General features: G+C 58.7%; 1 protein-coding gene across 1 annotated transcript; it reads right to left on the bottom strand.

Moving 5' to 3' along the window:
* Positions 1-4,396: 4,396 nt before the first annotated feature.
* On the bottom strand, positions 4,397-35,723 carry Galnt9 (polypeptide N-acetylgalactosaminyltransferase 9). Its single transcript, XM_090319938.1, has 11 exons — positions 35,393-35,723; positions 22,771-22,948; positions 20,607-20,773; positions 17,151-17,325; positions 14,823-15,020; positions 10,559-10,676; positions 7,792-7,977; positions 7,067-7,204; positions 6,085-6,180; positions 5,425-5,592; positions 4,397-4,609 (listed from the first exon to the last, which is right to left on the bottom strand). Exons 1-11 carry the CDS (start codon positions 35,631-35,633, stop codon positions 4,463-4,465), a joined length of 1,812 nt encoding a protein of 603 aa, XP_090176064.1. The 5' UTR covers positions 35,634-35,723; the 3' UTR covers positions 4,397-4,462.
* Positions 35,724-57,601: the final 21,878 nt, after the last annotated feature.

The following is a 57,601-nucleotide window of genomic DNA, read 5'->3' as shown; positions in this document are numbered from 1 at the left end:
CTGAAGCTCCCATCTCCAGGGGTGCAGGTCCTAGGACTTCAACTCTGGGCTGGGCATGTCCCGGAGCTCTTCAGCTCAAGGCTAGCACTCTACAGGGTGCTTAATGGAAGGTAAGAGTCTCACAGACTTTCCTGCCCAGGCAGACTTTGAAGCTCAATCCTGAGACCTCGCCCTCCTGAATGAGATTACAGGTGTGAGCCATAGCACCTGGCAATTATTATTGTTTGTGGGCTTGCACGCTACCCTTGACCCACAGCTCCACTTTCCATTTTCTAGTGATTAATTAGAGATAAGAGTCTCACGGCTTTGTAATGCCCAGGCTGGCTTTGAACCGTTATCCTCAGATCTCAGCCTCTTGAAAAGCTAGGATTACAGAGGTGAGTGACCAAACCCCACTTATTTTTTGAATTATAGTGTATTTAATTATTCTAGAGTAATCATAGTATCATCACAATTACAACTTTTAAGTGGCTAACATAGTTATTAATACTATTATTAATTATGATGGCAATCAAAATTGTGGAAAACTGCTAGACTACTATTTTCGTCTTGTTTTAGTTTTATGTTTTGTGTTTTGAGCCGGCCCCTCTAGCCTCTCAGTGTTCTCCTGTCTTCACCTCCTGAGAGGGACCCCACCATGGACTGTAGATAAAATGGCAACAGAATTGAGATGTGAACAATCTCTGTAAACTCCTCAGTGACAGGGTGACACATTATCACGGCAGTGTTTGAATCCGTTCCAAACCTTTCTATACACATATACAAACACATAGTTTATTTGCCAAGTGCCATCACACACTAGGTGCTTTTTGAGCAAACTGCCTTCATTGAGACATGATTTACATACAATAAAATGTGCACTCAATCTTTTTCCCTGACTTTCATTTTCTTCACTTGGAAATGACTTCAGATGTCCTTAGGGCTGCAGGAAAACCTCATTTGTCCCACTGGCTCCTGATTTCCGGTCCCACATGAATACTGAGCAGGGGCCAGGCCAAGATGAGGCCTTAGAAACCTGGCAGGAGAGGCCTCAGGCACAGGGATTCAAGTCTCCCTTCTCACTACACTCTCAGTCTCTCCCCCCACATCCCCCACCAGCCTCACCATGTTTCTTTCTTTTTTGGGGGGGGGGGCAGTTCTGGGCTTGAGCTCAGGGCCTGAGCACTGTCCTTGGATTTTTCTCAAGGCTAGAGCTCTACCACTTGAGCCTCAGCACCACTTCTGGCTTTTTCCAAGTGTCTGATACCAAGGAATCAAACCCAGATCTTCGTGCATGCTAGGCAAGCACTCTACCACTAGGCCAAACTCCCGGCCCCCAGGCACCATGTTTCTTTAACTCTGAAATCAGTTTTCATTTCATTCTTTAGTCTTGCCACCAACATACTGAGCTTGGTCGGTGTTCTGCCCACTCAGGCTCTAAGGATTCTCGTGTCTATGGGTTGTGTTTTCTTCCAGGGTGATTCTTTCTCTGTGTTTGCAAACTTACTTTCTCCTCCCACTGACCTCTTCTCCACGCTCCCTGCCTGTTCTCTGGCCTCCCTGCTTCTCTGCTGTTTTCACAGCTATCTGTGGGGATTCAGATCACCCCCTGAACACCCCAACGAAAGGGGGAGAGGAAAGGGCGCGGCCCCACTGAACTTCAGCCTCTGGGAAGGAGATGTCAGCGCTGCATACATCACCTCAGGGCCCCAGGTACACAGGGGCCAATCTGCCTGGAGTGCAGAGGACGGCTGGCCCAAGGCCATATCTGAAGAAATCTCACCCCACTGACTTGTACTCGCACAGATAAGCCATTTAACTTAATTTTCCCCTGGGCAGTTAACCAGGCCATTTATCAAGACTGTCAGCTTAATTAACTTTGGTAGTCTGGGGAGGTGGTTCTTTTCTGCCAGAGAGAGCCACACACTTCTGGAGCCCGAGGCCTGGAGCCCCAGACCTGAGTGGCCGCTCCTGGGGGGGGAGGGCAGGATCTCCTGTGAGGGGAGGGGGCCTCCGAGGGCCCTCGCCTGCTCAGACCCTGATTTAGAATCCTGGCTTCTCTTTTCTTCCTCCCTTTTTCCCTTTTCCTTCCTCCTTTGCCATCTCCAACATTTTAAGCTATCATAAAAAAAAAGGGGGGGCCGGGAGTTTGGCCTAGTGGTTAAAGTGCTTGCCTAGCATGCATGAAGACCCAGGTTCGATTCCTCAGTACCACATACATAGAAAAAAGCCGGAAGTGGTGCTGAGGCTCAAGTGGTAGAGCTCTAGCCTTGAGAAAGTCCAAGGACAGTGCTCAGACCCTGAGCTCAAGCCCAGGACTGGCAAAAAAAAAAAAAAGGTGACCAGGCGACATGGAGGAACGTGGTGGAAGGCACGTGTCGGGGTCTCGCAGCCCAGAGTGAGGCCTGCCCGTCCTGAGGACCCCCTGGGTCTCCTCCCTCCCTGGTCTCTGTGTCTCCAGTGTTGCCATGCTGTTTAAGCTTTGGGTATGAAGACTCACTTACATAAAAACGCAATCCCTCTTTCTCTCTGCCCCAGCCCCTCTATGATTCTCCTCTCCTCTCCTTTTCTTTTCTTTTTTTGCCAGTCCTGGGGCTTGAACTCAGGGCCTGAGCACTGTCTTTGGGCTTTCTCAAAGCTAGAGAGCCACAACACCACTTCTGGCTTTTTGTTTTCCTACTTTCTTTTTTTCTTCCTTCCTTCCTTCCTTCCCCGTGAGCTGGTGTCATGAGCTGGTGTCATGAGCTGGTGTCATGAGCTGGTGTCATGAGCTGGTGTCATGAGCTGGTGTCATGAGGCCGTCCTCTGGCCGCGCCTTGGACTCACAGTGAAGAGTTTCCTACCAGGGCTGAGTGGACAGCATCTCCACCTGGAACCCCTGGACGTATGGACCTGAGGCTGGCCCTTGGCCAGGACTCGGCCTGTGTTTTGGGGAAGCAACAATCTCATGCAAGAGCAAGAGGCTGGGGCAGGAAGCGGGCCCTGTACGGCCCCCAGGAAACGCCGAGGGGCTGACTGTGTGGCTCATGCTCCTGGGTGTGTACCCGCATCTCCACCCCCACCCCACCAGAACAAGAATGAGTCAAGCACGTGCCTGGCGTCAGTCCAGGTCGTGGTTCCATCAGTTGGCGGCCCCCGTTACTTTCCGTCTTTCTGCTCTTGCTGGAGCAGCTCTGGGCATTTTCTCCCAGCGGAGAACACATGTCTGGCTCCAGTGCCAGTGCACCAGTCTCGTCTCTAAGGTGGTGGTTGTGGTGCCCCACCCATAGCTTGAGCACCAGTGACTGTGCAAGGTCCAGGACGGGCCCCGGGCTGTGGGCACTGCGGGCATGGAAGCCAGGGCCAGGAAGCGTGAGGAGTCACGTCCTGCGGGAGCAGAGGCTGCGTCTAGCCATATTCATTTGACAGTCTGCCTTTGTGACGCAGAAACACTGGGTTTTGGCCAGCTGTACCTATAACTGCCCAGGGAAAAGGCCATGGCCCCAGCTTCCTCTGCAGCGGTGAGTGTAGCTGAGACCCTGAGTTGTGGGCAACAGGCACAAGAGCCGAGGCGAGCATGCCCAGGCCGATGCCTCCCCACCCCTCCCTCTTGCCCCCAGCTGGCCAGAGCTGTGGCAAGGTCAGCCCTCCTGTCCCACAAGTGGATGCATCAGCGAAGGCATTGCAAGCATTTTCCTGAAAGACCATGGAGAAGTTTTAGCCTTGCTAGCAACATTTCAACTCCTCATCCACAGCCCCAAAGCTGCAGTCACAGATACCAGGCAAGCGGAGGAAGTGACTGTACGCCAATAAAAGTTTATTTATAAAAACAGGTGAGGGGCTGAGGGCATCGCTTGCTGACCACTGCAACTGACTGACAGCAGAGCAACAAGAGAGTCAGGGCCTAGCACACGGTGGGCTTGCCTGGCACTGGCCAGCCGCGACCCCCACGAAGACAGGTACAAACAACTCTGCTGTTGAACCGCTGCCATCTGGCTTCTGCTGGGACAGTAAGCCCATTCCTAAATGGGGGAGCAGGGGAGCGGGGCTCTCCCCTCTCACCAGACCACAAGCAGACACTCTGATTTTGCCTCAGTGATGGTGATTGTAAGTGGCCCAGGAAAGGGCCGTCCAGCTGCAAGGCCTCGGCTGCTGGGAGGCAGGGAGGGAGAGTCTCTGCACTGGACGGCGGGGATGGCTTCCGTGGGGTGTGGACAGGGTACTGGCACATGCGGGGAGGCGGCTGTCCGGTGGCCTGTCTGTGAACACCATAGAAAAGGCACGTGGTTTGGCGCTGGCGTGCGCTGTCCTCAGGTGTCCTATCCCAGGAGATGCGCTGTGCTCCTGGCCTGGCCTGATGCCACTGGCGTCCTGGGAGACGGGGCCCAGCCCTGTGCTGGGTCTGCGGGGTCTGCGGTGGGGGGGACTAGGGGGGCCCACCATCCGCCCACCCACCCAACACCCCGAGGTCCACCGAGCTCAGCTGTGGGGGCTCTGGGCCGGGTCAGTGTTGTCCGTGCGAGATCCAGTTCCTGATCATCCACTTCTGCCCCGAGCACCTCTGCACCACCAGCCGCAGCCCAAAGTTGGCGTCTTTGGACATCTCCACCTCCAGACACCGGCCAGTATCTCGACTCACGATGGGGCCGCTCTGGAGGAGGAGAGCCTGAGTCTGCACGGAGCCCACCTCCCTGACCGAGGCACTGGTCCGCCAGGCTTGGACGTGGGCCAGGCGGCTGGTGACCAGGGCACGAGGAGCCCCCAGGGCCCACGTCCAAGCCTGGTGACCCCAAAGGCAACTGAGCAGCATGCAGAGCGGCAGCTCGTCCCCAGCTGAAGCCACCCTGGTCCCCGGTCCCCACGCCGGGGCCAGCGGAGCTGCTCCTGAATGCCAGCAGTCGGGAAGCCAGGGGACAGGGGACAGGGGACACTCAGGAGACACCTGACTGCCTTCATTTGGACTGCCAACCTCACTGAGTGGAGAAAGGCCCAGGAGACTGTTGGAAAGTGGGACGGACTGGTCCTGAGTGTGGGTGGCCACACAGACGGCCACGGGGGTAAGGGCAGGAGGCACAGCCCACTGACGCCCGCCCTCCCTCCCTCCTCCTCCCGTCCCCCCACCCTCTGTTCCACGACACCCTCCCTGTCAAGATGGACTGAAACCTCTGAGTGGCCTCAGCACTGACCTCCAGTGTGGGCAAAATGAGTGCTCCCTCCTTTAAACTACTGTCACCACGGCAAGTGACTGCCATGGGATGATGTGGAGCTGCCCTGCTCTCTGCCCCTGCCCTCTGCCCCTTCCCCCTGCCTCTGCCTCTGCCCTTTCCCCCTTCCCCTGCCCTCTGCTCCCTTCCCCTTGCCCTCTTCTGCCCCCTGCCCCCGTCCTCAGTCTCTTCTCTCCTCTGCCATCCCAGCAGCTGGCCTAGATGGCGGAGGTGCCCTGGGCCTCAGCACCCCTGCACTGACCTGGGTGAAGTCCCACAGCCTCTGGCTTGGCCTGGCCACATCCTCACATTTCTTCAGGGCGGGCGTGCGGGCCTGGCCCTCATCCACCAGACACTTAGAGTCGGGCAGAAAGGCGGTGGAGCCCAGGGGTCCCAGCTGGAGCAGGCCGTCGGCGCTGTACCGCACCAGCTGAGGGGACAGCGGGACAGTGAGCGGCTGTGATGCCCAGGCCCCGGGGGCCTGCCCGCCAGGGTTCTCAGACCTGGCCTGGCCCCAGGATGAAGAAAGGCAGACCGCGGGCCCTCCAGTGCGTGCTGGAGGCTTTACCAGGGGCGCTGCAGCGGCCAGGCTAAGGGATGGGAAGGACACTGGCGAGGTTCAGGTGCCAGCTGACCCTCAGCTTTGGGGAGACAGCTACTGGACACCAGAGACGTGCAGCTGGCAAGGCCATCTACCCCTGCCTCAGCCTGGGGAGGGGGAGCCCGCTAGGACTCACGATGCTGCAGGAGCCGCCAGCACCCCCGGGGCCTCACAAAGTTCTGTGCTCTAGACCACAGGCAGAGCTGGCACCCCGAGTGAGTCTCCGCAGCCTGGGGAGGTCAGGCGGGTGCCGCCCGCCCTCCCTCTGTGCCAGCCTCCCGCCTGCCGCCGAGCCCGGGGTGGGGCGGTCCCGTCGCCCACCTGGGAGGACATGCCGTGACAGGGGTAGAGGATGGCCCGGTCATCGTCGTCCGCCCCCTGGTCCAAGCAGTAGCCCGCGGCCTTGCTGTTTCTCACCTACAGACAGGAGAGCCTTGGGGTCACATGATGGGGTCTCCAGGACTGAGCAAGGGTGCGAGAAGCTCCCTGCCCGGGGGGAGGACACACTCTGCAACTGCCCAGGGAGCATGTCAGGTGGACAGGGGGCACTCATTTCCGCTCATTCCATGGCAAATCACCACATGTGCTGGTCCTGGGAAAGCTGTGTCTGAAGGAACTGGAGGTTGCTGGGCAGACGCTCTAGGGACTGGTCTGTGAGAACTGCCCTCCAGGCTGCTTTTCTTCTGGCCATCTCAAGTGCTGGCCAAGGCAGTGTGCAAACCTCTTACCCAGAGAGTGGCGAGCTCCCTGACCAGACAAGCCCGCTTGCACCATGCAGACCTGAGGAGGTGCAGGAAAGCAGCAGCCACTCCTCCCTGGCCTGGAGAGCCCTGTGTAGCTACGCAGGGCTTGTGCAGTCTCTGTGCGGCGGTGTGACTGCTCTCCCGTGCACGTGCGCGTCTGGAGAGCATGTGTCTGCACGCACCATGGTGCATAATCACATGGCTGTGTGACGTGAGTGCATGAGTGTGGCACACGTGTCCACATGCTGTGACCTGCACCTCTTGTGTAGCTGGGGTTTCAGGCATGAGGCCTTGTGCCCAGCCAGGAGATGCCTTTGATGGGAGCTCATGAATGCAGTCCATGCAGGGGGCCTGCATGTCTGGATGCACGTCTACACACAATCCCATGTCCATGCAAAGGAGTGCGCATGCTGGCCTGGTGTTGGGGGGCAGGTGTCAGGGCGTGAGTACTGGGGTGTGGGTGTGCATGTGTTGGGGTGCAGGCATGAAGGGGAGCAGGTGTCTACAAAGGCACAGACGTCTGCCTCCCGTCCAGCCGGGAGCGCCGGTGCAGGCGGTACCTCTCCGTACGTGAGGGTGTTGTTGTAGATCCTCATCTCAGGGTACACGTTCTCTAGGTACCACCTGAAGCTGCGGCACTTCAGCCGCTGGCGCAGGGCCAGCCTCTCAGACACATCCCCGAAGTCCACGCCAGGGTTCTGTGGGGTAGAAGCAGGCAAGAGGCCGAGGGTTGCCGTCTGAGGCCCAGGCCTCTCCCCGGGACGACGGGACCCCCAGCGCAGCCTTGGGTGCTGAGCTGGCATCCCGGTGCCCGGGGCTGATGTGCAGACACGGCTGGTTCATACCCCGGTCTCCTGGGGGACGCCGAGCATCTCCTTCCTGATCTGGGTCCCCGCCCCACCCCACCCCCGCCGGGGCTCCGCCTCCCCCCCACCCCACCCCATCCCTGCCGGGGCTCTGCCTCCCCCCCACCCCACCTCCCCCCACCCCCGCCGGGGCTCCGCCTCCCCCCACCCCGCCCCACCCCATCCCTGCCGGGGCTCTGCCTCCCCCCCCACCTCCCCCCACCCCCGCCGGGGCTCCGCCTCCCCCCACCCCACCCCACCCCCGCCGGGGCTCCGCCTCCCCCCACCCCACCTCCCCCCACCCCCGCCGGGGCTCCGCCTCCCCCTACCCCTCCCCACCCCACCCCCGCCGGGGCTCCGCCTCCCCCCACCCCACCCCGCCCCTGCCGGGGCTCCGCCTCCCCCCACCCCACCCCCGCCGCCGGCAGGGCGGGGCTTACGGTCATGGGGATGTTCCAGGCCATGTACACATGGGACTTGAAGTCGTCCATCCACACCTCCGCGGCCCGCAGGGCGTTGCGCTTGGCGTAGTAGTCGATGTCGTTGTTGTACGGCTTCTTGCTGCGCTCGATGTGCGCCACGCGGGAGCAGGGCAGCACCTCCATGCTGCCTCCGCACTGCCACACCTGGGGGCGGGGCCTGGTGAGGGCGGGGCCGCGGGGACCACGCCCCTCCCGCCCCTCGTATTCCCATACGCACTGGGCGGAGCCTGGCGAGGGCGGGGCCGCGGGGACCACGCCCCTCCCGCCTCTCGTATTCCCCTACACACGGGGCGGAGCCTGGCGAGGGCGGGGCCGCGGGGACCACGCCCCTCCCCATGCACTGGGCGGAGCCTGGCGGGGGCGGGGCCGCGGGGGCTCTGGGCGGGAATCACGGGCCCAGGGCCGCAGACGCGGAGTCCCCAGGCCCGGGCAGAAGCCAGGCTCACCGGGCGTCGACGCCCACAACCACGCCGCGCGCCGCCGGACCGGGCACGGGTCTCCAGCCGGTGCGAGCCAGCCCTTCCCGTCGACAGCCCTGCTCCGCCCGGCGTGGGGCGGCCGGCGAGCACGCGCCTGGGCGCCGCTGGGCGGGATCCGCCCTTCGGCTTGGGAGAGGCTTTTGCGGGCGTTAGCTCTGCAGTGAGGGCCTTGCGCTTGCTCGGGCTCCTCCCTGCGGGCCCGGCGGTGCTGCGACGCCGTTCCCGCCAGGCTGGAGCCCCAGATCGAGAAGCCAGCGAGCGGCCGGCCTGGAGCAGGGCGGAGTCAGGGCCCGCGGAGTGTCGCAGGGATGGACAGGAAGGGCGAATCCCCGGGAGAGGCTTCCACGCGGAACCGGAGAAAGCCACTCAGCCCTCTGCCAATCCCAGGTGAATCCGGGCCACAGATCCCGCGTGTGGCCGCACGGACGGGCCGGGCTCCACCATGTCCGCTCTCGGGCTGGGGCAAGCGCCCAGTTAGATGGGAGCCTCAGCCCATGTGGGTGACGCAGCGAGGCTCTGGGGCAGGAGGGACGCGCTGGGGACAAGCTGCAAGGCAGCCCTGCCAGCTGCCCTAGGGCAGGGCATCCTGGCTTCCGATCCCGGCTGGGCCGGGGTGTGTGCCTGGGGCTCCTGATGCTCGCAGCTGGAGGCCCCTCCACAGGGCCGGAGTCCTGTGTGGGTGACGGAGCCCCCTGCCCTGCGGCACCTGCCCTTCTCACCTAGGGCCTGGTGGGTGGGACCGGCAGCCTGGCTGCGGGGAGGAGGCCCGCCCTGAGCGCTGCCTGGTGTGTGGGGGGCAGGTTCCTGTCGTGGATGCCACCCCTGCTGACTGGAACGCTCCCGAGGGCAGGGCCACAGCACAGGCGGGGCCCACAGCACCCGCCTGCCCTCACCCTGCTCGCTCCGGGGCCTGTCCCGCCAGGGCAGTGGTGGCCTGGCAGGGTGGGTCCAGGCCCTCTGCTGAAGGAAGCCGGTCCCGCGTCTCCCCACGAGCAGATGCCCGGAGCTCTAGGGCTCAGGGCCCGGGCCTTCCCACGTCTGCTCTGCTAACGGCTTTGGTCACCAGACTCGCAGAGCTTGGTTTTTGTCCTGACCTTTATTAAACTGAATGGACACGGTGGAGCCATTTCCCCCTAATTGATGCTAGGACGTTCCTCATTAGGAAACGTGCAGCTGGCACTTCTACGATCACAGGAACGGAAATTGGCCCCAAGACCACAGAATTTCTCTAATTAGGCCAAATCGATCACAACGGCTGTGTGGGCTGCCATATTAACCACAAATCAGAAGCAGCCGTATCTGCCTGGGAGAGGGAGTCAGGCAGCAGAGCACAGACCCAGACTGGAGTCAGCTGGAAGCCACCTCATGCCCCTGGCTGCCCAAGCCCCAGTCACCAGGGCACAGCTGCACTACACTGATGGTAGAGTCCGGCTCCAGGTGTCCCTTCCGGTCTCAGGTCACTGGCCTCGACTGCTGGCTGCTCACCAGGATGGTGGGTCCTGGGCAGAGGGGGTGGCACGGGGTGGTACCCGGGGCAGGGCTGCCAGCTTAGACATGCAGGAATGTGGCCTGTGTATGGACAGAGGCTGCGGCCTTCACTGGTGGAGTGCCAGCTGCAGCAGCTGACAAGGCCCAGGCCGCAGACCCTGGGCCCTGTGCAGCTGCCAGGCGGCCGGTCCTCAGGACCGGCTTCTCCCAGGCAGGCTTTGCGCTGGACGCCTGCTTGGGGCCTGGCAGGGTCGTCACCAGTGGCTGCTTCCAGTGCCCTGCCAAGACCTCCTCCATGTCTTGTCTTCACCTCCCACCACACAAGTCCCACACAGCTGCTGTGCAGGCCCTCGGGCTCCTCCACAGCTCACCAGTCCCCAGCCCCCTCTCCTCACCTCCACAGCTCACCAGTCCCCAGTCCCCTCTCCTCACCTCCACAGCTCACCAGTCCCCAGTCCCCTCTCCTCACCTCCACAGCTCACCAGTCCCCAGCCCCCTCTCCTCACCTCCACACTGCTCACCAGTTGCAGCTCCCTTCCCCCTCCCTCCACCAGGTAGCAGCAGAAGAGAGGGCCTGAGAGGTAAAGCAGCCCGCAGAAGGCCAGGCTTTGCTCCGAGGCCCCTGGGTGTGCTGGTGTGCTGGTGTTCTTGCAGGGGCTAACCCAGCCGGCCCCAAGGGGCGCCACCCCTGGCAGGCCCGCCTCTGAGAAGCCCACCCCTGACCCCATGCCCCACGTCCTGGCTCCTGGCCAACTCACCCTCATCCCTAGCTCGATGTTCTCGGCACCGTACACCTCCATGCCCGGGTCCAGCAGGCCAATGTCCCCGAAGTATTCCCGGTCCACTACGAATGAGCAGCCAATCATGGCAGGCGTCCTGGGGAGGCAGAGACAGTGGCCTGAGCTTGTCGCCAGCTGTGGCCCCGAGCCCCATCTGCCTGGGAGCAGCTGCGCGTGAGCCTGGCTAGCCGCCAGGAGAGCCTGTGTCCTCGTGTCTCTCTCCCCCCGTCAGTCCCTCGCCACTCACTGCCTGGCAGAACACCGGCACAGTCCGAGGCTCTGTGTGTGGCCCACAGACGGCATGCTCAACGTCAAGGGCTGTGGCTCCCACCCCGGCTCCTTCCCTGCCTCCCTCGGCGCCCTCCTGTCCATCACTGTTCCCAGCTGCAGGGTCAGCTGTGTAGCTGTGCACTGCTCAACACCATGGCAGCTCTTTGGTAGCAGATTCTGTGCAGCGCCAGCCTGTGCAGCTATAAGAGGCAAACCGCCAGCTATGCGTCATCCCTGCAGTACTTCTACCAACAGCCACAACATTTGAAGTGGCAGCAAACTTAGCCTTGGGCCTTACCCGTGAAATCTTGAATACATGTGTAACTGATATTTTCCTAGTGAGCACCAAAAAACGAGCCACCCGTGTCCCTGGAAAGCCATGGTGATGGCGGAAGCAAGGCCCCGTGAGGGTCGGAGACAAGCGGACACCATGAGGACGCCACACTCATGGCATCCATCACGTGTTGAGGGATGGTGGCCCCTGCTCATAGCAGAGCCTCTAGAAGAGACAGGATATGGCTCAGGCAGGAAGTGGTGGGGTCTGTGTGCTGTGAGCCCAGGGTCCTCTCCGCCCCAGATGGATTTAGCACCAGGACAGCTTCCCTGGCCTTGGGGCTTGACTTCTTCCAGGCTGGGGACTCCCAAAAGTCTTGCTGGGGAGGCCTGTGTCCTTGGGCTGAGGCTGCACTGCCACCATGTCTCACCTCCTGACTCTACTGCAGGCACCAAGTCTTCTTCCAATAAAAACTGGGCAAGAAACTGGCCTGGGACTTAATTTAAAAGAAGCAATTCTGCCCTTAATGATCGAGAAGTCAGAAGTAAGCCCATCCATTGTCCAAGAATAACAGGGCATTAAAAACCAATTATCCCTTTATTTGCGCAAGGATCCAATTTGTTCTGTCATTACATTTTGGCCACAAAGCTTACCATAATGAAATTTTAATACTGTCTTTGATTTTTCATAGCAAACCCTTGACAGGCTATCTTACGGCTCCAGCATTCAGCAGGTGTGCCTTTCATCGGAGCAACAATCACCATGACTGTGATTTCTGATAGATAGATGCCATTTCCCTCCAAGCCTATTAAAGCTGGTAATGATTTTTATTACTATTACTCAGTTCCAAAATAAACTTAAATTCATAAGGCAATAGTAGCAGATTCAGCTAGCACTGAATTTATATGCATGAGGAAGTCTTGTTGTGATTACAGAAAACAGGCACTGCCTCTCCCAACACCCTGGACCTTCACCTCCTGTCTCTTGCATACTGACGTCTGGCCAGACCCATTGTACGGGTTAAACGTGGAAACAACCCGCCTGGACTCCGTGGACTGGTGAGGATCACAGAACAGTGGTCTCTCCACACAGGGCTATTTCCCAGCCAATGGGACAGAGCCTTGGTCAGGAGAGAACCAGCCTTCAAGGACAGCAGCAGTCTGTGGCCTCCAGGGGGCCCTGGTGGCCCAGGGACAGGAGGTAGGACTGGGCCAGAGGAGGAGCTGAGCTGGGCTGGCCTCAGGCAGTATGGCCTCCCTGCCTTCACTTCGTAGGGGCTGGAGGTCTGTGAGGAGGGAGCAGCCCTCCGTGGAGTCCGTGAGCCTCCTCCACGCTTACGTGGAAGGCCCAGCTGTTGCTGGAGGCGTTGTTTCCATACACCGGGCCACATGGGCTCCTCTGGGGTACTGAGCGCCCTGGCGCCGCTCCAGGACTAGCCCAGCACATTCAGGTCCCACCTCAGCTTCTCCCTGGGGAGCTGCTCCTTCCTCGGCGTCCTCTCTACCTCCCTGTGTCCTGCATCTGGGGGTTTCATCCGCTGAGGAAGAGCAGGCTCCCACACCCTCACAGTCTACTGAACTCAGGAAGCACTGAGGGCCCTGCGGCACCATAGGGGACTGACCAGGGCAGGAGCTCGGGACCGGAGCTCGGGGGCCCTGGCCTGCAGGGTGGTGTCGCTGTGGCACTGGCCCCAGGAGGCAGTGTCTGCTCAGGGTCAGGGCTCTGTATCTCCTCTACCGCCTGGTATGATAAATGACGCGAGGTCCTTCAGGGAGAGCCTGAGGAAGCTGCACAGGACAGGGTTTCCCTGGTTGAAGAGTGGGCCCCACATCGGCCCATCTTCTCTGTGTAGGCTCTGCCTATCGGCTGGCTCGCAATAGTGCCAACTCGCTGGCACGCGGCGTTCGTGGCTCCCCAGGAGATGTTGATAACCAGGCAGGCTGGGCCCCCACAGGGCCCAATCAGGCCAGCAAACCTTTCCCTGCAGCAACTCGTCATGTGTAAGAGCCTGCCAGGCACGATGGGAAGGGCCTCCCCGGGGCTTCCTGAATTTCACTGACTGATAAAGTGTCACACACAAGGCATTTGTTTTGCTACTAATTGGGATCATCGAGACCATTTCAAAAGAAGAAAAACAACCTTCAACCCACTGCTCCTTGCCCCGGCAAACTCTGAGGACCCATCTGCCGCACTGCACTGCCATGGAGCTGGAGCCCGGGGCCTGCTCTGAGCAGCGGGCCCCAGGGGCTGGGGGCCTGTTGCTGCCTTGGCAGCCGTTTGTCTCACTGTTTTCAGCAACGTCCTCTGTGGTGGAAATCAGTGAAGTATGGGTTGGAGCCAAATGATTTCATCTCACAGCGTCCAGGCAGCCCAACTGGGCCTCAGGCTTCCCTGGGACTTCATTTATCATGGAGGCGATTTGCCAGTAGAGAGCAGACACACACCAGGCCTGAAGGTGTCTGGCCCAGTTGTTCTGATGCCTGGCTTTCACAGTCTGGAGGACGGCTGCCCACCACCAAGCTGGGCCCCATGAGACCCTCCTGCAAGAGGTGCCGGCTCCAGGCACCACAACGGGCGCTCTCAGATCCTCCTGGGCCCAGCAGGCTCTTCCAGGGGGCACATCAGCTTGTACAGGGAGCTGGAGAGGCCTCACTGAGTCACTACGCCCCAGGCCCTGCTCTGGAGGTCATCAGGCCTGAGGGGCACATTCACTTCTGGGCAGTGCAGTGCTAGCGTCCCCAGGGGGAAGAGGAACCTCCAGAATTTGAGGCACAGGCTTCCCAGGAGTGCACAGAAGGGGCAGCAAGGGCTGGGGAAGCGTTTCAAACTGCAAAAGCTCAGGGGTTGGAGGGAACAGACACAGCGATTTAGGTGAAAGCCACTGCTGTGCAGGGATCGGGTTAGGCGTTAGTGAGACGGCATCAAGGAGCAGCTGGGTCTGGGGCGAAACTGAGCTGCAGCGCAGAATCCTGGGCCCAGGGCCCTCAGTCCAGCCAGGCAGCGGGCCCTGGTTGCCAGGACCCGTTTCCCAAGAGATGCAGTATGCGCTTGTGCATTTAAACATGTTAAGAGTCCCTCTCTTTCAATCTAAGGAACTAATTCAAAAGAAAACTAAATGCTTTGCAGGAGAAGCTATGGGGATTCGCTTAAATAACCCTAGGTCTCTGTCTTCAGCAAAAATACATCCTCATCACAGGACACTGCAGTGAAAGCGAGCAATGTAATTCCTGGGTGGAGATGGGAGGGAGGGAGGGAGGGAAGACACTGGAGAGAAGAAATGGACTCATTATCTGACTCGTTACAATAACAATAAAGTAAATTAAAGTAAGGGAAAAGAAGCCAGTTGGGCTTCTGTAACCCTAGCTACCCAGAAGGCTGAGATCCAAGAATCATGGTTTGAATCCAGTCTGAGCAGGAAAAGTCATGAGATCCTTCTCTCCAATGAGCCACCAGGAAACAAGAAGTGGTAGAGGGCAGAAAAGCTCGGGGTGAGCACCCAGCCCCTGAGCTCAAGCCCTAGGGCCACACGAACAACCAACAAAAAGCCCAAACCAACCATCCTCAGGCCTGGGCCCTGTGTGCTGCCACTGTCCGTCTCTCCCCCCTCCCCTGCCCCAGCCCCCCAGCCCTCTGGTCTGACAGGCTCCTTGCTGCGGGCACCCTCTCTGCCAGCTGCCCTGGCGAGGCGCCTCTGCTCACCGGATGGGCGCGGCCTCATCCCCTTGGTCCAGCCAATCCCGGGGTGGTATGATGTACATGCACCACAGGCCCCAGTTGTAGCCGTGGGCGGCGTTGGCGTACTGCTGCACCTCAAACGTGTTGTACTTGATGTTGTCGATGGCGGGCAGGACTATCCGCCTGCGGTCCTCCTGGATTCGCGTGAGGGCGGGCTCAGCCCTGCGGGGAGGCAGGGGGCCGGTGAGGAAGTCTGCGGGCAGGAGCTGGAGCCGGCAGGCTGGGCAGCGCCCCCCTCATCCAGCCCCCAACTCCAGGCAGCCAGGCTGCAGGCTGGCCTGGCCTCACCCTGGCCCTGGAGGGTCTCCCAGGAGTCAGCTGGGGACCCCTGGGCTCCCAGCACAGCCTCTCAACCTGACCCTCACCCCTTTCCTTCCTAGGCCCCATGGGAGAGGCGCCCACTGGTAAGTGTTGGCTGGAGGCTTATCACGCCGTCTTCTGTCCCAGAGTGGAATTCATCCAAGAACCAGGCCACAGGGAGTTCACGGGCCAGTGTGCCATGTGCAGCCCACGGATCAGCTCTGGTACACGGGGTGTGGCGGGGTGTGTGGGGGGGGACGCCCGGAGCCGATGCAGTACGAGGTGACAGGCATTGTGGGCAGGGTGAGGTGACTGCCCTCCTGTGTGGAGGTGTCTGCAGTGCCAGAGGAGGTGTGGGAGGGCTGGGGGCAGGGGTGGTGCTCCACACGGAGGGGAGAGGGCTGCAGAAGACCCCGCACACGCCCTGCACACACGGGGAGGAGAGCCAGGCGGCAGGCGAGGGCAGAGTGGAAGGGGATGCTGCCACCATTTGCTTGGCCACTGCTGGCTGGATTCTCTGCATGGAGGGGGTCACAGGGCCAGGGGGAGGGCAGCTTGCTCCTTGGGAGCCCAGCTGAGGTCCACCTGTCCGGGGATCTGAGGCCCCAACGCTCTGGAGGGTGGGCTGGCCCAGAGCAGGCTGTGCAGCTCAGTCAGAGCAACCTGGTGTGTGTAGATTCACCCTGCCCCACAGCCAGAGCCCTGGATTTGTTTATCTGCCTCTCAGCCAGTGGGGAGGATAACTAATTAGTTAGACAAGGGAAGCAGGAATGGAAGATGGCAAATGCCACGTCATTAATCCTGTGGGGTTCAGTGGGCGGCTCGGGGAGGGTGCTATTTACAGATGGATAACTGGGCTTCCATTTGTGGAAATTAAAGTTACACCAATTTAAAATTACATTTGGATGCGGCAGCCCTGGCTTCCTCTGGTGTCCTGCAGTGGGAGGGGGGGAGGCTGACAATGCAGCGAATGACAGAAAGGCTTCTAGGCCTGGCTGTGCAGGACACAGCCCATGTGGCCTAGGGGCAATGCTGCTGGAGGTGGGCGATGGCACACAGCAGAGGACACAGCATGTCCTCTGTGAGAAAAGGAGTCGCCTCACTGGCTGACAGGGACAGATGCGTAGGGTTGTGAAGGGACCTGGAAGGAGGAGGAAGCTGAGTCTCTGGGTCACTTGCCAGGCACAACTAAGCCTCCGACCAGTTCCAGTCCTGGGACAGGTCCAGCCCTGTTGCACCCACCGGAGGCCAAATGAGCCAATCAGGAGCTGAGAGATGTGAGACCCGCTCCCCCGGGGACCCCCGGGGATGTCACACCACACAGACAGGCCCTCAAAGGCAGCACCCATGGTCCAGAGCAGTCTGCAGCTACGTTCTCAGCCAAGCTGAGCCAGGAGATTGACACAGAACGGCTGCAGTCCAGCTTCTCCTGAAAATGGGTCAGAAGGCGGCTGGGGAGGTGGCAACGCTCTTGCAGAGTGTGCATAGGCCATGGATGCAGGGAGGGGAGGGAGGGACGGGTGGAAGAGAGAAGAAAAAAAGAAAAAGAAGGGAAGGAAGGAAGAGGGGAGGAAAGGAAGGGATGAAGGGAGGGGAAAGGAAGGAGGAAAGGAAAGGTGGAAAAGAAAAAGAAAGAGGGGCAGTGCCCTGGTGCTGCCTGGCCACCGGCCCTGCCCTGTGGACTCGGACCCTGCTGGGATCTGTGGACACCTCTCTGTGACTCGGCTTAGGGCTCGAGAAAGGATCATGTAGACCATCCATGGAGGGCCTACACGGATCCTGACGGGGCCAAGAAGGGAGACGGGCTGTGAGAAGACAGGGGTGAAGAAGGAACCGTGTGGCCACGCGCCAGGGGCCATACGAGCCCCCAGGAACAGCGGGGGTGGGGATAAGCTCCTCCAGAGACAACTGCCCTGAGCAATGATGACGGATGGCAGGAGCCCGGGCCTGGGGCCGGGGCCTTCCGGGGCCGTGCGTGCTCCCTGCCCTTACCAGCCCGTGTTGAACTCCACATGGGCATCAAAGAAGCCCACCACCGGCGCCGTGGCCACCTTCCAGCCTTGCAGCCGTGCCCGGATCAGGCCTTCCCGCCGGCTGTTCCGTACCACTTTCACCAGGCCCGGATACCGCCTGTGCACGTACTGCTCCAGGCTGAACTTGAGCTCCGCTGTGGGGAGAGGAGAGGGCCTCAGCAGGCCCCGGGGGGCCCACCCGGGACACTTCTTCAAGGCTGGACACCCACGAAGGCTGGGTGACACCGACACGGCCAAGGAGCCAACAAGCAATGCAGAGGGAGGGCACCACGGGGGCAGGAGGCAGTGGACAAACCACAGCCACAACCACGGGGTGAGCAGAATGGAGGTGAGGGGCTCCGCTCAGGGGGAGTCAGACACAGGAGGTGAGCAGAATGGAGGCGAGGGGCTCCGCTCAGGGGGAGTCAGACACAGGAGGTGAGCAGAATGGAGGCGAGGGGCTCCGCTCAGGGGGAGTCAGACACAGGAGGTGAGCAGAATGGAGGCGAGGGGCTGAGCTCAGGGGGAGTCAGACACAGGAGGTGAGCAGAATGGAGGCGAGGGGCTCCGCTCAGGGGGAGTCAGACACAGGAGGTGAGCAGAATGGAGGCGAGGGGCTGAGCTCAGGGGGAGTCAGACACAGGAGGTGAGCAGAATGGAGGCGAGGGGCTCCGCTCAGGGGGAGTCAGACACAGGAGGTGAGCAGAATGGAGGTGAGGGGCTCCGCTCAGGGGGAGTCAGACACAGGAGGTGAGCAGAACGGGTTGAGGGGCCCAGCTCAGGAGGAGTCAGACACAGGAGGTGAGCAGAATGGAGGCGAGGGGCTGAGCTCAGGGGGAGTCAGACACAGGAGGTGAGCAGAATGGAGGGGAGGGGCTCCGCTCAGGGGGAGTCAGACACAGGAGGTGAGCAGAATGGAGGTGAGGGGCTCAATCAGGGGGAGTCAGACACAGAAGGTGAGCAGAATGGAGGTGAGGGGCTCCACTCAGGGGGAGTCAGACACAGGAGGTGAGCAGAATGGAGGTGAGGGGCTGAGCTCAGGGGGAGTCAGACACAGGAGGTGAGCAGAACGGGTTGAGGGGCCCAGCTCAGGAGGAGTCAGACACAGGAGGTGAGCAGAATGGAGGCGAGGGGCTGAGCTCAGGGGGAGTCAGACACAGGAGGTGAGCAGAATGGAGGGGAGGGGCTCCGCTCAGGGGGAGTCAGACACAGGAGGTGAGCAGAATGGAGGTGAGGGGCTCAATCAGGGGGAGTCAGACACAGAAGGTGAGCAGAATGGAGGTGAGGGGCTCCGCTCAGGGGGAGTCAGACACAGGAGGTGAGCAGAATGGAGGTGAGGGGCTGAGCTCAGGGGGAGTCAGACACAGGAGGTGAGCAGAACGGGTTGAGGGGCCCAGCTCAGGAGGAGTCAGACACAGGAGGTGAGCAGAACGGGTTGAGGGGCCCAGCTCAGGAGGAGTCAGACACAGGAGGTGAGCAGAATGGAGGCGAGGGGCCGAGCTCAGGGGGAGTCAGACACAGGAGGTGAGCAGAATGGAGGTGAGGGGCTCAGCTCAGGGGGAGTCAGACACAGGAGGTGAGCAGAATGGAGGTGAGGGGCTCAGCTCAGGGGGAGTCAGACACAGGAGGTGAGCAGAATGGAGGCGAGGGGCTGAGCTCAGGGGGAGTCAGACACAGGAGGTGAGCAGAATGGAGGTGAGGGGCTCAGCTCAGGGGGAGTCAGACACAGGAGGTGAGCAGAATGGAGGTGAGGGGCTCAGCTCAGGGGGAATCAGACACAGGAGGTGAGCAGAATGGAGGTGAGGGGCTCAGCTCAGGGGGAATCAGACACAGGAGGTGAGCAGAATGGGGGCGAGGGGCTCAGCTCAGGGGGAGTCAGACACAGGAGGTGAGCAGAATGGGGGCGAGGGGCTCAACTCAGGGTGAGTCAGACACAGACCACACGGGGAGAGCCTGGGCATCACGCTGACAGAAACCTGCCAGTCAAGGACAGCGATTGCCCTTAACTGGCCCCAGGACCTGTCAAGCTCAGGGTCAGGCAGAAGGACAGGGGAATGGAGTCCTGGAGAGGAGCTGAAATGGGCCCTAAGTCCAGTGAGAGTTCCTCCCAGGACTGGAGACACACTGGGCAGGCAGGACCAATGCACTTGAGCTGGGGGATGGGGACTCTCCCCTCCTGGGGGTGAGGGGGGTGGGGACTCTCCCCTCCTGGGGGTGAGGGGGGTGGGGACTCTCCCCTCAGGGGGTGAGGGGGATGGGGACTCTCCCTTCCTGGGGGTGAGGGGGATGGGGATTCTCCCCTCAGGGGGTGAGGGGGATGGGGACTCTCCCCTCCTGGGGGTGAGGGGGGATGGGGACTCTCCCCTCTTGGGGGTGAGGGGGATGGGGACTCTCCCCTCAGGGGGTGAGGGGGATGGGGACTCTCCCCTCCTGGGGGTGAGGGGGATGGGGACTCTCCCCTCAGGGGGTGAGGGGGATGGGGACTCTCCCCGCCTGGGGGTGAGGGGGATGGGGACTCTCCCCTCAGGGGGTGAGGGGGATGGGGACTCTCCCCTCAGGGGGTGAGGGGGATGGGGACTCTCTCCTCAGGGGGTGAGGGGGATGGGGACTCTCCCCTCAGGGGGTGAGGGGGATGGGGACTCTCCCCTCCTGGGGGTGAGGGGGATGGGGACTCTCCCCTCAGGGGGTGAGGGGGATGGGGACTCTCCCCTCAGGGGGTGAGGGGGATGGGTACTCTCCCCTCTGGGGGTGAGGGGGATGAGGACTCTCCCCGCCTGGGGGTGAGGGGGATGGGTACTCTCCCCTCAGGGGGTGAGGGGGATGGGGACTCTCCCCTCCTGGGGGTGAGGGGGATGGGGACTCTCCCCTCAGGGGGTGAGGGGGATGGGGACTCTCCCCTCCTGGGGGTGAGGGGGATGGGGACTCTCCCCGCCTGGGGGTGAGGAGGGATGGGTACTCTCCCCTCCTGGGGGTGAGGGGGATGGGGACTCTTCCCTCCTGGGGGTGAGGGGGATGGGGACTCTCCCCGCCTGGGGGTGAGGGGGATGGGGACTCTCCCCTCAGGGGGTGAGGGGGAATGGGGACTCTCCCCTCCTGGGGGTGAGGGGGATGGGGACTCTCCCCTCAGGGGGTGAGGGGGGATGGGTACTCTCCCCTCCTGGGGGTGAGGGGGATGGGGACTCTCCCCTCAGGGGGTGAGGGGGATGGGGACTCTCCCCTCCTGGGGGTGAGGGGGACTGGCCTGTTCTCACCCTGATCCTGGTTTCTGGCCTCCATCCTGCCCAGTCCCTGTCACTTCACGTTTCAGGTTTTGTTCTTTGCTTGGGAGCCGGAGGAGAGAGCACTGAGCCCAGAGCCTATGATGGGCGTGGAGCTGGTGTGCCCGGCGCTGGCCGTCCCTCCCCGGCTGGGCTCCTGCCGCGCTGGCGGCACTCACCATTATCACTGTTGTCATCCACCAGAATCACCTCCTTCAGGAGCTGGGAGGGCGTGTGGTTGACCACGCTGTGCACAGAGCGCAGGATGACCGAGAGGGCCTCGTTGACAAAGATGAAGACCACCGACACCTGGGGCAGGGCGGCGGCGTAGGTCATCTGTCTGCACCTGTGGAGGCGCTGCGGTCACTGGGGCCTCTTGGGAGCCCAGGGCAAGGCAATGCCCTACCACACACAGGGGAACAGCAGGAGAAAGCTGAGCCCACAACCGCCATGCTGTGGCCTCTGGACAGGCTGGAGGCTGGAGCTGCGTGTTCAAGTCCTGCTGGCCCCACACTGAGCCTTTCCCCTCACGGGGCTGCAAGAGGACCTGGGAAGCCCAGCAGAGGTGGAAGGACTATGGAACCCAAGCACATGGGCCCCTTCGCTCAGCCCAGCAGTGCCCGTGGTGCTGGAGCAGGGCCCGTGGACTCAGGGCAGTGCCAGAGGTAGGGAAGGAGGGAGGGAGCCGGCCAGGGCCCTGCCCCATGGAGGCAGGCACAGCAGGGCACAGGCACCCCTGCCTCCAGGGTCCCACATTTTCCAACCTCTTGTCCTGGGTGCCCACCTCACCCCACAGACGGGAACCGGTAACGCGGGATGGAGCGGCAGTACCCATGCCCTGGGCCCTGCGCCTTCACACCCACCACCCGCCAAATCCACTCCTATCAGAGTTGACGGCCAAGCTGTTGGCAGCTCGAGCAATTAATATGCGTGAAGACTGCAAACATGAACAGAGGGGTTGCGCCAGGCTGGCATGGCTGGAGTGAGGGGGCTTCTGAGCGGGAAGGTCGTCTGTTTTTATGGCACTGTTTAGTTTGGATTTGTCAGCTTCCTTTTCTCATCCCACGGGCAAGTCTCAACGATCAAGATCTATGTTGTGTGCTCTGTGGCGTAATTAAAGCCTCTGCTTAATTAGAAAAGCTATCCACCTCCAGACAAAGGGAAGTCAATGACGGGTCTGATGGGAAGCGCTTGAGGACTTTTGTTTGGTGGAGGGAACTGCCTGTGGCTGCTGGAACACGTGTGTGCAGGCGTGCACACTCACTCTTGCCCACTCATGCACTGTAGTCTCTGACAAGCACCCTGTCAGTCTTGGACGCAGGCACCTGCATTTGGTTTGGGCTCTTGGTTTATCTGTTTGACCGCCACAGACCCGCTGAGTCCTAAGTGCAGGCAAGCCCGACCCAGCGGCTGTGGCATGTGCCGACGCTGGCTCCCACAGGCCCTTCATACCACGGATGTTTGCTCTCCGTCTCGAGGGCCTCCAGCCCAGGGGCTCCTCGGGACTCATCTGTGGACTCCCGGGAGTTCCCTGCAGCCAGGCGGCCTGGAGACAGTCACCGTACTCTCAGCTCACCTCTGCTGTCCTCGATGGACAGACAGCCACACAGGCCACTCACATCCAAGAGGAGGAACAGACAGACTGCTGATGGGCAGGGGAAGGGCCAGAAGGGAGATCTTTGCCTCTTCGTTTGGAAAATGTGACCTGCCACCATGCAGCTGGGCACCCAGCCTGGGAGCAAACACAGGTCCCGGGCTCTCGTGGCCACTGCCCTCTATTCCAGGGGCCCTGAGACTGGCTGTCTTCCAGCCCCATCCACACACAGAGCCAACCAGAGGGGCGGCGTACCCTCTGGAGCTCACCTCCGGAGGGGTGGAACGTGGGGACCAGGCTCAGGGATGGGGCTGGTGGGACGGCACAGCTCCCTCTGGCCTCCTTCAGCCGAATGACCCTGCAGCCTCGCCACTGCCCACCCCGGAGAGTCCTAGCCCGAGAGACCACGAGGGGCCAAGGAGCAGAAGCAGACCTCGTGTCCAGTTAGCCTTCCTCCAGGGATGAATACGTGTCTCGCCGCCACTGCCCTCTGCTCACAGCCGCCCTGGCCCCGTCCTCCCAGCCCTAACACACGTGTCTCCCAGCTGCTGCCCAGGTCTCCCCACCAGGACTCCCACACACCGCTGACCTCTGGACAGGAGGCTCTGCGTGTCCCTCCTGGCTGATCCCTTAATGAGGCCCTGGGGCGGGGGGTGGGGAGCAAGGCCCCCGCTGCTGTGGGATGGACGAGTGAAGCACCCCACACGTGCAGCGCCCCTGCCTGCAGCCCGGGGCGGGGCTTCACCCACCTCTTGGGCCTGTAGTCAGGGATGGTCCTGTCCAGGGAGATGCGGTCGCTGAGCTGCGCATTGTACCCGAACTCCTCGAACTTGCCTTCTGTCTCGCTGTCGTCCCGTAGCGTGGCGGGCAGGCCCCCCTGGCCTGGACCGCCCGGCCCCTCCACCAGCCCCATGGGCTTGGCGAGGCCTGGAGGGGCGAGACGGGGCAGGTCAGGAGACCCCTGGGGCTAGCCGAAGGAGACCCCTAGCTTCCTCCAGAGCGCCCTTGCAGAATCCAAGCACTGGCTCTGGAACAGCCGGCTGCAGAGTTGGCAGGGGAGGGGAGCAGGTGACACAAGCAGGGACACCTACAGGTGCAGGTCCCCAGACGTTGCCCACCACGGGAAGCCACCTGGCCCTGCATGTATGCCACTAACAACAGGCTGGTTCTGCTGGTCATTGCGCTGGCCTAAGACACCATCAGGGGCCTGAGGGAGGGAGCCAGGGGCCTGTCTGCGCTCTGTGTTCATCATTCAAGCCCTCCTTGAATCTATGCAGGAAAGTTTCTGCTCTGACACTGCAGCCACAGCGGGAGCAGCGGCAACGTAGTGCTAGGGGAAAAAAAAAAGCCAGACACAGAGAAAACTCAGCACAGAAATCCTCTACCCCACCCCTGGCCATCTGAGGGCAGATGAGTGGGGGCTCACAGGTGGCTGAGACTGGGCTCCTAGGCAGGGGTGGGGTAATGGAAGGTTCCAGGCTGGACTCCTCGCTCTTGATGTTCTCAGAGAGGCTTACAGCCAGCATCGCCCCGCTCACTGCCCAACGGCTGTGGCTGGGCCTTGAGTCCTGCTGACAGGCAAAGACATGGTGAGCCCCCTCCCACCCGGTTCAGATCGAAGAGGGCCTGGGTGAGAGGGGGGGACCCTCAGACACCTCCATCTGACCAGTGGTGCTGCTGTTTTGATGGAACTTGCACATGCCTGCTTTCATGGCTCAAGTACTGAGGAATCCCGCAGGACAGGAACGGGGCACTGAGAGGTCACCTGGGGACACAGCTCGAGGACACGTGGGCCTCAGCGCCAATGGCCAGCCAGAGAGGAGCTGGTGGGAGCCGGTGGCGACCGGCCCTCACCCCGTGTGTCAGGTCTGACCAATCCATGCCCCTGACTTGCTCTTCCTGCAGACCGAGGCTGACGTGGGTGACATTTCGGATGGGCATGACATGCGGTGCCCACAGCTGCATCTTCTTGTAGCCACCCCTGAGCACTGTTGTCATTACAGGCGAAGCTCAGTACGGTTTAAGTAATTACCTGTTAAGCCAACACGGGACATCCCCTCTGTGTACATGAGCCGTCTGCTCGGCCATCCCTAGATGCTTACACAGCTGACCAGTCGATCATTTGAGAAGCTACAGAGGACTGTTTACTCCAGGAACAGAGCCACAGGGCAAACGCACAGGTATTTCTATGGATTTTGGTGTCAAATTGCTTTTCAGGGAGGTTGGATCTGTTTGATTTTTGCTGCCAGCAATATATGCTTTTACTTCTTTCATTAGAAAGACCATCCTTCCCAATGGAAAAGTCATACAGGCTCATTGTCGGAATCTCTGGAAGGCCCGGGGTCCCCAAGGTCAACTCCAGTGTCACCTGTGGGCTGTGACACTTGCACGCCGCTGTCCCCTGCTGCTGCCCACCATGTCTGAGGATACCCATGAGCATCTCTTTGGAGGCTGGAAGCATCAAGAACCGATCCACAGCTACATCACTTAATCCGTGTTTCCTTCTTAAAACACGCAGTGCATCTCCACATGCCAGGTGCTGTCCAGGTGTGCAGGCACTGTCCACCCAGTGGCTCAGCATCCAGAAAGGACTGACCACTCTCGGGATATGGCTGGAGCTGCCTGGCTAGGACCAGCTGTGGGCAGCAGCCCCATGCCTGGCATCAAACCTGGGTCAAGATGAAGGTCTGGCAGGCAGAGGATGCCCTGAGAGTCAGCATGGGAGTGGTAGTGAAGGGGCAGCTTTGCGCCTGCAGGAAACGGTCGTGGAAGGGTCTGGGCGTCCGTGGAGCAGAGAAGACAACATCTGTTGGTCCCACATCAGATGAGCTTTTGCAGTGAACAGGTTGAGGGCTCTGGATGGTGTGGAAGGGCAGCAGGAGAGACCTCTTCTGGTGGTGATCAGACAGTGGTGTCCACTGCAGGGAACCAGGGCAGGGCGGGGGTTCCAGGCCCAGACAGGGCCTAGGATATCCAAGCACTCAGGCACATCAGAGCGTTGGAGTATCAGGCGGTGTGTGCATGCACATGTGCTGGTACTGGGGCTTCAATTCCGGGCTTAGGTGCTGTCTCTGAGTTGTTGTGCTTAAGGCTAGCGGCCTTAAGCTGCAGCTGCAGCTCCATTTCTGGATTTTTGGTGGTTAACTGGAGATGAGTCTGACTTTCCTGCCCAGGCTGGCTTCAAAGCACAATCCTCAGAGATCTCAGCCTCCTGAGTAGGTAGGAGTACAGGCAAGAGCCACGCCTGGTTCCATTTCTGCTCTTGTAAGCTTTTAGCAGACACATGTGACTCACATAGCCTAAGACCAGTGACGTCTCTCTCCCACCACAAAACCTCTGAACAGGAAGGCTTGGATTTGGAGCAGTGATGTGACTTGCAAGAGCAAAAGCAGCTTCTGTGTGGAAATCAGCCGAACACATGCTCCCTGCTGGAAGTCCACCAGCCGTGCCGTAATTGGAAGAGATGGCTCACTTAAGCACAAGGCCGGCTAATGGCCACAGTAATTCTGCTTTTATGGAATAATCATTTGAAGTTCCATTCCCATGACCCGCGGGAGAGAGCTTTTCTAATTACAAGAGATAATCTGGGGGTGGAGATGGCTGTCGAGGCTGGGGTGAGATCCTGTTTATGCTCAGACCTGACGCAGATTGAAAGCAGAATGCCTGCCAGCCAAGGGTGACTCAGGAGCGGGGAGGACTCTGTTGCCCACACACTTCCTCTCGCTGCGCTGTGCAAGAATGACAGCGGCAGTGCCAGGAGCAATGTGTCGTCCGCATGGTGTGGTGGGGTGGGGCTAACCGATACCCAGGAGTGCGAGCATCAAATCGAGCACGGCCACCTAGGAGTCAGGCCAAAGCCTCCTAAGATTTCAGAAGACAATGTGTAGATTTTCTTCTATGCATGTGGCACTGAGGAGCCGAACCCAGGTCTTCGTGCATGCTAGGCAAGCCCTCTACCACAGGGCCACACTCCTAGCCCAAAACAATGGATAGATTTTTATCCCTGAATATCAGCCACTAACTTATGTTTTGGAAAAACTGACCTTAACAAGCCCAGGCCCAGATGGGCGGTAAGGTGAGTAATGATCCCAAGGACATGAGGTCCTGACTCCTGCAAGTGTGGATTTGCATGGCAGAAGGGGAAGCCAGGCTGCCTCGGCCACCCAAGAAGGGCCTGATGGCTGTCTCCAGGCCGGGAGTGCCCTGGGGAGCAGCTATGGCAGCCAGGTCCTGACAAGACCCTTCAAACTGCCCGCATCCAGGAGGGCAGCCCCCTCTTCCACACGGCTCACCTGGGCTCGTGGGTGGCTGGGACTTCTAGCCTGGAAGGAAGTGTGGCTCCCAAGCTCCCTGAGCCACTGGCTTCCATCTGTCACAGTAACGTGCGCCAATGTTCTGAGAAGGGCAGCAGCCCAAATGCAGAGGCAGCCATGTCCGCATGAGCCGGGAGGCGCAGGCAGAGGAGGGGGGAAGGCGACCCTGTCCCTACAGGGGGGTGACCATCACATGGTGTGCCAGCCCAGACACACTGCAGCTTTTCCCAGCTCCTGACCCAGGGGGACGCGGGGGAAGAACCCCATGGCGAGGTCCCCTAAGGGCAGGCTAGGTCAGACTGCGCTGTCCCCACCCAAACCACCGCCGCGGCAACTTCTAAAAAGCAATGGCGATCTGACAAAGTGCAGGGAATTGCCAGGCCAAAGTGAGCGCCCAGAGAAGCGGACAGCCATCTCCAGAGGAAGGGCTCTGCTCCCACCCCAGGACACACCTTCCGGGAGTGCTCACACCAGCCATCAGCCGAGCAGACACGGCACTGAGCGAAAACCAACTGAAGCAGCAAAGGCACACTCCAGAGGACAGGCCGCTTTGGACAGCAGTCCTTGCTCTGCCCCCGGATACAAAGATGCCCCAGTCTAACTCTGTCCCTGAGCAGGAGTCTGCCACTGCCAGAGGGGACAGGATGGCCCTTACCTGCCAGGGTGCCTGGTGGTCTTCGCGGGGCCTTTGACCTTGGCTGCCGGCCTCACATAGCATGGGGTGAAGTGAGAGGGGCCAGGAACAAGGGACAAGCAGGACAGCCCGCCGCCCCCAGCTCCTCAAAAAGCGCAAGCTGGTTTAATGTGCCCGGCTATTAATTTTGATGATCACAAAGTAGAGATAAAAATGAGAGCCCTGGTCACCTCCTAGATAGCACCTCTCCCTCCCCCAGCTTCAGTTCCATCCACCCTCTCCAAATACAACAGCCAGTTTCATTACAGATAGGTCTTTTAAGGCTCCCCGGGGACCCCAACTAAGGACATATTGTCAATAGTGGAAAGACTGACAGTCCTTTTGGAACTGTGAGGTCATGAATATTCTGCAGGACTTCGAAGTGCCTGTAAATTATCTCCTCCCTGAGCCCAGAACAGTGTTGGATAAATCTTTCAGATGCAGGGCTATGTTCCACTGATAGGAACATTTATGGGGCCAAAGCCCGGTGGGGGAAGGCTGGTGAGTTAGTGGACACGCCTGGTACCCAGGACTTCCTGGCTCTTCCCTTCACTGAGACAGCATGATGTCCCGTGCCCTGCTTCAGACAGTGTGAGAGCCACGCTTCCCCACGCTGGGTCTGGTGATTCAGGGTCTGCCCCACTGTGCCCCAGTAGAGCAGAGACAGCTGAAACAATGGGCACTGCCCCACCTACTAAAGTGGTGTCAAGCCTGAGCCAGGGCCGCTCACCAGCTGTCTGCCTGAATCCTCACCCTAGACTGGCTTTGCTGGGCCCACTCAGCCACTGAGGTCGTCCAAGACGGGTCACCTCGAGACGGGAGTGGAGGCTGCCCCTCCCCCCCCCGTTGGCTGACGGGCAGCTGCTCCTCTCGGCCTCCTGTGGCCTGTAATGACAGGGACAGCGGCCTCACTCGCTCACACCTGGGACCAGGGCAGGGATGACGGTAGAGGCTCGCACAATCCTGTAGATGGATGGATGGATGGAGGATAGCCGGGGAGAGAGATGGATGGATGAAAGATGGACAGATTTGTGGATGGCTGAGCAAATAAGTAAATGGAGCTCCCAGGTGGAAGGAGACAGAAGCAGAGCCAAGGTGCTGCCCTGAGCGCCTGGGCACGGGACCCTGGACTCCCGCATCCCATGGAGAAAGAACCAGGCAGGCCTCAGGTAGGCCAGTCAAAAGGCAGAACCAAGTCTCTCAGCTCTCCCTCCTGCTCCCACACCAGCCCTCTTCTTCCCCCAGATAAAGGGGCAAAGACTCTAAGTCTGGGGCTGGGAATGGGGCCTAGTGGTACAGTGCATTCCTAGCATACATGAAGCCCTGAGTTCCATTCCTCTGTGCCGCATACACGGAAAAAGCTGGAAGTGGTGCTGTGGCTCCAGTGTAGAGCACGAGGCTTGAGCACACAGAGGCTCAGGGATAGAGCCCAAGCTTCGAGCACAGAGAGGAAGGAGCCCAGGCTCTGAGTTCAAGCCCTAGGACCAACACGAAAAGAAAAATGCCTAAGTTTGCCAGTCCAGCCTGATATCTGAATCCAGGCTGCCCAAGTTCAAGTTCCACTTCCACCCACACCTTGGCTTGAGGCAAAACCCCAACCCGCAGGCCTCAGCTTTCCAGATATTGGTAACGGCTTGGTGGGGCCGGCCTCACAGCATTTGGGTGGAGAGGGTCCCCTGCCCTCCTGTGGCCCAGTGGGGACACAGAGCCTCCCCACCCCCACTCAACACTCCAGTCAACCCACAAATGGGATCTTTGCAGCCCCGGCATCAAATGCTTCACTGTGGGGATGGAGGGTAGAAGGCAGGGAGACTGGGGGTAGGCAGATCGGAGCTCAGGTCTGCAGCAGGGCGGCCAGGCCATGTGAGCTGAGGGCAGGAATGCAGCTTCAGAAGGCCTCCGATGGGAGACCACCTCCCCTGACAGTCTCTGGGGCTGGCAGGTGGGGTGTGGTCTGGTCAGATTGGGACAGACCGCAGAGCAGGGAAGAGGAATGACATGGAGGTCTGCAGCCTGATAGGGAGAAGGTAACCACTCCCTAATGTCAGGACTGTTCAGATCCATGTGGGCCACGGGGTGGAATCTGCCTTCTAACTGCTCTAGCCACCCCTGGCACTAGCTTCTAATAGTCAGAACCTAGTTTCTTCTCAAATATTTATCCACCTATCCACCTACTCATCTACCCACCCATTTATCCACCAGCCACCCATTCATCCATTCATCCACCCATCTACCCAGCAACCTACCCATCCGTCCACCCACCCACCCACTCATCCATCCATTCATTCATCCATCCATCCACCCACTCATCCATCCATCCATTTATCCACCAATCCACCCACTTATCTATCCATCCATCCTACTATTTATTGAATACCTATTTTGTTTCAGGCATCATGCACCCTACCCAAATCCAACCTTATTCTAACTGTTCCCAAGGACTGACCAATGCTGTCATGGCCTCTTCATTTGGCTTTCAGAAACCAGGCCCAGTTAATGGCAACAGCATGAATAACATAAATGGCCTCCGGGAAATGCCTTCCAACTGGTCTAGGCAACTGCTGCCCCCACCCCGGCCTCATCCAGAGTTGGAAGTGCTCTAGAGAGCTTGAGTGGGGGGAGCAGATCCTACAGGAAGACTTTCTCTGAAGACAGCAAGGCTCAACAAGGAGGACACTGGGACAGGGTCCAAGAACAACCCAGACAGCTGCCGGCCCTGGGGTCCTCCCCTACACCCCCCTCAGAAAAGCCAGAGGTAGAGTGCAGCTCTGTGGGCAAGCAGTCACTCTGGGGCTTGCAGGTGGTCTGGGGCCTCAGCACAGCCCCAGAACTTTGCCCACGCAGAGGGGTACCACATCCCCAAATAGTGGAGGCAGCCAGCCAGGCCTGAGGAAGCCCCTCACATGATACATTTTTCTGCAAGGAAATAGTGTGTAAACACACACACACACACACACACACACACACACACACACACACACACACACACGCGCTCCCTGATCCTGATCTCAGCCCCTGACCTTGTTTCTTGGTGGCCTAGGAAAATGGAAAATCCCAGAAAGCCCCAGTGTGGGCCCCACAGTCTTCTAGCCATGGCGCTGTCCGTGGTGCTGACTAGCCCTGTCCCGCCCTGGACCTGGTCCTCTCACCCGTGGCAGGGCGTCCTCTGCTCTGTCCACCACCTCACCCAACTCCCCAGTGCCAACCCTTGGGCCTTCTCTTTATCTGTCCTTGGAAGGACCTGAACAGCAAGAGAACAGGCATAGGCTCCTCTAGGTCACCAAGCTGGGCTCCTCTGTTACTGTGGCCCTGGGCAAAGCCAATTGTCCCTTCCAGCCCCGCTGGCCTCCACAGAGATCCCACTCATCCATCCACCCACTCATCCATCCATCCACCCATCCATCCATCCACCCACTCATCTACCCACTCATCCACCCATCCACCCACTCATCCATTCATCAGTCCATCCACCCATCTTTCCACCCACTCATCTACCCACTCATCCATTCATCCACCCATCCACCCACTCATCCATTCATCCATCCATCCACCCATCCTTTCACCCACTCATCCATCCACCCACCCATCCATCCATTCACTCATCCATCCACCCACCCATCCTTCCACCCACCCATCCACTCATTCATCCATCCACCCACCCATCCTTCCACCCACCCACCCACTCATCCATCCATCCACCCACTCATCCACCCACCTACTCATCCATTCAACCATCCATCCAGAACTTGGGGCTCTGCAGGTGTACTTTTCTTGAGGTGGAGCATGGTGAGCACAGTTTTTCTAGAAAACTTTCAGGAGACAAGGTGATTTTCCACATGGATGCTTAGGTGGGAGACACAGGTGAGGCACAAGGAACCACACTGAGGCCAGCTGACTAGCTGCCTCTCACAGGCCACGCGGGCCACACGCCCTGACGGCTGATCTGCCAGCATCCACTGGGCCCTATACCTGGCGGAGGCCCCACCCCGAGCACTCACAGGTGACACTGGGAGGACAGTGGGCACTATTTGTACAAAGGTTTGGCCTTCACATCACTCACGGCAACTGAACTGTGCAACAGGCAGGACCCAAGTGGCCAGGGGCTCGCTTATGCACGTGCACACTGGATGCTGCCCATCGATGTTCCCACAGGCTCCAGGATCACCCTGCCACCACACTGCACAACTGCTCTCCGTGCATCTGAAACCTGACCTGCCAAGCATGCTTCTTCAGAGGACAAAGGCACTGACTGTGGATCCCTCTCACACTCCTCGGTGCTCTGGTCCCTCTTCCTTTCCACACACAGAGTATACCACAACTGGCTGCATGTCCTGCAGGAGCTGCACCTCCATGTGCTCGCATGTCTGTGTGCATGTGTGTGCACATGTGGGCGCACAAATCCTGGGGCTTGAACTCTGGGCCTGGGCTCTGTCCCTGCGCTTCTTTTGCTCAAGGCTATCATTCTACCATTTGAGCTACAGCCCCACATCTGGCCTTCTGGTGTTTAACTAAAGAAGAAAAAATATTTTCCTGCCAGAGCTGGCTTTGAACCACCATCCTCAGATCTCAGCCTCCTGAGTAGCTAGGATTACGGGTGTGAACCATTGTACCCAGCTCAATTTTATTTTTAGGCACTTGCTATTCATGGGTATGGTGGAGGCGTAAGTTGTCTCTTGGAATACAAATCCTTTGGCAGGGAGTGTGAAAGAGGTGAGATTGATTGGAATACAAACAAATGTGTGGAGATGAAACAATAAAACTCTCCAAATATAATTAATATAAGCAAATAAAAATGCACTGAATCCTGTCACTGAGAGTGTTCTCATGCATGCTACATGCGTGATCTCCCCTGGGCTTGAATCCGGTCACTGAGGGTGTTCTCATGCGTGCTACATGCGTGATCTCCCCTGGGCTTGAATCTGGTCACTGAGGGTGTTCTCATGCGTGCTACATGCGTGATCTCCCCTGGGCTTGAATCCGGTCACTGAGGGTGTTCTCATGCGTGCTACATGCGTGATCTCCCCTGGGCTTAGGGCCCAAGAGCCATGAGCAACAGGTGGAGGCCTCACCGAGAAAGGCCCACAGGCTGGGCCTGCACGGGGTGGTGCACAGCTGGAGGATGGGCAAGCTCTTGAAGGCTAGGACGGCAGAAGACACATCCTAGAGTGGGGCAGACAGGCAGTGCCTTGGCCCTCCACAAGGGACAGATGCCGTGCAGCCAGGACCTCACTCTCTCTGGGCAGCATCTGTAGTTGGCCCCAATGACCACTGCTCTTTATCTTTTTTTTTTGGTCAGTTGTGGGACTTGAACTCTGGGCCTGGGAACTGTCCCTGAGCTCTTCAGCTCAAAACTACCCCCTATGTCTTAAGCCACAGCGTCACTTCCAGTTTTCTGGAGGTTAATTGGAGACAGAGTCTCATGGTCTTTAGTGCCTGGGTTGGCTTTGAACCACCATCCTCAGATCTCAGCTTCCTGAGTAGCTAGGATTACAGGTGTGAACCACTGGGTCCTGCTTTTCTTTCTTTCTCCTTCCTTCCCTTCCTTCCTTCCTTCCTTTCTTCCTTCCTTCCTTCCTTCCTTCCTTCCTTCCTTCCTTCTTTTCTTTTGGCAGTCCTGGGACTTGAACTCAGGGCCTGAGCACTGTCCTTGGGCTTTCTCAAGGCTAGAGTTCTACCACTGGGAAACAGTACCATCTCCAGATTTTTCTGTGTATGTGGTATGGAGGAATCAAACCCGGGTCTTTGTGCAGGCGAGGCGAGCACTCTACCAGCAGGCCAAACTCCCAGCTCTCTTTGTCTTTTGACAACAGTTGATGTGGGTATTTCTGAAGCAAGTACCACTTTTAGCAGCTGCCAGTACCAACTTTCTAGCTGAGTCTGGGCAAGTCATCCCCCACCCTCACTCCCAGTCCTCTCCAAACCGTGAGCCCAGCTGCAGCTCTGACCAGCTCTGGCTGACAGGGAATCAGGCTCGTGCACTCTGATGATGGGCACCGCCCTTCAGACACAGCCAGGAGAACGGGGCCACCCACCCCACATGGCCTCCATGGCATCCATCCTTGGTGAGGATGAGGCTGGAAGGGCCCCTCTGGATCTAGCACAACGCCTCCAACAGCAGAAATGGGGGCACTCTTTCACTGTGCAGAGGCCTGTGTGGATGCCAAGGCGTGAACCCTGAAAGCAGAGGGCGTGAATACCCAACCATCCTAAGGGAACATCCCTTTCCCTTCTTCATCGAGCATAGAAGCTGTCAGATTGGGTGTCCATAGAGTCAAGCATACAAGAACTGTGGGAGCTGTGCTTTATATGCAATCTGAAGTATTCAGAGTTGGTTCTTGTCCATAAACATTTTTCCTTGCCCTGAGCACTGAATTTAGAAGCAAACTCTCCAGAACATATGGACGTGAGAGGTGCTGTCTTCACGGCACACTTCCTCCGGAGCCTGTCGGTGCGAGTCTACACACACCATTTGGGGAGGGCGGGTTGGCAAGGTCAATGACACCCCAAGTGAAGGTCATTGGGCAGCAGAAGGGCAGGGAAGATGTCCTGCCTCTAAGCCAATACCAAGAAGCCTGGTGGCTCACCTCAAGACTTTATTGTCACCCAACCACTTCAGCCAGAAGAGAATTCCAGAGAGTTATCAAAGCCAAGAAAATGTAAGCAATAAATCAATTTTGGTTTAGGTTTCGTCCTCTGTGTCTAAACTCAGCTGGGTGGATATCGGGAGGAAACTCCCAGGGGTTGATGGTGCATCTCTAGGATCTGAAAGAGGACACACTGTGATGGACAGAAGGCTGCCTCCTCCTGGAAGTTCTCCGAGCTTTCTCCAATACCCTTGACACAGAGACCCTTCCCCCAAACTGGGGGGCATTGGCTTCTATGCAAGGCCTGCCTGGGGTCAGGTCTATAGTTAGGTTTCCCTGGTTATTTTCTGGGATAAGATGGAATGGCAACTGGGCTCAAATACTGTGCAAGGTACATGAGTCACCCAGCACTAAGAAGGAGGAGAAAGACGGAAACAGGAAGGAGTGGGGAGAGAAGGAAGGGAAATTGGGGAGGAAGAAAAGATTTGGGGGTGAGGGGGGACACTCAAAAAGAATAAAAGTAAGGGAAGAAGAGGAGAGGGAGGATGGGAAGATGGGAGGAAGAACCCAAGCAAGGACAGAAGGGATGAGGGAGATGGAAAAGCAGGGACAGACAGCATGCCTGCTTCAACACTGCGTTCTCTCCCACCTGGAGTCCCGGACGGACACTGATCCGGGAGCAGAGCTTTTCCCACACCAAGCATTCAGCTGCTTCTCTGTGGAGGCTGAAGCTCACATGGCCTCTGGCTGGCCTGATATTACACAACCCTGATGTGCTGCCAATGTTTTTATTAATCCTCTGGTCCTCCCCATAAAACAGGTGACAACACCTTGGCAAACACACTTCAGTAAAGGTCTGTGCTATGGCCGGGCCACACTGCCTTCCAGGAGGTGGCACACTGCTGGAGTGGCCAAGTGGCTGCTGGAGCTAAACTTTCCTCCTCTCCTGGCTTCAACCCAGTAGTAAAGGCCAGAGAAGCCATAGGGCTTGTCTGGAAGGGCATCCATAGTCTGGGGGGCTCTGCTCTTCAAGGGTTAGCAAGCTGCAGAGCAGACAGTCCCCCAGGTGGTACTGGGGCTCCCCCAGGCTGAGCTCCTCCACCACCTGAACCCAGCTCACCTCCCCTGCTCCCCGGCCCCACCTCCCCCAGGGACTGCGGTGTGGGTATCCAGAGCCCTGGCCACAGCCCTCTGTAGCCAGCACCCCTGGGAAGAGGTTGCTAGGGGCGCCGAGCTGCACAGAAAAGCAAAGAAGGAAGAGACGCTGGAACCCAGGCACATGCCAACTCCCTCCTTCCTGGCACCTCACCCGAGCCCCGGCCCGGCAGCCTCCGCCTGCCCTCATCCACGCATCTGCCTGAAAGCCTCCGCATGGAGAAGCTTGTGACCTGCCACCCCACGGCTCTCCACGACGCAGAGAATCGATCGACCACTCCCCAAGTTCCGGGAGCCCCAGGACCAGAGTCTCACTGCACGTGGGCGCGGGGTCCGGTCAGCCCAGCTACCCCTGGCCCGGCCGCACGGCCCGGCCGCACAGCCGGGCCGGCCTCTGCGCCTCCCTCCAGCAAAGCCCTGCGCCAGCCCCGCGCGTCCCAGCGAGCGCAGGCCCAGGAAGCAGGCCGGCCCTCCCGGACCCCGGCTGCGCGCCCCGCAGCCGGGCCCTCCAGACTTCCCCCAAGTTCCCCGGGGAGGGGCCCGGGAGCCTCTGCCCGGCCGAGCCCGAGGGGCCACCGGACGAATGAACGGGCGGAGGCGCCCGGCCAGGCCGCGCGGCCCCCCCGCCGCGCCGTCGCGGGCTCACCGTTGAGCTGGTTGTAGACCACCTCCTCCAGGTGGTCCAGGCGCTGCAGGATGGCCTCGCGGTCGGCCAGCGCGCCCGCCCTGGCGTGCCGGCTGCGCACCCGGCGGTCGGCGCCGCGCACGACCTGCACCAGCGCCTCGGCGCGGTCCTGCAGGCGGCAGTACACGGAGAAGAGGACGATGCCCACGAACACCAGGATGTTCACCGTCAGCAAAGTTCGGATCTTCCTGGCCACCGCCATGAGCGCGGCTCGGGCGGGGCCGCCTCACCCTCGGGGCATCCCCGGGGTCCGGCGGCCGCGGGAGCCTGGGCGCGGCGGGCCGCTGCGGGGACCATGGGCCGGCGGGCGGGGCGGGGCGCGCGGGGCGGGCGGGAGCGCGGGGCGGGCGGGGCACGGGGCGGAGAGCGCGGAGCGGAGAGCGCGGGGCGGGCGGGGCGGATGGGGAGCGCGGAGCGGAGAGCGCGGGGCGGGCGGGGCGCGCGGGGCGGGCGGGAGCGCGGGGCGGAGAGCGCGGGGCGCGCGGGGCGGATGGGGAGCGCGGGGAGGAGAGCGCGGGGCGGGCGGGGCGGATGGGGAGCGCGGGGAGGAGAGCGCGTGGCGGGCGGGGCGCGCGGGGCGGAGAGCGCGTGGCGGGCGGGGCGCGCGGGGCGGATGGGGAGTGCGGGGCGGAGAGTGCGTGGCAGGCGGGGCGCGCGGGGCGGGGCGGGCGCTGTCCCTTCAGCACCGTGCGCACGCGGACGCCGCGGCCCGCTCTCCGAGCTCGGTCCGCCGGGGGCCGCAGGCTCGAGGCGCCGCGGGCATCGTCCTCAGGGTCCGCCCGACGCGGGAGCCGCCTGGGCCGGGAGGCGGCGCGGGGACCCCCGGCTCCTGTGCGCCCAGCTCCGGCGCGCCCCGCTCCGCTCCGCCCCGCGGCCACGGCGCCGGTGCGCAATGACGCCGGCTCGTTCATCTGCAGGCGCGCGGCGCCGGCCGCCCCGCCCCCTCCCCGCCCTCCTCACCCGCCCCGCCCCGCCCCCAGCCCCACCCCTCCTCGCTCGCCCCGCCCCCCGCTGACCCCACCCTGGACCCCGCGGACCGGAGGCGGCTGGGGCGCAGCGGGACCGCAGCAGAGCGGCAGGTGAGGCGTGGGGCGGGTCAGAGCCGCGGGGCGAACGCAGGCCGGGCCAGGCCCCCGGGCTCCGCACGAGCCCCTGGAGGGAGGAGCGCGGGCGGCGGTGCGGTCTGGGCGTCCCGGCCACCCGTCTGCTCGTGTGTGCAGGTCCACGCGTGTGCGATCGTGCTCGTGTGTGCAGGTCCACGCGTGTGAGATCGTGCTCGTGTGTGCAGATCCACGCGTGTGCGAGCGTGCTCGTGTGTGCAGATCCACGCGTGTGCGAGCGTGCTCGTGTGTGCAGGTCCGCTCCTGTGCGAGCGTGCTCGCGTGTGCAGGTCCACGCGTGTGCGATCGTGCTCGCGCGTGCAGGTCCGCGCGTGTGCGATCGTGCTCGCGCGTGCAGGTCCGCGCGTGTGCGAGCGTGCTCGCGCGTGCAGGTCCGCGCCTGTGCGAGCGTGCTCGCGCGTGCAGGTCCGCGCCTGTGCGAGCGTGCTCACGCGTGCAGGTCCGCGCCTGTGCGAGCGTGCTCGCGTGTGCAGGTCCGCGCCTGTGCGATCGTGCTCGTGTGTGCAGATCCACGCGTGTGTGATCGTGCTCATGTGTGCAGGTCCACGCGTGTGTGAGCATGGTGTCTGCTTGAGCGTGCAGGTCCGCGTGTGTGCGAGCATGCTCGCGCGTGCAGGTCCGCGTGTGTGCGAGCGTGCTCATGTGTGCTGAGGAAGGATGCCTGCGTTTCCGGGTGTGTGTCGTGTGCGAGTCTGTGTAAAGGAGTGTGGGCACAGCTGGGCGTGTCTATGTGTGCTCTTACGATGGATGTTTGTACCCGTTCATGTGTCTGTGTCCGTGTTCAGATGTGTGAGCGTTCCCCTGTGTGTGCGTGTCAGTGTGTCTAGTTGTATGTTTTGTTTCTTTTAATGGTTGTGGGGTTTGGACTCGGCCTGGGCGCTATCCCTGAGGTCTTCAGCTCAGCACTACCACCCTACCCCTTGAGCCATAGCTCACTTACCATTTTCTACTAGAGATAAGAGTCTCATGGTCTTTAGTGCCCAGGCTGGCTGTGAACCAAGATCCTCTGATCTCAGCTTCCTGAGTAGCTAGGATTACAAGCGTGAGCCATATGTTTGTATGCACACATGCATGGGTATATGTGTATGAGGGTCCATTGCATGTGCGTGCTGGGTGCAGGACTTCCAGTGTGCTGGCTAGAAATCTAGTGCGCTCTTCAAGCATGTACTTCCCACACAGGCACACCCGTTTATCCAGCGTGACAAGAACTGAAAGGTCCGTTTGTCCTTTCCTGGACGAGCCTTTCTTTCCTTTCTCAGGACATTGTCTTGGGAAATGCAGAGGACACCAGCCACCGAGGCGGAGCTGGTGCCTGGCAGGGTTTGCTGGAGAAGTCCTGTGACCTGAGACGGAGTCTGGAGAAACTTCTCGTCATCACCACGAGATTCTCACAACACAAGGAGTTTCTGGTTTCAGAAATACTTTTAGAAGGCTGCTTCTTTGGAAACGCTATGCTATTCTGTTGGTAGCATTTGGCATTGTTAATCGTTTTCTAAGTTTTCAAGGACAGCCTTTGCAGTGACAGGACACAGCACTGGGTTACAGGTTCCCTTCTAGGCCTGGGGGGCCATTGATTGAATTATTCTAACTGCAGCTGCACACTGAGGTCCAGACTAGTTTACCTAACTCCCCACAGGGGTAAGCGGGGCCTGGGGAGTGTCAGTCCTCCCTCAAGGTCACTCTGGTGGCAGAGCCTGGATCTGGGAAGAAAGCCCAGACTATTCGGCACCAGAATCAAATTTATTAGCCACTGTCGTTTGAGAAAAGAAATCAAATACTTTTCATTATATGTTTATTGAAAGTGATGTGAAAGTGATTTTTCAGGAGAAGACGTTATATTGTTCATGTAAATACATTATCATGCGGTCTTAAAACCTAGCAGGAAATGCTAATGCTAAATCTGCATCAGTCTTTGGCTAAATTTCATTGGAAACGCGAGCACAGTGGGGTTCGGGAAATGGCACAGCTCTGCAGGGGAAGAGCGGGTCCCACGGTGCAGCAGATTTGTGTCTGAGCTGAGGAGACGGGAGCACAGGGACGCAGGGTGTCTGTGGGACTGTGGGGAAACCGCTGGGACACAGGGTCTGTAGGACTGACGGCTTGTCACGACTCATGAGAACGCAGCGGTTCACTCCTGTGCCTCGGCTCCACTGTTCTCCACGGTGCCAGCAAGGGTAAGAGACTGAGGCACAGAGAGGAGAAAGGAGACAGCAACAGAAAGGAAGGATGGATGGAGAGAGAAAGACAAAGGGAGGATGAGGCGTGGCCGGTTGGAGAAAGCATGAAGGGTTCGCCACATAGGAGGCTCCTTATTAAGTCACCCTAAAAGGATTGTAGAATGTGTGTGTTGTAGGTGTTGCTTCTCTGCGATGACTGCCTCTGTCCCTAAGGTCCTGCAGACAGCTAGCCCCCCTACGAGCTCTGGCTCGGCCCCGGCCCCGGGCAGCTCTGCTCCTCTCTGGTCTCCTCTGCAGATCAGAGCCTCCTGTGAGGAGGACTTTAGGGTTTGGGGTCTTTTGTGGGGCGAGGTGTGTGCTGGTACTTGGGGCCTGAACTCAAAGCGCTGGCCTTTAGATTTTTCACTCAAGGCTGGCTGTCTACCACTTGAGCCTCAGCTCCACTCTGGCTTTTCGATAGCTAAGTGGAGATAAGAGTCTCGCCGGCTTTCCTGCATGGGCTGGCTTTGAATTGTGACCCTCAGCTCTGAGCCTCCTGAGTAGCTGGGATTTCAGACGTGAGCCACCAACACCCAGCTAGAGGCCTTCAGTTCAATTATTTTTTTACTTATTCCATTTATAAAATACGTAAATAAAGAGCACTTACCATGTGCTGGATGCTGCGCAAACTATTTCATGAAGATTCATTTCTTCAACCCCATGGCAGCCTCTGTAGTAGGTTGTCTCAGTGCCCGCTTTGCGAGCACATGGAGACGTGAGAGGCTTGACAGCTTGCCTAACATGGCCCAGACACAGGAGAGAGGCCAGAACCCCCCTCCCCCCCAGTGGCTGGCGGACCCATTCAGCTTCTGTGAGCCACTCGCACAGCCTCCGCCTCCAGTGAGCCATCCTGGGCTGCTTTTCTGGCTCACCACTTCAGTATTGATTCTTCCTGTCTCCTGCTGGCCCGTGTTGTTGGAAACTCATCCCTCTGCAGAAATCTTCCTGTGCCAGTGGTCAGTAATCCACAGTCGAGCCACAGTGGATAGGACTCACTACCAGTCACCCAGCAACATCAGGGCAGGGCTTGGAGAGTCTCGAGCCTGCTCCCTGCTTCTGGACCTGGTGGCACAGGGTTGGCAGGGGCTGGCACAGCAGTTGGTTTATGCTCTCCGGTCTGGCAGACGCTGCTGATCTCTGCTGGGGCTGGGAGGCCTCGTCGCTGACCCTGGCTTCTCCATGAGGCTTGAGCTTTCCTACAAGGTGGCAGACAGGCATTCGGAGTAGTCCAGCTGGGTAGGAAACAGGGGCCTTCTGTGGCCTGGCCTTGGAGCTACACAGAGTTACCACTGCCCCCACTGTAAAGGCCCACCGTAGATTTGTACCCTCTGGGGGTACAAACAATCTGTGGGTGCATTTGAAAACCTTTCAACCTGGGCCTCCTCCTTAAGCAGCCTGTTGGCCAGATGATCGGTTTCTCCACGTCACCTCCAGAAGAAGTGGCTACTCTAACACAAGTCCAGTGCCGGGAGGACCAGCCCTGGAGGGGCCAGGGTCTCGCCTGGGCGCAGCCTTGATGTCACTTGTGTTGTTGATGCCCCTTGAGTTCATTAGCTCCCAGGCTGGGGCTGGGGCCCATGGCGGAGACAGTTGCCTGCCCTGTATCCTCTCTTCTCTGAGAGCCTCTGGGCCTCCAGCACCTGCTCCAGACCCAAATGCAAATCATGATTGGTTAAGCCAATGTGCCGATCTAAGGATGCTGAGTCTGGGCCAGTGGGGTGTGGGTAGAAGTCTACGTGGAGTTTATAAGGAAGGCCCTCCCTAAATGAGGCTGACTTGCTGCGCCAACCCATTCCTCTTGTGCCCTGTCCTTGTTTCTTTCTGGAACTGGAACTTGACGTGATGGTCAGAGGAGGATCAGCCTTTTGGTTGCCATAAAGCTACAAGAATGGCAGAGCACAACCTGAAGAAAGGAGAGAGTTCCTTTCAGCTGCTTGCCTCTGGGCTCTCGTTCTTTTTTTTTTTTTTTTTTTGTGCCAGTCCTGGGCTTGAGCTCGGGGCCTGAGCACTGTCCTTGGGCTTTCTGAAGGCCAGAGCTCTACCACTTGAGCCTCAGCACCACTTCTGGCTTTTTTCTATGTATGTGGTACCGAGGACTCGAACCGGGTCTTCGTGCATGCTAGGCAAGCACTCTACCACTAGGCCACACTCCTGGCAGGGTTCTTGTTCTGTAAGAAGAATGAACCATTACTGGCTGGAACCACTATTAGCCGGGTTCCCTGCACCTGATGAGCTGCTACGCACATGGGTTGGGCTGAACCATTCAGGCCTTCTCTATGAGCCTGGCCTCCGTGGTCCTCTGATTCATTTAGCTCCCGCAAGCATCCATCGTCACAACGATAGGGTTAACTGCAGAGAGAAGTCAACAGCTCTCTACAGAATGGGTCCTCTCACCCACTGACTCATTATTATTATTAACGAGTGGTACTGGGGATTTGAATTCAGGGCTTCACTTTTGCTAGAGAGTCACTCTGCCACCTGAGCCGCTCTGCTGGTCCCTGTGTGCTTTCGTTGTTTTTCTAATAGGTTCTTGAGTTTATGTGCAGGCCAGCCTGGGCCATGGTGCTCTTATTTATTCTCCCAGAGTACGAGGATGGCAGGTAAGTGACACTTTACTTAGCTTTTCAATTGGTTGAAATTAGGCCTCACTAATATGTCTTATGGGTTGGACCCGAACCTCAATCCACCCATCAAAAAGACATGAGCCACCACGTCTGGCCCATTTGATTTTCAATGTCCTTCCATCCGAGTGGGACACAAAAACTTCCACCTCTTTCATTCATTTGGAGAAATCCATCCACATGTCTAGTCGCCAGTGTCGCTGTCTCTGATGTCTGATCATGAGCCTTCCAAATCCCTCTCGACCAAGACACGCGAATCGATACATGATCACTTGTCGGGCCGTTTCTCCTTCCAAACACAGCTCAGTCAAGTGGCCCCCTCACCACTGTCCTTCAGGACATCCAGAAAGGTTGGGAACAAAGCTCTGTCCACTGGGAGGGCCCGCCAGCTGGCAGCACACTGCCCCTGCTGGCCCCATAAACAAATGAAGCCATTTTCCACATCAGTAGCGAGGAAGATACACCAGGGCCTGCTGTGCTCCTCCACCGAATAGGGAAGCTACAGCTACAGCTATGATCGCGCTGATAACCAATGCCGTCCTCCAGGACCCGCCTGTCCTCTGCACAGGCCAACTAGGGGGCAGCCTGCGTCCTTCAAGTCCTCATGGTGTCACTGATTTTTCATCCCTCCAAGAGTGCCATAGTGCTGTTGATTTGCCACTTTTCCAGACAGAGGCAGCAGTAAGGGCCTGCACCCCGCCTTCCTCCTGTAACAGCCGGCATGCCCTGCGTCAGAGCCCTGATGACAGAACTTTGTCCATTGCTTGCCTGTCCAAGCTATGCTCTTGGAAGCAGGGAGCTGGCCCTGGAATAGGTTTCGGGATGCACCAAGCCCCAGGCTGATGTCCCTTTGCTCTTCTGACTTCCACCATCGCCTGCTCTGGCTGGAGGTCACAGTAAGGTCTCGGGCTTCCCAGGATCAGGGTCAGGTCAGGGGCACGGGCAGTAGCCCCCAAAGGTGCTGGCTTCCTCTCTGGCCTCACAGGGCACGGTTGGGAGAGAATTCCTAACCTCACACTGGGTACTTCGGGAGGCAACCATCTCACCCAGGTGTCTGTGTCTCAGCCAGGCTCACATCTTGGAATTGGAAGAGGGACTAAAATTCCTCTGTTCTTGAAGTTCAGACTGGATTTTCTTTTGCTTGACTGTGAAGTGTTTCTGCTTCTGTAGCTCAAGCTCAGAGGCATCAGGCTTGCTGTCTACTTTGCTTCCAAGGCCACCACCACCAGCTAGTCAGCGTGGGGGTTTGTATGCGTCGCTCCTCTCGGGTTGCTCTCTGCAGACCCTTGTGGGAGCCATGCCACATTGTGCTGGGAGATCATGCGTCACCATTCAGCCCTCAGCAATCTGGGAGGTGTGCTGGAGTCCTCACATCCGCTCCTTGAGGTCCTTTTGACAGGCATGTGCTCTGACACTGCCAGGCAGTACGGAGTCTCATGTGACAAAGCTATTCTCCAATTCCAGTGCTCCTGAGTCTTCAGATTCCTTCCTTCCACCAGACCAAGGCAGGCCAGGCCTCTCCACCCCCACGGCAGGCCAGGCTCCTCCACCCCCATGGCAGGCTACCTTTTGGCTGTTTCAACCACCAATACACCATTCTCACCTCTCAAATCCTGTGCCACAACACTGAGAGCAGGCCTGTACACTCACTGCCTTTGGCCCCATGGCTGCTGCACCTTCTCACTGGGCTGAACTGTGCACATCTTCGCCGCCCCACCCCTCCCAGCAGCCCTCATCCGACCACCAGCTAGGTCTGTGGTCCAGTGTTGGTGCTGGGATCTCCATGTTAGTCTACATCAAACCAGGCATCTTTTAGCTTGCACACGTAGACCATGGTTATGCACTGATGGTGGATGAAGAGCTAGAGCAGAGACGCAACGGCCCCTGTGTGCCCCAGGACCAATGGTCTGTCTCCACTAAGGAGACAGAAACCAGAGCAGGAGACCACCGAGGAAAATGAGGGTCACTCACGTGCCAGGATTGTAATGACAGGACCAAGACTTGGGTCGTTATGCAGCTCCTCCTTATAAAAATCAAGGTATTTCTTCTCTCATTAAGCTGGTTTGGGCTGGGTCTATTTGCTAACTAATTCTACTTTACTAGCAGGAAACCGATCTGTCCGGAACGTCAGGGGATTGTTTCTTCCGAGAGCTGCTCCAGGACGCACAGATGCTCTTCTTGGAGTTCCCACGGGCTTCAGTCTGCCACCTGGACAGGCAAGTGGGCTCCACTCTGTTGGAGATGCTGGGGTCTGAGGCACAGGATGGGGACAGAGGTGCCCTGCCCCTCCTGGACCCCTGCCCCTCCCCGGCCTTCAGCCCGTCTGCACAAGCATGCATGCCTCCTTCCCTCCCCCTCCCCACAGTCTCTCTAGCCATAGTGTTTCTGCAGCTCTCTGAAGATAAGGCACAGAGCACAACAGTCACTTGAAGATTCACGGCAGTCATTTGTATACATGAGGTGCTCGCAGACACCTCGCTGCTGTGCTGCCTTTTCATTTTATTTAGTGCAAAGGAGCAAGCTGCTCCCGAATCACATTTACACATTCTGCATTAATCAGGCCGTTTGGCACGCCGTCCAGCCCAGGTGGGCCGGGCCTTGCCCAGCGTCCTTGGCTCGTTCTCTCCTGTGGCTAGCGGTCATTTTGAATATCTCTGCTTGCACAGCATTATTTGTCTGTTCAGTGGGTGAGGAATGAGCTTGCAGCCTTCAGAAGTTCCATCCTGACCCTTCCAGCATCCCTGAGCTTGAGACCTGTGCCTTCCCAACACCTGCAGGTGCACACGCATGCACACATGCACAGGCATGCACACATGCACACGCACACACAGGTACACATACCTGCAGATGCACACACACACACATACACACACAGGTACACATACCTGCAGATGCACACACACACACACACACACACACTCACCTGCCCGACATTTCACTCTGGCCATTTTTAAGGTGTTATTTTCCAGGATCTGTGCTGTGGACTGCAGCCAGGCCCTTGCTCCACTTCGGTGTGACAGGACTCGTTTCCACATGACTCAGCAGCTTCCTCACAGGCTGGCCACACCCCAGAGCCCTGCGTGGGAGAACCCCGATTCTCCCTGCCACCTCTGGGAGAAACCACGGATAAAAACCATGGGGAGTCAAGATGTCGCCCATCTCACCATTTAGAAAAGGCCGGAACAACCTCACTTAAAAATCAGCTGGGTGCAGTGACTCACACCTGTCATCCTGCTACCCAAGAGGCTGAGATCTGAGGATCAAGGTTCAAAGCCAGCCTGGGCACAAAAGGACCTGAGCCTCTTATCTCCAATCAGTCTCTAGAAAACAAGAAGTGGGGCTTGGCTCAAGGGCAGGGCGGTAGCCTTGAGCTGAAGGGGCCGTGCCCAGGCCAGTTCAAGCCCCATGAACCACCCAAAAAAAAAAGTAGCGCCAGAAGTCACAGGCTTTGACCAGAATTAAGCCAAATAAAACTCTTTTATTAAAAAAAAATCATCCCTGGCTGCATAGTTCCTGGAGCTGGGGCTGTGGGCTGTTCAAACTCTGCCGGCTGTGGCCTGGGCCCTTGCCAACCATTACTACTATATAATTTAATCTAATTGATCAATTAAATCCAAATAATTTTAAATAAGCTGTAAGAGCAGTTCTGTAACTTCAGTATTACATATAATTTTCTTCACGACTTTATCAAAGGAAATTACTCATGGGAGCTTGCCATCTGCCTGGTGGGAACTGCGCCCTCCAGATCTCTGAGATGCAGGGGGACGTCTGTCCTTGGAGTTTGGCTCTGGGGCGGGGGACTCAGAAGGAAAAGGCGCCCCTTGTCCATCTGCGTCCCACCCCTCAATGCTGAGGGTGCATCTGGCCGTACACGAGTTTGTGGTTCTTCCCAGCATCAAGTGAGACTGGAATCACAGCTCGACTCTGTTCAGTTAAATCGCTGTTATCTATTGCCACAGCTGTGCTGCATGACAAACAGCCACTCAAACGACACTTGGAGTCAAGAAGGAAACGTTGAGCTTTGCTCATATGTCTGTGGTTGGCGTGGGTCTCCGGGACCAAGCTTACTGAGAGGCTGTGTTCATCTGGAGGCTCCGCCAGTCCCTCTGGGCCCAGGCCAGACACTGTCCTCTAGCAGGCTGTCCAGACATCTGCTCTGGTGACGTGGGCCAAAAGAAGAGGTGTCTGGGGCTGGAAAGGTGGCTCAGTGGTAGAGTGCTCGCCTAGCATGTGTGAAGCCCTGGGTTCCGTTCCTCAGCCCTACATACACAGAAAAAGCCAGAAGTGATGCTGTGGCTAAAGTGGTAGAGCGCTAGCCTTAAGCACAGAGAGGCTCGGGGCCAGAGCCCAGGCCCTGAGTTCAAGCTCCAGGACTGGCAAAAAGAAGAAGAAAAAAGACATGTATGTGTGTTAGCTTTCTGTCACTGGGATAAAATAACGTATAAAGAGGAAAGGTTTATTTTGGCTCAAGGGTCTGATTTCAATCCAAGGTCAGTTGGTCCCATTGTGCTGGGTTTGTGGTAGCACAGAGCATCTGGTGGGAGCATGGGGCAGAGGTGGTTGGACTCATTGCAGATAGCAAGCTAAAAGAGCAGAGGAAGAGCCAGTGTCCCAGGACACTCTCAAGGCCTCATCCCAGTGACCTCACTTCACCTACTAGCCCCACCTTCTCAAGGTCTGCTACCTCCTAGTAGAGCCACAGGCCGAGGACCAAGCCTTAACACTCGGCCTTGGGGGATTCTCCACACCCAAACCTCAGCCACGCGAACACGTGCAAGTACGGTTTCAAGACAACTTGTGTCTCGGCTGGCGCTGGCCTACAGGGTCATGGCATCTGGGTGGAAGGAGCCTTCATGGCCACAGGCGAGGGCCTGGTCTCTGCATGAAGATGCAGTCAGTCCACGTGTCAGTCTGTGGCTGTTGATAAGAGACACGAATCTGAAGCAACTGGAGCAGGATCTGGGGTTCAGGGAAGACACAGAGCAGCGCAGAATGCAGAACACAGCTTGGGAAAGAAAGCAAGAGTCCAGGAGCTGTCTGGGGGCTGAGTGACCCAAGCAGGATCTCAAGGTCTCACCTCCCGTGGAACCTCAGCGCCCTTACGGGCCCATCACAGGCGCCAGGTTCTGTGTGTCTTCTCGTGGCTGCCCTCTCCCTGCCTGTGACTGTGGCCAGGGCTCCCCTGCATTTTGGGACATAGCCGAGTCCCTAGTGATCAACTAGAAGCCTGCAGCCCTGGGCAAGTCCCTTCTCCTCTCAGGCCTGCCTCACTCCACCTGGAGACAGGCACCTTCTGCCCTCGGATGTGGTTGTGAGGACACCGGAATAAACACGTGTGGAAACGGCAAGCCTGCCACTGCTGGTCTTAAAGTGATGGTGGAGCCCTCCACCCTCCACCCGCGCTGCCTGGCTCTGAATTCCAGCCCAGAATTCTTTTCCTTTACCACCAAGGCCCTCAGAAGACCTCTTCCTCCAAACAAGCCCAGCAGCAGCCTGCTGGTGACTGTCCCCCGCAAGGCTGGGGAGGGACTCTCAGCATTGGGTACTGGCGGCGAGATCCCCTAGATTTTACCTTAAATGCCGCAGCAGAGCTTTCATTCATTCTCCATAAGTGTAAACGTTCCCACAGGCTCCAATTACACGGCTTCTGTGGAACTGAGTTTCCCCCAAATAAGCACCATTTTAATTTGAACATGGAATACTGCACAGCAGGGTCTCCCAATCCCTGCCGAGCTAGAGGGAGCTCATGCCTCCAGGCCTGTAGTCCTCCTTCCCCTGCAGAGCTTCTCCTCTGGGATCCCATCCTCCTCACCCTCCTCCCCTGACACAGTCCTCTGGACTCTCCTGCATCAGGCCTGTCCACCCCTCCCACCCCGCTCCCTGCTGGCCCCTGGTTAGACCACCCACTCTCCTCCTGTCGTGTCCTAGGCACCCCCCACGTCCCCCTGCCCCCAGATCTGTGCTGCTGGCCTCTGTCTGGATCCTCAGACAAGAGAATGACCTGGGAGCTCCTGGCTGGGGCAGAGCCATGTCCTCCGGGGCCAGGCTGGGCACAGACCCTGGCTCCTTCCAGGAAGATCTGGGAGCCCCATGGCCTCTCCAGCCCCAGCAGGTTTGCTTCTGACTTTCATGTGCTTCCCCACACTGCATGTGCTGGGACTTCTCCCCCTGTGGTGGCATTAAGGGGAAAAGATCGTGAAGCCACAGGCAGCACTGCAGCTCTGAACCTCCAGATCTGTGAGCTGGATGGGTTTTTCTTCGTCAAGGATGCGGCTTCCGTGCTTTGTCAGAGCCACAGAAAATAGACTAAGACAGCAAGCACAGTGAGCGGTGGTCTTGCTCCCGCTGGTGGCTTCTCTTTGCGAAAGCCCCATCCCACTGCACACATCCCACTCTCACTGGGGCCAGCGGGCGTGAAGTGGCACCGGGGCATTTCTCCAGGCTGGGGACTCAGCTCCAGGCTGCATTCTGCCTGTAGGGCTCATACTATGCCTTCCTTACCAGGCCTCCCGGTGACATGTTTGCCTTTTGCTCATTACATCAGCCCCCCTAAGTGCCGCTCCAGCCACCCGGGGCAGCTCAGCTCTGCCTGCTCAGGAGCCCACAGTTGTCGCCGAGATATCTGCCTCTTCAGACCCTGCTCCACACCACCAGATCAGATGCACACGGCTCAGCTCTGGCCTCCAGACCCCTCTGCACGTCTCCTCAGTCAGCTTGTTTTGTTTTGTGTTTCTGGTTCTGCCTTCAGGTCCTTTTCCTCCCTGTGTCTCTAGCGAAATCTAGGCAGAAGTACCCGGTCTGCCTCCTGTGCCAGGCGGTGCAGGCCCCGGGGCTCTTACTGACCACGCAGCCATCTTGTGTGGTACAGCAGTGAGAGGCAGCAGGGCAGGGTCTTCAGCAGGGCTGAGGCCAACACCAGCCCCAGAGACCAGGAGGCCACAACCCTGAGAATGTCTAGAAAAGGAACCAGACAAACAAGCCTCCTCACCCCTCTGCAGTCCTCCGTTCTTGTTACCTCATATCTCAGAGTCCCCCAGGCCTTATCTACCACATCCCCAGTCCTTAAGCTCAGAGCTGAGGGGCCCAGCAACCCCCCAACACACACACACACACACACACACACACACACACACACACACACACACACACACAATAATAGGAACACCAACGAGACCCCTGTGAACCCCCATCCCTCTCTCTCCCCTCCTCTTACCCCTTCCTCCCTACCCCAGACCCAGCCTTAGACTGGGCTGCTGGCAGGAGACTTAGGAATGGACGTGGATCAGGCATGTGATCCAGCCAGGGGGAATGGATGCTGCTTCCTGGAGGGGCCACGTCTCAAGAGGATGGTGCAAGCCTGTCCTCCTGCCAGCATTCCAGGCCTGGCTGTGCCCGGCCTCCCTGCCTGTCCAAACGCTCCTTCCCGACTTTCCTCACGTAAGGGGGAGGGGGAAGACAGCAGAAGCAGAATAAATCCATCCATGATTGACGCTGGGTCAAAGTCTCATTCTGATTGTTCTTCGCTTACCTCTTTAGTTCCAGCCTGGGGACAAAAGGAGCTGGAAGCCTGTCTCCAGCCTGTGCCCCCAGAGGGGCCCTCACACTGGGGCCTTGGACTTGCCCGGGCTATGATCCCCCTGCAACCAGGAGTGCCCCTGGCACTGGGGGAACTCCCTGCCTAGTGTCCCCTGATTCACAGCCCAGCACGGTCCCAGAGGACACATGCACCCCTCGGGGACAGCTCGCCAGTGGGGGCCAGCCTGATGCTTTTCTCAAATATCTGCCGGGATGGGGCGGGGTTTTCCAGGAGCTCCCCTCTGCTGACAGTCTGAGGGAGAGGGTTCCCAGCATCAGAACACTGCTGGCCCGGGTTTGGGCCCAGCTGCTACATCCAGGGCAAAAGCTCAGCAGTGTGACAACTGAGCTACACAGGTCAGGCCCTGGGTCCTCACTGCACAGGATGCTCCCTGTGAGGGGAAACTGGGAGCTGCACCGGCCCAGCGAGGCCTTCCAGCGAGGAGGCTCTCCTGCCTGGACACAGCTCTGTCCCAGTGTGGATCCGCTGCCACCTCTGGGGCGCTAGGAGGGCAGCTTCTCCCCAGTCCACCTCTGCAGGAATTGAGAGCCCTGGCTCAGAGACCTGCCCGCACAGAACGGAGGGCACCAACCTGACGTGTGCCCCAATCACCTCGGTCCCTGCTGGCCATGTCCCCGGGTGTCTGGAGAAGAGGGGGCATGGGGGAAGAGGGCTCTGGCATCAGCTCAGTGGCTGCGTGGTGTTCCAGGCTCCGGGGATCTGTTCTACCACCTCAGCCTGCCCATCTGGCGCATTCAACACAGCTCCGTGGTGTTTTCGTTCTGAAACGTTGCACTCCTAGGGTCTGCGATTGGGCGGGACTGTGTAGGGAAACTGTGCTTCCTCTCATATGTTCTCATGGCACAGAGCAGCTGGCTTTCCGTCCTTTAAAAACAAGCCAGAGAGGAAAAGGAAAAGGCAAAAAGCCAGGATGGAAACATCATCTGAGAAGGACGATGCCAGGTGGGGGAGGATGGCAGGCCGGCGAAGGGTGAGGCTCGGGACTGTGAGGGGCCTGTGCACAGGCCAGAGGACAGAAGCCTCCGCGCCCCACCCAGGCCCACAGAGGCTGCCAGCTGGACCCAAGGCCCGGGCTGGGGCTCCCGGGCCGGGGGACCCTGGTCCCAGAATGCACACCCCTGGGACCATTCCCAAAGGAGTGGGGGGCTCCCCCAGGAGCGGCTGCCCGCACACCGCTCTACCATCCAGCCTGCTGGTGGCCAGGGGTGGAATAACAAGGATCTGACTGAGGAGCTGGGGAAGAAACGTGGACTCCACCCATCCCTCCCCTCCATCCACATCCACGCTTGCTCTGCCAACCTCCCCTCCCCCAGCGCCTCCACTCAGCACCGCTGCACCTGCCCCTCTGAGGAGCCCCCTGTGCTGTCTGCTAGCACTGACCAAAGCTTACAGCGGTGGACGTGCATGCGTGCTGGCTGACGCCCCCGTGCTGATGGGTGGAGGGTCTGGAAGATGCTGTCTGCATCCTGTGACTGCTTCCGGAATGCAGACATGCAGGTGCCAGCTGGAGGCACAAAGCACAGCCCCTCAGCCGTCTCTGTGGACTTCACACCCAAATCAGACACTGTCACCCCAGAAAGGCCTCCGCCTGGGTCTCCAGCCTGCAGACTGCCCTGTGCGGAACACGCTGCCTGTGGGGGGAGCCAGGAATGGGACTGAAGGAAAGACTGTCAGACAGGACAGGGCAGCTTAGCTGTTGCTGTGATCTTCCCCCCCACTCACGATTGATCTTCCTGCTAATGAAGCCCACCGCTCACCGACCCGGATGCTCTCTGCTGGGCTCAGCCAAGGGCCCAGCCACTGGGAAGGAGTGAGTGCCTGCTCCCTGACCGTTCCCCTTCCCAGGCTGCTGCCCGAGCTGCTGTGAGCGGCCACACAGGAGGGAGCTGGCCTTCACGTGGCGCGTGGTTCTGGCCACGTGAGGCCTGGCTCTAAGCTCTAGGCCAGGGGGTGGAGAGGAGAGAGGAAAATAGGGTCACAGGAGCCCTGGGTGGGGCTCCTTCTTCCCCTGCTTCACTGAGGGAAGGTGGAAGCCCCAACGTCTCCAACAGGAGCGAGAGCTAGGCCATCGTCCTGGCTCAGAAAACACAGCGTTCTGAGGTCTCCTTCCTCCCCTCGTGGCTTAGCCAGGCCCTGAGCTCCACTGGCCTGATGGATACCTGCGCCCTTGACCTCTTGGAGCCCAGGGCCGTCTGCTGGGAGAGACTAGCTCTCCTCCAGGACCCGTCCAGCTGAGCGCGCCCTGGGTCCCCACACGGACTCCTGTGGTCACTCTGCCTCCTCAGGTGTGGAGGAGGCAGAGCCACCGCTGCTGTGCCTGCTCAGGGAGCACTGTGCTGTGAGCAGCACACCTGCACCATCCCTGTCCGCTGTGGGCTGGGGAGCCTTCTGCAGGAAGATCCTTAGTTGTAGCCCCGCTCAGATGCCACTGCAATGACGGGGTAAACGCATGATTGCTCCCCTCCTGGACGAAGCTTAATCGTTACAGACAAAGCCCTGGCGATGCAATCCCAGCCTCTGTTTGTCAGCAAACCTGCCCTGCCTGGAGAATGAGTGGGCATGTTGGAAGAAAACGCATCCGCAATGTTTCACTCCTCCTGGGCAGGAGCAGACAACAGCACTGAGACTGCTCTCTGCAGAGCCCAGGGAAGCAGGCTGGAGCAGGCTCCGACCTCAGAGGGGTGCCAACTGCCCCCCGTGAGACCCTCTCTCCAGAGCCCCAGACTCAAGCTCCATTCTGTGCAGCCATCGTGGAGAAGTGGTTTTGGTTCTGGGGCCTCGGCTTTCTCTCTGGTGAGATGGTGCAGTAACAGCACCTCCTTGGTGATGAGCTCAGCACATCGTTCCCAGGGGGCCTCGGGGGCCAGCCTGTCCTCGGAGCGTGGGTGGTGGACACGTGGCCAGGCTTGGCCACTCTGGGTACCGCACGGGATGCCCCTGCCTGAGCAGCGGCTTTGGTTCAGGGCCTGCCTGTCACAGCCAGCAAAGGGGAACAGGCTCAACAACACTCCATTTCCTCTAAACCTGAACCTCGGAACAAAGCAAAACCATCCATTTCCCTGACTACAGAGGCTCCCCACCCTCTCTCCGGGTTGTCCTTTCCCCTTCCACTCCCTCCTGGGATGGCTGAGTCTGTACCATCCTGTACTGGTATGGTTTCACTTGACAGTCACATGTTGGCATAGGGCTACCCTCTCCCTTTTGATGCCTGGCCTGGTCTAGTGTTTAGGGCAGCCTTAGAAAATGACATGTATGAAAATTAAACAGTGAAACCTCCTGAACTTGTTTTAGGAAGGGGAGAGGCACAGGGTGGCAGAGGGACTGATATTGGTTGGGTTACATTATATACATATGTGGAAATGCCACAGTGAAATTTCTCCTGCTGTATAACTAATATATGCTAACTGAAAAGAAAAGAAAATGACTTTCTTTTTAATGTCCTCAAAGAGAGATTGCGTGTCAGAGTGTGGACCAAAGAGACAAAGAGGAGCCTTGTCGTCCATGTGCTCGGCTTTGTGGTCCCTCAGCCTTGACCACCACAAGCTGTAAAAGTCCCTGATAGACCCTGGGCACAAATGGTGGCCAGCAGTGGTGACGCCCTACACCTGGCCACTGTGTGGGCTTGGACTCTGGGCCTGGGCGCTGGACCTGAGCGCCTCAGCTCAAGGCTACCACCCTACCCCTGGAGCCACAGCCCCACTTCTGGTTTTCTGGTGGTTCATTGGAGAGAAGAGTTTCATGGTCTTTAGTGCCTGGGCTGGCTGTGAACCTCGATCCTCAGATCTCTGGAGTAGCTGGGATGACAGGTGTGAGCCACCTCGCCCAGCCTGCCTTGGATTCTTAAGTGGTGACCACAGGAAGAAAGGAGCCCAGGCCTCAAGCCTTGTCCAGCTCTTAAGGAGACCGGCCCCGAGAGCTGCAACCTCAAACACGGGTTCACTGAGGTCTGGTTGCCTAGGCAACTAGCCATGCCGGCCCCTTCTCCGCAAGGCTGGCCAGGCAGAGCAGGAGGGCGGGTAAGCCACACTGCTACCGGTCATTCTTTCCAGCCCAAATAGGACCTGCCCAGGCCCCCAGGCTGAGCCTACCTTTTCTGGGTGCTCAGCGAGGAGGCCAGGGGCCATGTAGGACGAGCTGTCCCGTGGGCTTCCCCTGTCCTTCCCAGAGGCTTAGAGATGAGTTTCAGTCGGGCAGTGCCTGGTGGAAGTGCAGACTCACGCCCTACACACACCTGCACCAGCACGATGGATAGTCTCACGTGCGCACCGACGCGCACGCCCGCACTCTCGCAAGCACACGTGTGCAGCATATGCACCCGGAGCTGCACTCCTACACAGGTGTGCTCGAGCGCACACTCCGAGCACACGCGTGTACAGAGTCCTGCTCATCACATCTGGGCACACGCAGGCTTGCACATGCATGACATGCCCGTCAGATAGAGTCCTGGAGAAGTGGCTAATTCATGTGTCCAATTATAAACATAATTACATTTCTGAATCCATTAGCGTGATATTCCACAAACACATGGCTCACCATGTAGGCAACAGGGATGAGATTCATGAGTGCAGAGGAACCAGTGCTGAGAATTTTAATTTTAATTTTACTCAAAAATTCAACACCAAATAATAACAGGGCTGCCTGGGCGGAACACATTTCCACATTCAATTAAAACGGGAGCAGTCATTTTCAGCAGACGCCCATGGCCCCCCAGGGGCTGCACTGAGCTGGGGGGGTGGCAGGAGGGAGGACGAGCGGGGACAATGAAGTAAAGCGCTGGCACAGATCTGGCAGCGCAGACCTGGGCATGGGTCCCTGGCTGTCGGGTGTACCGCAGAGGCAGGGGACATCTCAGGGCCTGAGGCCCGGTCTCCCATGCACTCAAACAATGGTCGTGATACTTCCAAGCCCACTGTGTCCCCAGAACCCACGGAGAGGCCCTGGGCTTCCCGGATGCACTCCGCTCACCCACAGAGCCCAGGACCCAGAGACCCCGACTTCTGCTTTGCCGACAAGAAGCCCAAGGCTGTGTTTGGGTGACCTGCAGGACCTCACAGAATCCACACTTGGCTCTACTTTGTGCATTATCTGCAATAATCATCGACTGCCTACATGACTGGGGAGGCTGTGGTATAGGCTTGAAAGGTTTGGTGACACTGGGGTTTGACCTCAGGGCTTTGCACTTGCTAGGCAGACGCTCTTCTGCTTGCACCACACCTCCAGCTCTTTTTTCCCTCAGCTCTTCGTTTCTGCCCCAGTTTCCTATCTGTGCTTCTGATTACAACTGGGAAAATGGCCGCAAGCTACCACATCCAGCGTTTTCTGTGGAGATGGAGTCTCAAGAAGTTTTTGCCCTGGCTGGCGTGGAGCCTCGATCCTCCTGAGTAGCTAGAATGACAGTCATGGGCCTCGGGCACCAAGCTCACCACCATGTGTTTAAAAACAGAGCCATCTCTGCTCTGCCCCATGAGCTCAGGCCTCTCTAGGCTAAATCTCCCCAAACAGTCCAGTTGGGACAGATTAAGTTTTACTGTAAACCCAGAAGCACAGCTTTATGTCTAGGAAATTTATTTAAGAGCCTCCTAAAATCTACTAAATTCTAGACTGGAAATCATTTAAAATGAAATGAGTTTCCTGCCTGGTAAACTTGGGCCCCACTCTGCTCTGGGCAGCGAGCTCCCCCAGAGCAGAGGTGAGCAAAGGAGGGGTCAGGGACTGTCCTTCTCCTTCGAGGCCCAGGGCCCCCTCCCAGAGCAGCCAGAGGGGTCCTGAAGTCTCTCCTAGGAGGCTGCTGGGCATCTCACCCTGCAGGTGAGCCGAGCATCTCCAGAGCCCTCAGACTTCTCATGACAGAAGCCACTTCTTAGCACTGGAGAGGCTGTGTGCAGCAGGGCTGTGAGAACTGTCCCTGACCTCTGCAGGGGAGACAGGCAGACCCGAGGAGCTGGAGGTGCAGGTGTTCCCGAGGATCTGGAGGTGATCTGGAGGTGATCTAGAGGTGCAGGTGTTCCTGAGGATCTGGAGGTGCTCTGGAGGTGATCTGGGGGTACAGGTGTTCCCGAGGATCTGGAGCTGATCTGGAGGTGATCTAGGGGTACAGGTGTTCCCGAGGATCTGGAGGTGATCTGGAGGTGATCTAGAGGTGCAGGTGTTCCCGAGGATCTGGAGCTGATCTGGAGGTGATCTAGGGGTACAGGTGTTCCCGAGGATCTGGAGGTGATCTGGAGGTGATCTAGGGGTACAGGTGTTCCCGAGGATCTGGAGGTGATCTGGAGGTGATCTGGAGGTGCAGGTGTTCCCGAGGATCTGGAGGTGATCTGGAGGTGATCTGGAAGTGCAGGTGTTCCTGAGGATCTGGAGGTGATCTGGAGGTGATCTGGAGGTGCAGGTGTTCCTGAGGATCTGGAGGTGATCTGGAGGTGATCTGGAAGTGCAGGTATTCCCGAGGATCTGGAGGTGATCTGGAGGTGATCTGGAGGTGCCGGTGTTCCCAAGGATCTGGAGGTGATCTGGAGGTGATCTGGAGGTGCAGGTGTTCCCGAGGATCTGGAGGTGATCTGGAGGTACAGGTGTTCCCGAGGATCTGGAGGTGATCTGGAGGTGATCTGGAGGTGCAGGTGTTCCTGAGGATCTGGAGGTGATCTGGGGGTGATCTGGAAGTGCAGGTGTTCCCGAGGATCTGGAGGTGATCTGGAGGTGATCTGGAGGTGCAGGTATTCCTGAGGATCTGGAGGTGATCTGGAGGTGATCTGGAGGTGCAGGTGTTCCCGAGGATCTGGAGGTGATCTGGAGGTGATCTGGAGGTGCAGGTATTCCTGAGGATCTGGAGGTGATCTGGAGGTACAGGTGTTCCCAAGGATCTGGAGGTGATCTGGAGGTGATCTGGAGGTGCAGGTGTTCCTGAGGATCTGGAGGTGATCTGGAGGTGATCTGGAGGTGCAGGTGTTCCCGAGGATCTGGAGGTGATCTGGAGGTGATCTGGAGGTGCAGGTATTCCTGAGGATCTGGAGGTGATCTGGAGGTACAGGTGTTCCTGAGGATCTGGAGGTGATCTGGAGGTGATCTGGAGGTGCAGGTGTTCCCGAGGATCTGGAGGTGATCTGGAGGTGATCTGGAGGTGCAGGTATTCCTGAGGATCTGGAGGTGATCTGGAGGTACAGGTGTTCCCGAGGATCTGGAGGTGATCTGGAGGTGATCTGGAGGTGCAGGTGTTCCTGAGGATCTGGAGGTGATCTGGAGGTGATCTGGAGGTGCAGGTGTTCCTGAGGATCTGGAGGTGATCTGGAGGTGATCTAGGGGTACAGGTATTCCTGAGGATCTGGAGGTGATCTGGAGGTACAGGTGTTCCTGAGGATCTGGAGGTGATCTGGAGGTGATCTGGAGGTGCAGGTATTCCTGAGGATCTGGAGGTGATCTGGAGGTGCAGGTGTTCCCGAGGATCTGGAGGTGATCTGGAGGTGATCTGGGGGTAATCTAGAGGTGCAGGTGTTCCTGAGGATCTGGAGGTGATCTGGAGGTGATCTGGAGGTGCAGGTGCTTCTCTCCTCAGCCTCCCCCGAGTCCTGCCACCAACACCCTGGTGGCCAGCCCTGCAGCAGTGCGAAGCTGCTGAGCCTGGGTCAGCTCCACCCCAAGCCGGAGTTCGTGTCCCATCCATGCAGAGCAGGAGGAAAGAAGGCCACCACAGGGCAGCCCTCTCATCCGCCCTCTGCCACGGGGCCCACGGGACGCACCGCCGGCTGGCCTGCCCCGCCTCGGATCTCTCCTCAGACCCTCCTCAGTCACAGATGGGACACTGCCTCCTGTCACCTTCTAATTAGGCCCTCATCACCCCCTACAAGGTCTCATCACCTCCTTACAGGGACCTCCTTACAGGGACCTCCTTACAGTCACCTCCCTACAGGCCCTTATCACCTCTCTATGGGGTCTTATCACCTACCTGCAGGGACCTTGTCACCTCCTTGTGGGACCCTCATCACCACCTCCCTACCAGGCCTCTGGCCTCCCTGCGCCCTGTGGGGTCTTACCCAGGGGGTCTGGCCGCTAAGCACCTCCCCACACCTCACAACTGAGAGCGTGCGTCTCTGCATCCGTCTTTGTGTGCATCACTCTGGCTTGGGCACCATGCAGACAGATCTGCTGGCTTTCCGCCACGGTCATCCCAGCCAGGTACGCAGTGCCCAGCAGCCTCCGACACTGAGTGAAGAGACACACAGCACCAGAGTCTGGGTCCATGGGAACAGAAGTGGGCAACTCCCTTTCTTGGTGTCATCTCCACAGAAGGACTACGAGGTCACCATGTCCTTGCTTCCCCTCTCTGAGGAGGGGCCGTCCAGAGGGGGAAAGCAGTCACCACCATTAACCTCCCCTTGACCCCAAGAAGCATTCTGCATGGACTCACGCCACGTCACTGTGGGAACGGGCCTCAGAGGCCGAGAGAGGGACTGCGTCCAGCCCCACAGCCTGGCTCCCCTCCAGTAAACACAGCTAGGGAGCGCAGAGTGTGGTGGTCAGACGACATGCGTTCAAGGCGCCCTCCCCACTTTGGTGCTAAAATAATTTTTTAGAAGAGCAAACCAGGTAAGTTAAGCGAGGCAGAGTGCTTTCATCCCTATCTA

The sequence above is a fragment of the Megascapheus bottae genome, chromosome 28 (assembly GCF_031878675.1).
Source record: "Megascapheus bottae isolate mThoBot1 chromosome 28, mThoBot2.hap1, whole genome shotgun sequence".
Taxonomy (NCBI): Eukaryota; Metazoa; Chordata; class Mammalia; order Rodentia; family Geomyidae; genus Megascapheus; species Megascapheus bottae.
This window is presented reverse-complemented; position numbering and strand designations above follow the sequence as displayed.

What these genes read in the sequence shown, in the direction of transcription:
- Galnt9 (XM_090319938.1), bottom strand. Translation starts at nt 35,633, where the DNA reads ATGGCGGTGGCCAGGAAGATCCGAACTTTGCTGACGGTGAACATCCTG. An exon ending in GTGGAGTTCAACACGGGCTG is followed by an intron (nt 15,021 to 17,150) that starts GTAAGGGCAGGG and finishes GCCTCCCCGCAG; the next exon opens with GGCTGAGCCCGCCCTCACGC. An exon ending in CCTGGAACATCCCCATGACC is followed by an intron (nt 7,205 to 7,791) that starts GTAAGCCCCGCC and finishes TCTACCCCACAG; the next exon opens with AACCCTGGCGTGGACTTCGG.